The sequence below is a fragment of the Festucalex cinctus genome, chromosome 6 (genome assembly GCF_051991245.1).
Source record: "Festucalex cinctus isolate MCC-2025b chromosome 6, RoL_Fcin_1.0, whole genome shotgun sequence".
NCBI lineage: Eukaryota > Metazoa > Chordata > Actinopteri > Syngnathiformes > Syngnathidae > Festucalex > Festucalex cinctus.
This window is the reverse complement of record NC_135416.1, coordinates 30,670,968-30,743,056: the sequence shown is the minus strand read 5'-3', so window position 1 is coordinate 30,743,056 and position 72,089 is coordinate 30,670,968. Positions and strand designations below refer to the sequence as shown.

Below are 72,089 nucleotides of genomic sequence, written 5' to 3'. Positions count from 1 at the left end.
GGGGGGTGGAGGTATGGGTGGGTGGGGGGTTGGGTGCTGGGGGTCGGGGTGTGTTCGGGGGTTTGGGGGTCGGGGGTGGTGGGGCCTGGGTCGTGGTGGATGGCGGGTTTGGGTGGGGTGCGGGGGGGTCATGGGGGGATGGGGGCTGGGGACCGGTGGGGCGCTGTGGGGGCCCGCTGGGCCTCGTTCTGCGGCCTTGGGCTCGGGGGTGTGGGCCGGGGCTGGGGCGGGGGTGTTCCGGGTGTCTGGGTCGGCTCGCCGACCGGTGTCCGCTCGGGTGGCTTGGGGGTGGCCTTGGTGCTGCCGCGGCCTGGGGATTCCGGGGGGGGGGGGGGGAGTGCTCGCTTTGCTGGACCGCGGTTGACGGCTTCTTTCTTTGGTGGTGGTCCTTATGCATGCCAGATCCGTCGCACCAGCATCTACTGAAACTCAACAGAAGTACCCTCTCCCTCCCTCAGCCCCTTGAATCAGTTGGTGCTGGTGTCTGTGGTTCTCACTTTGCTTTATCTATCCTTCCCTCCTTCCTCTCTTTAGTTTTTCCTCTGGTCACTTGAGATCTTAATTTATTAGAAGTATGAGGTTTCTGGGGTTGGCATAAGACTCTGGTTTTGTAACCACGCAGGAGGGGTCTTGTTGGTGCTGGACTTCACTTTGATGGATTGGATGTACTGGCTTCTATGGATCTCACTCTGCCTTATCGATCCTTCCCTCCTTCCTCTCTTTAGTTTTTCCTCTGGGCTCTTGAGATCTCGCTAAATTTGCTGGAATTTAGAGGCTTCCGGGGTTGGCGTAAGACTTTGATTTTGTAATCATGGGGAAGGCAGGAAGTGTTTGGTCGGTGCTGGATTTCACTTTGATTTACCTTTCTTTTCTCTTTATTTCTTTTTTTTTCTGACCTTTTCTCTGGTCTCCTGACCATTTAAACCTCACGACTCTGGCAAGATTCTGAAGTACCTGGTTAAGGCGAAGGGTAATGGGATATTTATAAGGTTTTAGGTGAATGAATGAGTATAAATTTATACGTATTTGCACGCACGCACACGCACGCACGCGCACGCACGCAAACGCACACACGCAAACGCACGCACGCACGCAAACGCACGCACGCAAACGCACGCACACATACACACAAAAAAAAACAAAAACAAAAAAAAAAAAAAAAAACTTTCGATTACTTTGCATCTTAAACATCTTAAGATGAAACACACCAAGTTTGAAGACAGTCGGATAAATTTTGTAGGAGGGGTTCGTTAAAATATGACCCCTGAAAAAGGCCACAAAAAATGGCAACAAATCCCATCATAAATCAAAATGGCGGACTTCCTGTTTGGTTTAACACATGGTTCCAAGAGACTTTTTTGTACATCGTGGGCTCTTATGTATGCCTGCAAATTATCATAGCGCTAGGTGAAACATACAACCGGGAATGCTTCGTTAAACGGGAGTTTTTTTTAGCTCAAAATGTGATGCCCGGCCCCTGGGGGACTTCCTGTTGGGTTTAGCACATGGCACCAAGAGACTTTTTTTGTACATCCTGGGCTGTTACACATGTCTACAATTTTTCGTCGCTCTAGCTGCTTCGTACAACTGGGAATGCTTCATTAAGAAGGATTTTTTTTCCTTTGCAAAAAGTGCATGCCACGACAACAGCGTGTGACGAAATAAAAAACTTTCAATAACTTTTCATTTTCAACATCTTAAGATGAATCACACCAAGTTTGAAGATGATATGATAAACTCTGTAGGAGGAGTTTGTTAAAATATGACCCCTATGAAATGGCCAAAAAAAATGGCAACACATTCCAAAGTAAATCAAAATGGCGGACGTCCTGTTAGGTTTAGCATATGGTTCAAAAAGAGTTTTTTTGTACCTCGAGGGCTGTTATATACCTCTACAAATTTTGGTAACTCTAGGTGAAACGTACAGCCGGGTATGCTTTGTTAAAGAGGAGTTTTTTATCTCAAAATGTGATGCCCGGCCCCTGGGGGACTTCCTGTTGGGTTTAGCACAGGGCACCAAGAGACTTTTTTGTACATCTTGGGCTGTTACATATGTCTACAAATTTTCGTAGCTCTAGCTGCTTCGTACAAATGGGAATGCTTCTTTAAGGATATTTTTTTTCCTTTGCAAACAGTGCATGCCATGACAACAGCGTGCGACGAAATAAAAAGCTTTCAATAACTTTTCATCTTCAACATCTTAAGATGAATCACACCAAGTTTGAAGATGATCGGATAAACACTGTAGGAGGAGTTCGTTAAAATAAGACCCCAATGAAATGGCCAAAAAAATGGCAACACGTTCCAAAATAAATCAAAATGGTGGACTTCCTGTTAGGTTTAGCATATGGTTCAAAAAGAGTTTTTTGTAGGTCATAGCCTGTTACATATGTGTACCAATTTTCGTAGCTCTAGATTAAACGTACAACCGGCAATGCTTCGTGAAGTAAGAATTTTTTAACTCTAAATTTGATGCGCCGCCGCCGTCATATAGTATATCAAAAACTTTTCATTTTTCACAATGATGTTGTCCCAGGTGTTGAGATGGTACATCCCAAGTTTGAAGTCAATCGGGTTAACCGTGTAGGAGAAGCGGGCAAAAGTATGACCCCTGTAAATGTGCAAAAATGGGCCAAAATTGGACATTCAAATACTCATACCTCACTTCCTGTCTATTTTAGGGTACACATAACAAAGAGGTTTTTGTTCATCTGGATGTGCTACAGGTGCCACACAATTTTCATAGCGATATGACAATCGTAGCGGGACAGGGATCCGTTAAACCTATGTAGGTGGCGCTACAGAGCCATTTTTCTGTTATCATGTATGGCGACTTTAAAATATCAAATTTTTCGCCAGGCCCGATCTGCGTGTAAAGTTTGGTGAGTTTTCGTTCATGTTTAGTGCCTAAAAAATGTGGTTGTTTGCGGAAAAGAATAATAACAAAGAAAAAGAAGAAGAAGAATAACTAGAGCTGCGAGCAGCTATAAAGGGCCCTCGCAACCCGGGCCACGTTGGGGTATTTGCACGTCGGGGTACTGGCATGTTGGGGTACTGTCAAATAGGAAACCATCTAAATTTTAAACGTTTCTGCCATGCTTTGTGTTTGTAAAGTTTCATGGAAAGGCCAAAAATGATGCACAATTAACAAAATAAAATCAAAATGGATTGGCACATGGCTATATAGAATATTTTTTGAATATATTAGGCATGCCTGCCAATATTCACACATCTAGCTGAATCATATAATCGGAAAGACTTCATAAAAATGTCTAGAGGGCGCTATTGAAGCATTTATTGCAAATTTGATAAGAAATCTCTAAAATATTCATGCTTATGACAAGCCTGATGTGTGTGTAAAGTTTCATGAGTTTTTGCACATGTTTAGACCCAAAAAAAAAAAGCAGCATTTTACTTGGCAAACAATCCATCGCCATGAAACAGCGTGCGACAAAATAAATAACTTTCGATAACTTTGTATCTTAAACATCTTAAGATGAAGCACACCAAGTTTGAAGACAGTCGGATAAATTTTGTAGGAGGAGTTCGTTAAAAATGACCCCTAAAAAAGGCCACAAAAAATGGCTACAAATCCCAACGTAAATCAAAATGGCGGACTTCCTGTTTGGTTTAGCAGATGGTTCCAAGAGACTTTTTTGTACATCGTGGGCTCTTATGTATGCCTCTAAATTATCATAGCGCTAGGTGAAACGTACAACCGGGAATGCTTCGTTAAAGAGGAGTTTTTTACCTCAAAATGTGATGACCGGCCCCTACGGGACTTCCTGTTGGGTTTAGCACATGGCACCAAGAGACTTTTTTGTACATCGTGGGCTGTTAAATTTGTCTCCAAATTTTCGTAGCTCTAGCTGCTTCGTACAACTGGGAATGCTTCATTAAGAGGGAATTTTTTCCTTTGCAAACTGTGCATGCCACGGCAACAGCATGCGACAAAATCAAAAGCTTTCAATAACTTTTCATCTTCAACATTTTAAGATGAATCACACCAAGTTTGGAGATGATCGGATAAACTCTGTAGGAGGAGTTCGTTAAAATAAGACCCCTATGAAATGGCCCAAAAAATGGCAACACGTTCCAAAGTAAATCAAAATGGCGGACTTCCTGTTCGGTTTAGCATATGGTTCAAGAAAGAGTTTTTTGTACCTTGAGGGCTGTTACATATGTCTTCAAATGTTGGTAACTCTAGGTGAAATGTACAGCTGGAATGCTTCATTAAATAAGAATTTTGAAACACAAAATTTGATGCCTCGCCTCTGGCGGACTTCCTGTTAAGTTTAGCATATGGCACCAACAGGCTTTTTTGTAGATCATAGTCTGTTACATATGTGTACCAATTTTCGTGGCTCTCAATTAAACGTACCACCGGCAATGCTTTGTTAAGTAAGAATTTTGAAACTGTAAATTTGATGCCCCGCCACCGTCATATAGTATGTCAAAAACTTTAGATTTTTTACCATGATGTTGTCCCAGGTGTTGAGATGGTACAGCCCAAGTTTGAAGTCAATCGGGTTAACCGTGTAGGAGAAGCGGGCAAAAGTATGACCCCTGTAAATGTGCAAAAATGGGCCAAAATTGGACATTCAAATACTCATACCTCACTTCCTGTCTATTTTAGGGTACACATATCAAAGAGGTTTTTGTTCATCTGGATGTGCTACAGGTGCCACACAATTTTCGTAGCCATAGGACAATCGTAGCGGGACAGGGATCCGTTAAACCTATGTAGGTGGCGCTACAGAGCCATTTTTCTGTTATCATGTATGGCGACTTTAAAATATCAAATTTTTCGCCAGGCCCGATCTGCGTGTAAAGTTTGGTGAGTTTTCGTTCATGTTTAGTGCCTCAAAAATGTGGTTGTTTGCGGAAAAGAATAATAACAAAGAAAAAGAAGAAGAAGAAGAAGAAGAACTAGAGCTGCGAGCAGCTATAAAGGGCCCTCGCAACCCGGACCACGTTGGGGTACTTGCACGTCGGGGTACTGGCACGTTGGGGTACTGTCAAATAGGACAAGGACCATCTAAAATGTTTTTGACAAGCCTTGTATGTGCAAAGTTTAATCAAAACGCAAAATATGGTGTGCAATTCCCAAAATAAATTCAAAATGGCGGACTTCCTTTTAGGTTTAGCATACGGCTACAGAATACTTTTTGTAGGTCTTAAGCTAATAGGTATGCCTCCCAGTTTTCACAAATCTAGGTCAAGTCATCTTTAGTTGTGTATCGCTTGAATCATACAATTGGAAATGCTCCATAAAAATGCATAGAGGGCGCTATTGAGCACAACGTTGGGTTACTTGCACGTCAGGGTACTGGCACGTTGGGGTACTGTTACATGGAACAAGGACCATTTAAAATGTTAGTTTTTTCCATGCCTTGTCTGTGCAAAGTTTAATGAAAGAGGCCAAAAATGATGTATAATTCCCAAAATAAAATCAAAATAGCGGACTTCCTCTTTGGTTTGGCAAATGGCTACATAAAACTTTTTTGTAGGTATTAGGCTGATAGGGGTCTGTCCTAATTTTCACAAATCTAGCAGAATCATACAATCGGAAATACTTCATAAAAATGTCTAGAGGGCGCTATTTATTGCAAATTGCACAATAAATCTCTAAAAATTCATGTTCATGACAAGTCTGATGTGTTTGCAAAGTTTCATAAGTTTTCACACATGTATAGATAAAAAAACAAAGCAGCACTTCACTTGGCAAACTGCATCGCTATAGCAGCAGCGTGCGACAAAATAAAAAACTTTTGATAACTTTGCATCTTAAACATCTTAAGATGAAACACACCAAGTTTGAAGACGGTCGGATGAACTTTGTACGAGGAGTTCGTTAAAATATGACAACTGAAAAAGGCCACAAAAAATGGCAACAAATCCCATCGTAAATCAAAATGGCAGACTTCCTGTTTGGTTTATCACATGGTTCCAAGAGACTTTTTTGTACATCGTGGGCTCTTATGTATGCCTGCAAATTATCATCGCGCTAGGTGAAACGTACAACCGGGAATGCTTCGTTAAAGAGGAGTTTTCTAGCTCAAAATGTGATGCCCGGCCCCTGGGGGACTTCCTGTTGGGTTTAGCACATGGCACCAAGAGACTTTTTTGTACACTGTGGGCTGTTACATATGTCTACAATTTTTTGTAGCTCTAGCTACTTCGTACAACTGGGAATGCTTCATTAAAAGGGATTTTTTTCCTTTGCAAAAAGTGCATGCCACGACAACAGCGTGCGACGAAATAAAGAGCTTTCAATAACTTTTCATCCTCAACATCTTAAGATGAGTCACACCAAGTTTGAAGATGATCGGATAAACTCTGTAGGAGGAGTTCGTTAAAATATGACCCCTATGAAATGGCAACACATTCCAAAGTAAATAAAAATGGCGGACATCCTGTTAGGTTTAGCATATGGTTCAAAAAGAGTTTTTTGTACCTCGAGGGCTGTTATATACCTCTACAAATTTTGGTAACTCTAGGTGAAACGTACAGCCGGGTATGCTTTGTTAAAGAGGAGTTTTTTAGCTTAAAATGTGATGCCCGGCCCCTGGGGGACTTCCTGTTGGGTTTAGCACAGGGCACCAAGAGACTTTTTTGTACATCTTGGGCTGTTACATATGTCTACAAATTTTCGTAGCTCTAGCTGCTTCGTACAACTGGCAATGCTTCTTTAAGGATATTTTTTTTCCTTTGCAAACAGTGCATGCCATGACAACAGCGTGCGACGAAATACAAAGCTTTCAATAACTTTTCATCTTCAACATCTTAAGATGAATCACACCAAGTTTGAAGATGATCGGATAAACACTGTAGGAGGAGTTCGTTAAAATAAGACCCCAATGAAATGGCCAAAAAAATGGCAACACGTTCCAAAATAAATCAAAATGGCGGACTTCCTGTGAGGTTTAGCATATGGTTCAAAAAGAGTTTTTTGTAGGTCATAGCCTGTTACATATGTGTACAAATTTTCGTAGCTCTAGATTAAACGTACAACCGGCAATGCTTCATGAAGTAAGAATTTTTAAACTCTAAATTTGATGCGTCGCCGACGTCATATAGTATATCAAAAACTTTAGATTTTTTACAATGATGTTGTCCCAGGTGTTGAGATGGTCCATCCCAAGTTTGAAGTTAATCGGGTTAACCGTGTAGGAGAAGCGGGCAAAAGTATGACCCCTGTAAATGTGCAAAACTGGGCCAAAATTGGACAGTCAGATGATCATACCTCACTTTCTGTCTATTTTAGGGTACACACATCAAAGAGGTTTTTGTTCATCTGGATGTGCTACGGGTGCCACACAATTTTCGTCGCCATAGGACAATCGTAGCGGGACAGGGATCCGTTTAACCTATGTAGGTGGCGCTATGGAGCCATTTTTCTGTTATCATGTATGGCGACTTTAAAATATCAAATTTTTCGCCAGGCCTGATGTGCGTGTAAAGTTTGGTGAGTTTTCGTTCACGTTTAGCGTCTCAAAAATGCGATTGTTTGCGGAGAAGAATAATAATAAGAATAATAATAATAAGAAGAATTCCTACAAAAACAATAGGGCCTCGCAGCGGCACCGCCGCCGCCGCTGCTCGGGCCCTAACTAGAGCTGCGAGCAGCTATAAAGGGCCCTCGCAGCCCGGGCCACGTTGGAGTCCTTGCACGTTGGGGTACTTGCACGTTGGGGTACTGGCATATTGGAAGCAAAATTTCTTTGAAAATGGCATAATAAACGTTTACATGTAGAATATTTTTTTGCCAGTGTGTGTGTCAAGCTCAACGGGTTTTGGTGATTGTTAAGACCTGCAAAAATCAGCGTCCTTTTTTATTTTTAGGCAATGAGTTGCCCTGATTGGTATTTTTTTGTAAAAGTGTATATACACATCATCGCTCGTTGTACTCATTGCACAATGTTACTTTTATTGTCCAAAGGGGCAATCAAAAATGAATAAAACAAAATGGTAACGTACATACGTTTGGATCGGTGTGAAGCCAGTGAACAATTTGAGTGGTGGAAACTAAAAGAATATTCATAAATGACTTAGTTATCACACTTAGAATGAGTTTACATTTTTTGTACAAAATACCGTATGTGGGGTATTTTTTTTTTAATAATTATGCCTCAAGGGCTAGGTGGCGCTGTATTTATAACTGAATGTTGTCATCGAGATACCTTCAGACCTTGATTATAAGCATACTTGTCAAGTGTGGGATTTTTTTTGGAGCATGTACCGTGGAGTTATTAAGCATATCCTTCATTCACGATATTGCTTTTAATGTCCATAGAGGCTATCAAAAATAAATAAAAATATATATATGTTTGGATAAGTCTGATGCCAGTGAACATTTTGAGTGGTGGAAACTAAAAAAATATTCATAAATGACTTAGTTATCACACTTAGAATGAGTGTACATTTTTTGTACAAAATACCGTATGTGGGGTATTTTTTTTTTCATGCCTCAAGGGCTAGGTGGCGCTGCATATATAACAGAATGTTGTCATAGAGATAACTTCAGGCCTTGACGATAAACATACATGTCAAGTTTGGGATTTTTTGGAGCATGTACCGGGGAGTTATCAAGCATATCCTTTTTCATTGTGAAACACAAATTTTGATGCCCCGCCCTCATCATATAGTATTTCGAAAAGTCAAGATTTTTCCCCCTGTCGTTGGCTCAGGTCTTGACATGGTCCAGGCCAAGTCTTAACTCAGTCGGATGAAACGTGTAGGAGAAGTGGGCAAAAGTCTGCCCCCTGTGAATGTGCAAAAATCGTCAAAAATGGGACATTCAAAAATTCGTAGCTCACTTCCTGTTCATTTTAGCATATGGGTACAAGAGACGTTTTTGTAGGTCTTGGGCTCCCTCATACACCTAAAAATATTCGGCGTTTTTGCTTAAACGTACAACCGGGGCTGCTTCGTTAAAAATTTCGAGGGGGCGCTATTGAGTCATTTTTGTAAAAATAGCACAATCAACAATAAAATATTGCTCATTTTACCAGGCCAGATGTGTGTGCCAAGTTTCAGGAGTTTCTGTGCATGTTTAGACCCTCAAAACTGGCGTTGTTTTCTTGGCGAACAGCGCTTAGCCACGCCTACAGCAATTCGCGAAAACTCACAAACTTCGTGTTGTGACATCATGAAGGCCGAAACCCTCCTCTGAGCAAATATGAGGTAGGTCCAGTTAACGTGTTTGGAGAAAAACGTAGAAGAAAATTCGTAAGAAAAAAAATTGCCACTAGGTGGCGCTATCAGTTAGATGAAATGTAAGTTAGTAGATGTCTTTAGAGCTGGACTCTCATCAAATGTGTGAAATTTTGAGAAGATAGGATCATCTCGGTCAAGTTAATGCAGCTTTTATTTTCACGAAAAATCTTCAGATTTTGCGTCACCGTAGCGGCCACGCCCTTTGATGAAAAGTTACAATATTCGGTGTGGGGCATGATCAACATCTTAAGGCTTTTCTGACCAATTTTCAAATGGATCCCTTCAACAAGCTCAGCACAGTAGCTAAAAACGTAAAGTATGACATTTATTGTAACCACTAGGTGGCGCTATATGTATAACTGAATTTTGTCATATAGATGTTTTCAGGCTGTGACTATTACGTTGCCTGAGAAGTTTGAGATTTTTTGGAGCTTGAACATGGGAGTTATTAAGCATTTGCTCTTTCTGGACAAATGAAATTTTAAAGGGAATATTTGATGCTCCGCCCCCGTCGTATAGTATTTCGAAAAGGCAAGATGTTTTGCCCAGCTGTTCTCTTAGGTCTTGAGATGATAAATGCCAAGTTTGAAGTCAATTGGATGAAAAATTTTTGCAAAGGGGGAAAAAGCATGACCACAGTGAATGTGCCAAAATAGGCCAAAATTGGACATTAAAAAATTCATAGCTCACTTCCTGTACATTTTAGCTACATGGTCCCAATAGACTTTTTTGTGCGTCTCGGGGTGCTACACGTGCCTGCCAATTTTCGTTGCTCTAGCTCAAACGTGTCGGGCTTGGTTTTTATTTTTCTACGCTAGGGGGCGCTATAGAGCCGCGTTGTTATAACGACTTCATAATATCAAATTTTTCGCCGGACCTGAGGAGTGTGCAAAGTTTGGTGAGTTTTCGTGAATATTTAGGTACCCAAAATCGCGATTGTTTGCGGAGAATAAAGAAGAAGAAGAAGAAGAAGAAGAATAACTAGAGCTGCGAGCAGCTATAAAGGGCCCTCGCAGCCCGGGCCACGTTGGAGTCCTTGCACGTTGGGGTACTTGCACGTTAGGGTACTGGCACGTTGGGGTACTGGCACGTTGGGGTACTGGCATATTGGAAGCAAAATTTCTTTGAAAATGGCATAATAAACATTTACATGTAGAATATTTTTTTTGCCAGTGTGTGTCAAGCTCAACGGGTTTTGGTGATTGTTAAGACCTGCAAAAATCAGCGTCCTTTTTTATTTTTAGGCAATGAGTTGCCCTGATTGGTATTTTTTGTAAAAGTGTATATATACATCATCGCTCGTTGTACTCATTGCACAATGTTACTTTTATTGTCCAAAGGGGCAATCAAAAATGAATAAAACAAAATGGAAACGTACATAAGTTTGGATCGGTGTGAAGCCAGTGAACAATTTGAGTGGTGGAAACTAAAAGAATATTCAGAAATGACTTAGTCATCACACTTAGAATGAGTTAAAAAAATTTTGTACAAAATACCGTATGTGTTTTTTTTTTTTATATAAGCCTCAAGGGCTAGGTGGCGCTGTATTTATAACTGAATGTTGTCATCGAGATACCTTCAGGCCTTGATTATAAGCATACATGTCAAGTGTGGGATTTTTTTTGGAGCATGTACCGTGGAGTTATTAAGCATATCCTTCATTCACGATATTGCTTTTAATGTCCACAGAGGCCATCAAAAATAAATAAAAATATATATATGTTTGGATAAGTCTGATGCCAGTGAACATTTTGAGTGGTGGAAACTAAAAGAATATTCATAAATGACTTAGTTATCACACTTAGAATGAGTTTACATTTTTTGTACAAAATACCGTATGTGGGGTATTTTTTTTTTATGCCTCAAGGGCTAGGTGGCGCTGCATATATAACTGAATGTTGTCATAGAGATAGCTTCAGGCCTTGACGATAAACATACATGTCAAGTTTGGGATTTTTTGGAGCATGTACCGGGGAGTTATTAAGCATATCCTTTTTCAGTGCGAAACACAAATTTTGATGCCCCGCCTTCATCATATAGTATTTCGAAAGGTCAAGATTTTTCCCCCTGTCGTTGGCTCAGGTCTTGACATGGTCCAGGTCAAGTCTTAACTCAGTCAGATGAAACGTGTAGGAGAAGTGGGCAAAAGTCTGCCCCCTGTGAATGTGAAAAAATTGTCAAAAATGGGACATTCAAAAATTCGTAGCTCACTTCCTGTTCATTTTAGCATATGGGTCCATTAGACTTTTTTGTAGGTCTTGGGCTCCCTCATACACCTAAAAATATTCGTCGTTCTTGCTTAAACGTACAACCGGGGCTGCTTCGTTAAAAACTTCTAGGGGGCGCTATTGAGTCATTTTTGTAAAAATAGCACAATCAACAATAAAATATTGCTCATTTTACCAGGCCAGATGTGTGTGCCAAGTTTCATGAGTTTCTGTGCATGTTTAGACCCTCAAAACTGGCGTTGTTTTCTTGGCGAACAGCACTTAGCCACACCCACAGCAATTCGCGAAAACTCACAAACTTCGTGTTGTGACATCATGAAGGCCGAAACCCTCATCTGAGCAAATATGAGGTAGGTCCAGTTAACGTGTTTGGAGAAAAACGTAGAAGAAAATTCGTAAGAAAAAAAATTGCCACTAGGTGGCGCGATCAGTTAGATGAAATATAAGTTCATAGATGTCTTTAGGGCTGGACTCTAATCAAATGTGTGAAATTTTGAGAAGATAGGATCATCTCGGTCAAGTTAATGCAGCTTTTATTTTCACGAAAAATCTTCAGACTTTGCGTCACCGTAGCGGCCACGCCCTTTGGTGAAAAGTTACAATATTCGGTGTGGGGCATAATCAACATCTTAAGGCTTTTCTGACCAATTTTCAAATGGATCCCTTCAACAAGCTCAGCACAGTAGCTAAAAACGTAAAGTATGACATTTATTGTAACCACTAGGTGGCGCTATATGTATAACTGAATTTTATCATATAGATGTTTTCAGGCCGTGACTATTACGTTGCCTGAGAAGTTTGAGATTTTTTGGAGCTTGAACATGGGAGTTATTAAGCATTTGCTCTTTCTGGACAAATGAAATTTTAAAGGCAATATTTGATGCCCCGCCCCCGTCATATAGTATTTCAAAAAGGCAAGATGTTTTGCCCAGTTGTTCTCTCAGGTCTTGAGATGATAAATGCCAAGTTTGAAGTCAATTGGATGAAAAATGTTTGCAAAGGGGGAAAAAGCATGACCACAGTGAATGTGCCAAAATAGGCCAAAATTGGACATTAAAAAATTCATAGCTCACTTCCTGTACATTTTAGCTACATGGTCCCAATAGACTTTTTTGTGCGTCTCGGGGTGCTACACGTGTCTGCCAATTTTTGTTGCTCTAGCTCAAACGTGCCGGGCTTGGTTTTTATTTTTCTACGCTAGGGGGCGCTATCGAGTCGCATTGTTATAACGACTTCATAATATCAAATTTTTCGCCGGACCTGAGGAGTGTGCAAAGTTTGGTGAGTTTTCGTGAATATTTAGGTACCCAAAATCGCGATTGTTTGCGGAGAATAAAGAAGAAGAAGAAGAAGAAGAATAATAACTAGAGCTGCGAGCAGCTATAAAGGGCCCTCGCAGCCCGGGCCACATTGGGGTCCTTGCACGTTGGGGTACTTGCACGTTGGGGTACTGGCACGTTGGGGTACTGGCATATTGGAAGCAAAATTTCTTTGAAAATGGCATAATAAACGTTTACATGTAGAATATTTTTTTGCCAGTGTGTGTGTCAAGCTCAACGGGTTTTCGTGATTGTTAAGACCTGCAAAAATCAGCGTCCTTTTTTATTTTTAGGCAATGAGTTGCCCTGATTGGTATTTTTTTGTAAAAGTGTATATACACATCATCGCTCGTTGTACTCATTGCACAATGTTACTTTTATTGTCCAAAGGGGCAATCAAAAATGAATAAAACAAAATGGAAACGTACATACGTTTGGATCGGTGTGAAGCCAGTGAACAATTTGAGTGGTGGAAACTAAAAGAATATTCATAAATGACTTAGTTATCACACTTAGAATGATTGTACATTTTTTGTACAAAATACCGTATGTGGGGTATTTTTTTTTTTTTTTTTATATAAGCCTCAAGGGCTAGGTGGCGCTGTATTTATAACTGAATGTTGTCATAGAGATACCTTCAGGCCTTGATTATAAGCATACATGTCAAGTGTGGGATTTTTTTTGGAGCATGTACCGTGGAGTTATTAAGCATATCCTTCATTCACGATATTGCTTTTAATGTCCATAGAGGCTATCAAAAATAAATAAAAATATATATATGTTTGGATAAGTCTGATGCCAGTGAACATTTTGAGTGGTGGAAACTAAAAGAATATTCATAAATGACTTAGTTATCACACTTAGAATGAGTTTACATTTTTTGTACAAAATACCGTATGTGTGGTATTTTTTTTTCATGCCTCAAGGGCTAGGTGGCGCTGCATATATAACTGAATGTTGTCATAGAGATAACTTCAGGCCTTGACGATAAACATACATGTCAAGTTTGGGATTTTTTGGAGCATGTACCGGGGAGTTATCAAGCATATCATTTTTCATTGCGAAACACACATTTTGATGCCCCGCCCTCATCATATAATATTTCGAAAAGTCAAAATTTTTCCCCCTGTCGTTGGCTCAGGTCTTGACATGGTCCAGGCCAAGTCTTAACTCAGTCGGATGAAACGTATAGGAGAAGTGGGCAAAAGTCTGCCCCCTGTGAATGTGCAAAAATCGTCAAAAATGGGACATTCAAAAATTCGTAGCTCACTTCCTGTTCATTTTAGCATATGGGTACAAGAGACTTTTTTGTAGGTCTTGGGCTCCCTCATACACCTAAAAATATTCGTCGTTCTTGCTTAAACGTACAACCGGGGCTGCTTCGTTAAAAATTTCGAGGGGGCGCTATTGAGTCATTTTTTTGAAAATAGCACAATCAACAATAAAATATTGCTCATTTTACCAGGCCAGATGTGTGTGCCAAGTTTCAGGAGTTTCTGTGCATGTTTAGACCCTCAAAACTGGCGTTGTTTTCTTGGCGAACAGCGCTTAGCCACGCCCACAGCAATTCGCGAAAACTCACAAACTTCGTGTTGTGACATCATGAAGGCCGAAACCCTCATCTGAGCAAATATGAGGTAGGTCCAGTTAACGTGTTTGGAGAAAAACGTAGAAGAAAATTCGTAAGAAAAAAAATTGCCACTAGGTGGCGCTATCAGTTAGATGAAATGTAAGTTAGTAGATGTCTTTAGAGCTGGACTCTCATCAAATGTGTGAAATTTTGAGAAGATAGGATCATCTCGGTCAAGTTAATGCAGCTTTTATTGTCACGAAAAATCTTCAGATTTTTGCGTCACCGTAGCGGCCACGCCCTTTGGCGAAAAGTTACAATATTCGGTGTGGGGCATCATCAACATCTTAAGGCTTTTCTGACCAATTTTCAACTGGATCCCTTCAACGAGCTCAGCACAGTAGCTAAAAACGTAAAGTATGACATTTATTGTAACCACTAGGTGGCGCTATATGTAGAACTGAATTTTGTCATATAGATGTTTTCAGGCCGTGACTATTACGTTGCCTGAGAAGTTTGAGATTTTTGGGAGCTTGTACATGGGAGTTATTCAGCATTTGCTCTTTCTGGACAAATGAAATTTTAAAGGCAATATTTGATGCCCCGCCCCCGTCATATAGTATTTCGAAAAGGCAAGACTTTTTGCCCAGCTGTTCTCTTAGGTCTTGAAATGATAAATGCCAAGTTTGAAGTCAATTGGATGAAAAATGTTTGCAAAGGGGGAAAAAGCATGACCACAGTGAATGTGCCAAAATAGGCCAAAATTGGACATTAAAAAATTCATAGCTTACTTCCTGTACATTTTAGCTACATGGTCCCAATAGACTTTTTTGTGCGTCTCGGGGTGCTACACGTGCCTGCCAATTTTTGTTGCTCTAGCTCAAACGTGCCGGGCTTGGTTTTTATTTTTCTACGCTAGGGGGCGCTATCGAGTCGCATTGTTATGACGACTTAATAATATCAAATTTTTCGCCGGGCCTGAGGAGTGTGCAAAGTTCGGTGAGTTTTCGTGAATGTTTAGGTACCCAAAATCGCGATTGTTTGCGGAGAATAAAGAAGAAGAAGAAGAAGAAGAATAACTAGAGCTGCGAGCAGCTATAAAGGGCCCTCGCAGCCCGGGCCACGTTGGGGTCCTTGCACGTTGGGGTACTTGCACGTTAGGGTACTGGCACGTTGGGGTACAGGCATATTGGAAGCAAAATTTCTTTGAAAATGGCATAATAAACGTTTACATGTAGAATATTTTTTTTGCCAGTGTCTGTCAAGCTCAACGGGTTTTGGTGATTGTTAAGACCTGCAAAAATCAGCGTCCTTATTTATTTTTAGGCAATGAGTTGCCCTGATTGGTATTTTTTGTAAAAGTGTATATATACATCATCGCTCGTTGTACTCATTGCACAATGTTACTTTTATTGTCCAAAGGGGCAATCAAAAATGAATAAAACAAAATGGAAACGTACATACGTTTGGATCGGTGTGAAGCCAGTGAACAATTTGAGTGGTGGAAACTAAAAGAATATTCATAAATGACTTAGTTATAACACTTAGAATGAGTTTACATTTTTTGTACAAAATACCGTATGTGTTTTTTTTTTTTTATATAAGCCTCAAGGGCTAGGTGGCGCTGTATTTATAACTGAATGTTGTCATCGAGATACCTTCAGGCCTTGATTATAAGCATACATGTAAAGTGTGGGATTTTTTTTGGAGCATGTACCGTGGAGTTATTAAGCATATCCTTCATTCACGATATTGCTTTTAATGTCCACAGAGGCTATCAAAAATAAATAAAAATATATATATGTTTGGATAAGTCTGATGCCAGTGAACATTTTGAGTGGTGGAAACTAAAAGAATATTCATAAATGACTTAGTTATCACACTTAGAATGAGTTTACATTTTTTGTACAAAATACCGTATGTGGGGTATTTTTTTTTTATGCCTCAAGGGCTAGGTGACGCTGCACATATAACTGAATGTGTTCATTGAGATAGCTTCAGGCCTTGACGATAAACATACATGTCAAGTTTGGGATTTTTTGGAGCATGTACCGGGGAGTTATGAAGCATATCCTTTTTCAGTGCGAAACACAAAATTTGATGCCCCGCCTTCATCATATAGTATTTCGAAAAGTCAAGATTTTTCCCCCTGTCGTTGGCTCAGGTCTTGACATGGTCCAGGTCAAGTCTTAACTCAGTCAGATGAAACGTGTAGGAGAAGTGGGCAAAAGTCTGCCCCCTGTGAATGTGCAAAAATCGTCAAAAATGGGACATTCAAAAATTCCTAGCTCACTTCCTGTTCATTTTAGCATATGGGTCCAAGAGACTTTTTTGTAGGTCTTTGGCTCCCTCATACACCTAAAAATTTTCGTAGATCTTGCTTAAACGTACAATCGGGGCTACTTCGTTAAAAATTTCTAGGGGGCGCTATTGAGTCATTTTTGTAAAAATAGGACAATACATGATAAAATATTGCTCATTTTGCCAGGCCAGATATGTGTGCCAAGTTTCATGAGTTTCTGCGCATGTTTAGACCCTCAAAACTGGCGTTGTTTTCTTGGCGAACAGTGCTTAGCCACGCCCACAGCGATTCGCGAAAACTCACAAACTTCGTGTTGTGACATCATGAAAGCCGAATCCCTCATCTGAGCAAATATGAGGTAGGTCCAGTTCACGTGTTTGGAGAAAAAACGTAGAAGAAAATTCGTAAGAAAAAAAATTGCCACTAGTTGGCGCTATCAGTAAGATGAAATATAAGTTCATAGATGTCTTTAGGGCTGGACTCTCATCAAATGTGTGAAATTTTGAGAAGATAGGATCATCTCGGTCAAGTTCATGCAGCTTTTATTGTCACGAAAAATCTTTAGACTTTGCGGCACCGTAGCGGCCACGCCCTTTGGCGAAAAGTTACAATATTCGGTGTGGGGCATGATCAACATCTTAAGGCTTTTCTGACCAATTTTCAACTGGATCCCTTCAACGAGCTCAGCGCAGTAGCTAAAAACGTAAAGTATGACATTTATTGTTACCACTAGGTGGCGCTATATGTATAACTGAATTTTATCATATAGATGTTTTCAGGCCGTGACTATTACATTGCCTGAGAAGTTTGAGATTTTTTGGAGCTTGAACATGGGAGTTATTAAGCATTTGCTCTTTCTGGACAAATGAAATTTTAAAGGCAATATTTGATGCCCTGCCCCCGTCATATAGTATTTCAAAAAGGCAAGATGTTTTGCCCAGTTGTTCTCTCAGGTCTTGAGATGATAAATGCCAAGTTTGAAGTCAATTGGATGAAAAATGTTTGCAAAGGGGGAAAAACCATGACCACAGTGAATGTGCCAAAATAGGCCAAAATTGGACATTAAAAAATTCATAGCTCACTTCCTGTACATTTTAGCTACATGGTCCCAATAGACTTTTTTGTGCGTCTCGGGGTGCTACACGTGCCTGCCAATTTTTGTTGCTCTAGCTCAAACGTGCCGGGCTTGGTTTTTATTTTTCTACGCTAGGGGGCGCTATCGAGTCGCATTGTTATGACGACTTAATAATATCAAATTTTTCGCCGGGCCTGAGGAGTGTGCAAAGTTCGGTGAGTTTTCGTGAATGTTTAGGTACCCAAAATCGCGATCGTTTGCGGAGAATAAAGAAGAAGAAGAAGAAGAAGAATAATAACTAGAGCTGCGAGCAGCTATAAAGGGCCCTCGCAGCCCGGGCCACGTTGGGGTCCTTGCACGTTGGGGTACTTGCACGTTAGGGTACTGGCACGTTGGGGTACTGGCATATTGGAAGCAAAATTTCTTTGAAAATGGCAGAATAAACGTTTACATGTAGAATATTTTTTTTGCCAGTGTGTGTCAAGCTCAACGGGTTTTGGTGATTGTTAAGACCTGCAAAAATCAGCGTCCTTTTTTATTTTTAGGCAATGAGTTGCCCTGATTGGTATTTTTTGTAAAAGTGTATATATACATCATCGCTCGTTGTACTCATTGCACAATGTTACTTTTATTGTCCAAAGGGGCAATCAAAAATGAATAAAACAAAATGGAAACGTACATACGTTTGGATCGGTGTGAAGCCAGTGAACAATTTGAGTGGTGGAAACTAAAAGAATATTCATAAATGACTTAGTCATCACACTTAGAATGAGTTTACATTTTTTTGTGCAAAATACCGTATGTGGGTTTTTTTTTTTATATAAGCCTCAAGGGCGAGGTGGCGCTGTATTTATAACTGAATGTTGTCATCGAGATACCTTCAGGCCTTGATTATAAGCATACATGTCAAGTGTGGGATTTTTTGGAGCATGTACCGGGGAGTTATTAAGCATATCCTTCATTCACGATATTGCTTTTAATGTCCACAGAGGCTATCAAAAATAAATAAAAATATATATATGTTTGGATAAGTCTGATGCCAGTGAACATTTTGAGTGGTGGAAACTAAAAGAATATTCATAAATGACTTCGTTATCACACTTAGAATGAGTTTACATTTTATGTGGGGTATTTATTTATTTTTTTTATGCCTCAAGGGCTAGGTGGCGCTGCATATATAACTGAATGTTGTCATAGAGATAGCTTCAGGCCTTGACGATAAACATACATGTCAAGTTTGGGATTTTTTGGAGCATGTACCGGGGAGTTATTAAGCATATCCTTTTTCAGTGCGAAACACAAATTTTGATGCCCCGCCTTCATCATATAGTATTTCGAAAGGTCAAGATTTTTCCCCCTGTCGTTGGCTCAGGTCTTGACATGGCCCAGGTCAAGTCTTAACTCAGTCAGATGAAACGTGTAGGAGAAGTGGGCAAAAGTCTGCCCCCTGTGAATGTGCAAAAATTGTCAAAAATGGGACATCAAAAATTCGTAGCTCAATTCCTGTTCAATTTAGCATATGGGTCCAAGAGACTTTTTTGTAGGACTTGGGCTCCCTCATACATCTAAAAATATTTGTCGTTCTTGCTTAAACGTACAACCGGGGCTGCTTCGTTAAAAACTTCTAGGGGGCGCTATTGAGTCATTTTTGTAAAAATAGCACAATCAACAATAAAATATGGCTCATTTTACCAGGCCAGATGTGTGTGCCAAGTTTCATGAGTTTCTGTGCATGTTTAGACCCTCAAAACTGGCGTTGTTTTCTTGGCGAACAGCGCTTAGCCACACCCACAGCAATTCGCGAAAACTCACAAACTTCGTGTTGTGACATCATGAAGGCCGAAACCCTCATCTGAGCAAATATGAGGTAGGTCCAGTTAACGTGTTTGGAGAAAAACGTAGAAGAAAATTCGTAAGAAAAAAAATTGCCACTAGGTGGCGCTATCAGTTAGATGAAATATAAGTCAGTAGATGTCTTTAGGGCTGGACTCTCATCAAATGTGTGAAATTTTGAGAAGATAGGATCATCTCGGTCAAGTTAATGCAGCTTTTATTTTCACGAAAAAGCTTCAGACTTTGCGTCACCGTAGCGGCCACGCCCTTTGGCGAAAAGTTACAATATTCGGTGTGGGGCATGATCAACATCTTAAGGCTTTTCTGACCAATTTTCAAATGGATCCCTTCAACAAACTCAGCACAGTAGCTAAAAACGTAAAGTATGACATTTATTGTAACCACTAGGTGGCGCTATATGTATAACTGAATTTTATCATATAGATGTTTTCAGGCCGTGACTATTACGTTGCCTGAGAAGTTTGAGATTTTTTGGAGCTTGAACATGGGAGTTATTAAGCATTTGCTCTTTCTGGACAAATGAAATTTTAAAGGCAATATTTGATGCCCCGCCCCCGTCATATAGTATTTCGAAAAGGCAAGACTTTTTGCCCAGCTGTTCTCTTAGGTCTTGAGATGATAAATGCCAAGTTTGAAGTCAATGGGATGAAAAATGTTTGCATAGGGGGAAAAAGCATGACCACAGTGAATGTGCCAAAATAGGCCAAAATTGGACATTAAAAAATTCATAGCTCATTTCCTGTACATTTTAGCTACATGGTCCCAATAGACTTTTTTGTGCATCTCGGGGTGCTACACGTGCCTGCCCATTTTCGTTGCTCCAGCTCAAACGTGCCGGGCTTGGCTTTTATTTTTCTACGCTAGGGGGCGCTATAGAGTCGCGTTGGTATGACGACTTCATAATATCAAATTTTTCGCCGGGCCTGAGGAGTGTGCAAAGTTCGGTGAGTTTTCGTGAATGTTTAGGTACCCAAAATCGGGATCGTTTGCGGAGAATAAAGAAGAAGAAGAAGAAGAAGAAGAAGAAGAATAATAATAATAATAATAATTTTTACAAAAACAATAGGGACCTCGCAGCGGTCGCTGCTCGGGCCCTAATAATAATTTTTACAAAAACAATAGGGACCTCGCAGCGGTCGCTGCTCGGGCCCTAACTAGAGCTGCGAGCAGCTATAAAGGGCCCTCGCAGCCCGGGCCACGTTGGGGTCCTTGCACGTTGGGGTACTTGCACGTTGGGGTACTGGCACATTCGGGTACTGGCATATTGGAAGCAAAATTTCTTTGAAAATGGCATAATAAACGTTTACATGTAGAATATTTTTTTTGCCAGTGTGTGTATCAAGCTCAACGGGTTTTGGTGATTGTTAAGACCTGCAAAAATCAGCGTCCTTTTTTATTATTAGGCAATGAGTTGCCCTGATTGGTATTTTTTTGTAAAAGTGTATATACACATCATCGCTCGTTGTACTCATTGCACAATGTTACTTTTATTGTCCAAAGGGGCAATCAAAAATGAATAAAACAAAATGGAAACGTACATATGTTTGGATAAGTCTGATGCCAGTGAACATTTTGAGTGGTGGAAACTAAAAAAATATTCATAAATGACTTAGTTATCACACTTAGAATGAGTGTACATTTTTTGTACAAAATACCGTATGTGGGGTATTTTTTTTTCATGCCTCAAGGGCTAGGTGGCGCTGCATATATAACTGAATGTTGTCATAGAGATAACTTCAGGCCTTGACGATAAACATACATGTCAAGTTTGGGATTTTTTGGAGCATGTACCGGGGAGTTATCAAGCATATCCTTTTTCATTGCGAAACACAAATTTTGATGCCCCGCCCTCATCATATAGTATTTTGAAAAGTCAAAAATTTTCCCCCTGTCGTTGGCTCAGGTCTTGACATGGTCCAGGCCAAGTCTTAACTCAGTCGGATGAAACGTGTAGGAGAAGTGGGCAAAAGTCTGCCCCCTGTGAATGTGCAAAAATCGTCAAAAATGGGACATTCAAAAATTCGTAGCTCACTTCCTGTTCATTTTAGCATATGGGTACAAGAGACGTTTTTGTAGGTCTTGGGCTCCCTCATACACCTAAAAATATTCGGCGTTTTTGCTTAAACGTACAACCGGGGCTGCTTCGTTAAAAATTTCGAGGGGGCGCTATTGAGTCATTTTTGTAAAAATAGCACAATCAACAATAAAATATTGTTCATTTTACCAGGCCAGATGTGTGTGCCAAGTTTCAGGAGTTTCTGTGCATGTTTAGACCCTCAAAACTGGCGTTGTTTTCTTGGCGAACAGCGCTTAGCCACGCCTACAGCAATTCGCGAAAACTCACAAACTTCGTGTTGTGACATCATGAAGGCCGAAACCCTCCTCTGAGCAAATATGAGGTAGGTCCAGTTAACGTGTTTGGAGAAAAACGTAGAAGAAAATTCGTAAGAAAAAAAATTGCCACTAGGTGGCGCTATCAGTTAGATGAAATGTAAGTTAGTAGATGTCTTTAGAGCTGGACTCTCATCAAATGTGTGAAATTTTGAGAAGATAGGATCATCTCGGTCAAGTTAATGCAGCTTTTATTTTCACGAAAAATCTTCAGATTTTGCGTCACCGTAGCGGCCACGCCCTTTGATGAAAAGTTACAATATTCGGTGTGGGGCATGATCAACATCTTAAGGCTTTTCTGACCAATTTTCAAATGGATCCCTTCAACAAGCTCAGCACAGTAGCTAAAAACGTAAAGTATGACATTTATTGTAACCACTAGGTGGCGCTATATGTATAACTGAATTTTGTCATATAGATGTTTTCAGGCTGTGACTATTACGTTGCCTGAGAAGTTTGAGATTTTTTGGAGCTTCAACATGGGAGTTATTAAGCATTTGCTCTTTCTGGACAAATGAAATTTTAAAGGCAATATTTGATGCTCCGCCCCCGTCGTATAGTATTTCGAAAAGGCAAGATGTTTTGCCCAGCTGTTCTCTTAGGTCTTGAGATGATAAATGCCAAGTTTGAAGTCAATTGGATGAAAAATGTTTGCAAAGGGGGAAAAAGCATGACCACAGTGAATGTGCCAAAATAGGCCAAAATTGGACATTAAAAAATTCATAGCTCACTTCCTGTACATTTTAGCTACATGGTCCCAATAGACTTTTTTGTGCGTCTCGGGGTGCTACACGTGCCTGCCAATTTTCGTTGCTCTAGCTCAAACGTGTCGGGCTTGGTTTTTATTTTTCTACGCTAGGGGGCGCTATAGAGCCGCGTTGTTATAACGACTTCATAATATCAAATTTTTCGCCGGACCTGAGGAGTGTGCAAAGTTTGGTGAGTTTTCGTGAATATTTAGGTACCCAAAATCGCGATTGTTTGCGGAGAATAAAGAAGAAGAAGAATAAGAAGAACTAGAGCTGCGAGCAGCTATAAAGGGCCCTCGCAGCCCGGGCCACGTTGGGGTACTTGCACGTTGGGGTACTTGCACGTTGGGGTACTGGCACGTTGGGGTACTGGCAAGTTTAGGTAAGGCACATTGGAAGCAGAATTTCTTTGAAAATGGCATGATAAACCTTGACATGTGGATTTTTTTTTTTTGTAAAAATAGCGTTAAGTTGGTGTATTTTTTTTTATGCCTCTAGGGCTAGGTGGCGCTGTATATATAATGGAATGTTGTCATAGGGATACCTTCAAGCCTTGACTCTAAACATACATGTCAAGTGTGGGATTTTTTTGGAGCATGTACCGTGGAGTTATTAAGCATATCCTTCATTCACGATATTGCTTTTAATGTCCATTAGAGGCTATCAAAAATAAATAAAAAAGTACATGTTTGGATAAGTCTAATGCCAGTGAACATTTTGAGTGGTGGAAAGTAAAAGAATATTCATAAATGACTTAGTTATCACACTTAGAATGAGTTTACATTTTTTGTACAAAATACCGTATGTGGGGTATTTTTTTGTTTTGCCTCAAGGGCGAGGTGGCGCTGCATATATAACTGAATGTTGTCATAGAGATACCTTCAGGCCTTGACGATAAACATACATGTCAAGTTTGGGATTTTTTGGAGCATGTATCGGGGAGTTATTAAGCATATCCTTTTTCAGTGCGAAACACAAATTTTGATGCCCCGCGCTCATCATATAGTATTTCCAAAAGTCAAGATTTTTCCGTCTGTTGTTGGCTCAGGTCTTGGCATGGTCCAGGTCAAGTCATAAGTCAGTCGGATAAAACATGTAGGAGAAGTGGGCAAAAGTATGCCCCCTGAAAATGTGCAAAAATCGTCAAAAATGGGACATTCAAAAATTCGTACCTCACTTCCTGTTCATTTTAGCATATGGGTCCAAGAGACTTTTTTGTAGGTCTTTGGCTCCGTCATACACGTAAAAATTTTCGTAGATCTTGCTTAAACGTAGAATCGGGGCTGCTTCGTTAAAAATTTCTAGGGGGCGCTATTGAGTCATTTTTGTAAAAATAGTACAATCAACAATAAAATATTGTTCATTTTACCAGGCCAGATGTGTGTGCCAAGTTTCATGAGTTTCTGCGCATGTTTAGACCCTCAAAACTGGCGTTGTTTTCTTGGCGAACAGTGCTTAGCCACGCCCACAGCGATTCGCGAAAACTCACAAACTTCGTGTTGTGACATCATGAAGGCCGAAACCCTCATCTGAGCAAATATGAGGTTGGTCCAGTTAACGTGTTTGGAGAAAAATGTACAAGAAAATTCGTAAGAAAAAAAATTGCCACTAGGTGGCGCTATCAGTAAGATGAAATATAAGTTCGTAGATGTCTTAAGGGCTGGACTCTCATCAAATGTGTGAAATTTTGAGAAGATAGGATCATCTCGGTCAAGTTCATGCAGCTTTTATTGTCACGAAAAATTTTCGGACTTTGCGTCACCGTAGCGGCCACGCCCTTTGGCGAAAAGTTACAATATTCGGTGTGGGGCATGATCAACATCTTAAGGCTTTTCTGACCAATTTTCAACTGGATCCCTTCAACGAGCTCGGCACAGTAGCTAAAAACGTAAAGTATGACATTTATTGTTACCACTAGGTGGCGCTATATGTATAACTGAATTTTATCATATAGATGCTTTCAGGCCGTGACTATTACGTTGCCTGAGAAGTTTGAGATTTTTTGGAGCTTGAACATGGGAGTTATCACACTTAGAATGAGTTGACATTTTTTGTACAAAATACCGTATGTGGGGTATTTTTTTTTCACGCCTGAAGGGCTAGGTGGCGCTGCATATATAACTGAAATTTGTCATAGAGATACCTTCAGGCTTTGACTATAAACATACATGTCAAGTTTGGGATTTTTTGGAGCATGTACCGGGGAGTTATTAAGCATATCCTTTTTCAGTGCGAAACACAAAATTTGATGCCCCGCCCTCATCATATAGTATTTCCAAAAGTCAAGATTTTTCTGCCTGTAGTTGGCTCAGGTCTTGACATGGTCCAGGTCAAGTCTAAAGTCAGTCGGATGAAATGTGTAGGAGAAGTGGGCAAAAGTATGCCCCCTGAAAATGTGCAAAAATCGTCAAAAATGGGACATTCAAAAATTCATAGCTCACTTCCTGTTCATTTTAGCACATGGGTCCAAGAGACTTTTTTGTAGGTCTTGGACTCCCTCATACACCTAAAAATTTTCGTAGATCTTGCTTAAACGTACAATCGGGGCTGCTTCGTTAAAAATTTCTAGGGGGCGCTATTGAGTCATTTTTGTAAAAATAGGACAATACATGATAAAATATTGCTCATTTTGCCAGGCCAGATGTGTGTGCCAAGTTTCATGAGTTTCTGCGCATGTTTAGACCATCAAAACTAGCGTTGTTTTCTTGGCGAACAGTGCTTAGCCACGCCCACAGCGATTCGCGAAAACTCACAAACTTCGTGTTGTGACATCATGAAGGCCGAAACCCCCATCTGAGCAAATATGAGGTTGGTCCAGTTAACGTGTTTGGAGAAAAATGTACAAGAAAATTCGTAAGAAAAAAAATTGCCACTAGGTGGCGCTATCAGTTAGATGAAATATAAGTTCGTAGATGTCTTTAGGGCTGGACTCTCATCAAATGTGTGAAATTTTGAGAAGATAGGATCATCTCGGTCAAGTTCATGCAGCTTTTATTGTCACGAAAAATCTTCAGATTTTGCGTCACCGTAGCGGCCACGCCCTTTGGCGAAAAGTTACAATATTCGGTGTGGGGCATCATCAACATCTTAAGGCTTTTCTGACCAATTTTCAACTGGATCCCTTCAACGAGCTCAGCACAGTAGCTAAAAACGTAAAGTATGACATTTATTGTAACCACTAGGTGGCGCTATATGTATAACTGAATTTTTTCATATAGGTGTTTTCAGGCCGTGACTATTACGTTGCCTGAGAAGTTTGAGATTTTTTGGAGCTTGTACATGGGAGTTATTCAGCATTTGCTCTTTCTGGACAAATGAAATTTTAAAGGCAATATTTGATGCCCCGCCCCCGTCATATAGTATTTCGAAAACGCAAGATTTTTTGCCTAGTTTTTCTCTTAAGTCTTGAGATGATAAATGCCAAGTTTAAAGTCAATGGGATGAAAAATGTTTGCATAGGGGGAAAAAGCATGACCACAGTGAATGTGCCAAAATAGGCCAAAATTGGACATTAAAAAATTCATAGCTCACTTCCTGTACATTTTAGGAAATGGCTTCCACTGACTTTTTTGTGCGTCTCGTAGTGCTACACGTGCCTGCCAATTTTCGTAGCTCTAGCTCAAACGGACCGGGATTGGTTTTTATTTTTCTACGCTAGGTGGCGCTATAGAGTCGCGTTGTTATGACAACTACATAATATCAAATTTTTCGCCGGGCCCGAAGAGACTGCAAAGTTTGGTGAGTTTTCGTAAATGTTTAGGCCCTCAAAAATGCGATCGTTTACGGAGAAGAAGAAGAATAATAATAATAATTCTTACAAAAACAAGAGGGACCTCGCAGCGGTCGCTGCTCGGGCCCTAATAATAATAACTAGAGCTGCGAGCAGCTATAAAGGGCCCTCGCAGCCCGGGCCACGTTGGGGTCCTTGCACGTTGGGGTACTTGCACGTTGGGGTACTGGCACGTTGGGGTACTGGCATATTGGAAGCAAAATTTCTTTGAAAATGGCATAATAAACGTTTACATGTAGAATATTTTTTTGCCAGTGTGTGTGTCAAGCTCAACGGGTTTTGGTGATTGTTAAGACCTGCAAAAATCAGCGTCCTTTTTTATTTTTAGGCAATGAGTTGCCCTGATTGGTATTTTTTTGTAAAAGTGTATATACACATCATCGCTCGTTGTACTCATTGCACAATGTTACTTTTATTGTCCAAAGGGGCAATCAAAAATGAATAAAACAAAATGGAAACGTACATACGTTTGGATCGGTGTGAAGCCAGTGAACAATTTGAGTGGTGGAAACTAAAAGAATATTCATAAATGACTTAGTTATCACACTTAGAATGAGTGTAAATTTTTTGTACAAAATACCGTATGTGGGGTATTTATTTATTTTTTTATATAAGCCTCAAGGGCTAGGTGGCGCTGTATTTATAACTGAATGTTGTCATAGAGATACCTTCAGGCCTTGATTATAAGCATACATGTCAAGTGTGGGATTTTTTTTTGGAGCATGTACCGTGGAGTTATTAAGCATATCCTTCATTCACGATATTGCTTTTAATGTCCATAGAGGCTATCAAAAATAAATAAAAATATATATATGTTTGGATAAGTCTGATGCCAGTGAACATTTTGAGTGGTGGAAACTAAAAAAATATTCATAAATGACTTAGTTATCACACTTAGAATGAGTGTACATTTTTTGTACAAAATACCGTATGTGGGGTATTTTTTTTTCATGCCTCAAGGGCTAGGTGGCGCTGCATATATAACTGAATGTTGTCATAGAGATAACTTCAGGCCTTGACGATAAACATACATGTCAAGTTTGGGATTTTTTGGAGCATGTACCGGGGAGTTATCAAGCATATCCTTTTTCATTGTGAAACACAAATTTTGATGCCCCGCCCTCATCATATAGTATTTCGAAAAGTCTAAATTTTTCCCCCTGTCGTTGGCTCAGGTCTTGACATGGTCCAGGCCAAGTCTTAACTCAGTCGGATGAAACGTGTAGGAGAAGTGGGCAAAAGTCTGCCCCCTGTGAATGTGCAAAAATCGTCAAAAATGGGACATTCAAAAATTCGTAGCTCACTTCCTGTTCATTTTAGCATATGGGTACAAGAGACTTTTTTGTAGGTCTTGGGCTCCCTCATACACCTAAAAATATTCGGCGTTCTTGCTTAAACGTACAACCGGGGCTGCTTCGTTAAAAATTTCGAGGGGGCGCTATTGAGTCATTTTTGTAAAAATAGCACAATCAACAATAAAATATTGCTCATTTTACCAGGCCAGATGTGTGTGCCAAGTTTCAGGAGTTTCTGTGCATGTTTAGACCCTCAAAACTGGCCTTGTTTTCTTGGCGAACAGCGCTTAGCCACGCCTACAGCAATTCGCGAAAACTCACAAACTTCGTGTTGTGACATCATGAAGGCCGAAACCCTCCTCTGAGCGAATATGAGGTAGGTCCAGTTAACGTGTTTGGAGAAAAACGTAGAAGAAAATTCGTAAGAAAAAAAATTGCCACTAGGTGGCGCTATCAGTTAGATGAAATGTAAGTTAGTAGATGTCTTTAGAGCTGGACTCTCATCAAATGTGTGAAATTTTGAGAAGATAGGATCATCTCGGTCAAGTTAATGCAGCTTTTATTTTCACGAAAAATCTTCAGATTTTGCGTCACCGTAGCGGCCACGCCCTTTGACGAAAAGTTACAATATTCGGTGTGGGGCATGATCAACATCTTAAGGCTTTTCTGACCAATTTTCAAATGGATCCCTTCAACAAGCTCAGCACAGTAGCTAAAAACGTAAAGTATGACATTTATTGTAACCACTAGGTGGCGCTATATGTATAACTGAATTTTGTCATATAGATGTTTTCAGGCTGTGACTATTACGTTGCCTGAGAAGTTTGAGATTTTTTGGAGCTTGAACATGGGAGTTATTAAGCATTTGCTCTTTCTGGACAAATGAAATTTTAAAGGCAATATTTGATGCTCCGCCCCCGTCGTATAGTATTTCGAAAAGGCAAGATGTTTTGCCCAGCTGTTCTCTTCGGTCTTGAGATGATAAATGCCAAGTTTGAAGTCAATTGGATGAAAAATGTTTGCAAAGGGGGAAAAAGCATGACCACAGTGAATGTGCCAAAATAGGCCAAAATTGGACATTAAAAAATTCATAGCTCACTTCCTGTACATTTTAGCTACATGGTCCCAATAGACTTTTTTGTGCGTCTCGGGGTGCTACACGTGCCTGCCAATTTTCGTTGCTCTAGCTCAAACGTGTCGGGCTTGGATTTTATTTTTCTACGCTAGGGGGCGCTATAGAGTCGCGTTGTTATAACGACTTCATAATATCAAATTTTTCGCCGGACCTGAGGAGTGTGCAAAGTTTGGTGAGTTTTCGTGAATATTTAGGTACCCAAAATCGCGATTGTTTGCGGAGAATAAAGAAGAAGAAGAATAATAACTAGAGCTGCGAGCAGCTATAAAGGGCCCTCGCAGCCCGGGCCACGTTGGGGTCCTTGCACGTTGGGGTACTGGCACGTTGGGGTACTGGCATATTGGAAGCAAAATTTCTTTGAAAATGGCATAATAAACGTTTACATGTAGAATATTTTTTTGCCAGTGTGTGTGTCAAGCTCAATGGGTTTTGGTGATTGTTAAGACCTGCAAAAATCAGCGTCCTTTTTTATTTTTAGGCAATGAATTGCCCTGATTGGTATTTTTTTGTAAAAGTGTATATACACATCATCGCTCGTTGTACTCATTGCACAATGTTACTTTTATTGTCCAAAGGGGCAATCAAAAATGAATAAAACAAAATGGAAACGTACATACGTTTGGATCGGTGTGAAGCCAGTGAACAATTTGAGTGGTGGAAACTAAAAGAATATTCATAAATGACTTAGTTATCACACTTAGAATGAGTGTACATTTTTTGTACAAAATACCGTATGTGGGGTATTTTTTTTTATTTTTATATAAGCCTCAAGGGCTAGGTGGCGCTGTATTTATAACTGAATGTTGTCATAGAGATACCTTCAGGCCTTGATTATAAGCATACATGTCAAGTGTGGGATTTTTTTTTGGAGCATGTACCGTGGAGTTATTAAGCATATCCTTCATTCACGATATTGCTTTTAATGTCCATAGAGGCTATCAAAAATAAATAAAAATATATATATGTTTGGATAAGTCTGATGCCAGTGAACATTTTGAGTGGTGGAAACTAAAAAAATATTCATAAATGACTTAGTTATCACACTTAGAATGAGTGTACATTTTTTGTACAAAATACCGTATGTGGGGTATTTTTTTTTCATGCCTCAAGGGCTAGGTGGCGCTGCATATATAACTGAATGTTGTCATAGAGATAACTTCAGGCCTTGACGATAAACATACATGTCAAGTTTGGGATTTTTTGGAGCATGTACCGGGGAGTTATCAAGCATATCATTTTTCATTGCGAAACACAGATTTTGATGCCCCGCCTTCATCATATAGTATTTCGAAAAGTCAAGATTTTTCCCCCTGTCGTTGGCTCAGGTCTTGACATGGTCCAGGCCAAGTCTTAACTCAGTCGGATGAAACGTATAGGAGAAGTGGGCAAAAGTCTGCCCCCTGTGAATGTGCAAAAATCGTCAAAAATGGGACATTCAAAAATTCGTAGCTCACTTCCTGTTCATTTTAGCATATGGGTACAAGAGACTTTTTTGTAGGTCTTGGGCTCCCTCATACACCTAAAAATATTCGTCGTTCTTGCTTAAACGTACAACCGGGGCTGCTTCATTAAAAACTTCTAGGGGGCGCTATTGAGTCATTTTTTTAAAAATAGCACAATCAACAATAAAATATTGCTCATTTTACCAGGCCAGATGTGTGTGCCAAGTTTCAGGAGTTTCTGTGCATGTTTAGACCCTCAAAACTGGCGTTGTTTTCTTGGCGAACAGCGCTTAGCCACGCCCACAGCAATTCGCGAAAACTCACAAACTTCGTGTTGTGACATCATGAAGGCCGAAACCCTCATCTGAGCAAATTTGAGGTAGGTCCAGTTAACGTGTTTGGAGAAAAACGTAGAAGAAAATTCGTAAGAAAAAAAATTGCCACTAGGTGGCGCTATCAGTTAGATGAAATGTAAGTTAGTAGATGTCTTTAGAGCTGGACTCTCATCAAATGTGTGAAATTTTGAGAAGATAGGATCATCTCGGTCAAGTTAATGCAGCTTTTATTGTCACGAAAAATCTTCAGACTTTGCGTCACCGTAGCGGCCACGCCCTTTGGCGAAAAGTTACAATATTCGGTGTGGGGTATCATCAACATCTTAAGGCTTTTCTGACCAATTTTCAACTGGATCCCTTCAACGAGCTCAGCACAGTAGCTAAAAACGTAAAGTATGACATTTATTGTAACCACTAGGTGGCGCTATATGTAGAACTGAATTTTGTCATATAGATGTTTTCAGGCCGTGACTATTACGTTGCCTGAGAAGTTTGAGATTTTTTGGAGCTTGTACATGGGAGTTATTCAGCATTTGCTCTTTCTGGACAAATGAAATTTTAAAGGCAATATTTGATGCCCCGCCCCCGTCATATAGTATTTCAAAAAGGCAAGACTTTTTGCCCAGCTGTTCTCTTAGGTCTTGAGATGATAAATGCCAAGTTTGAAGTCAATGGGATGAAAAATGTTTGCATAGGGGGAAAAAGCATGACCACAGTGAATGTGCCAAAATAGGCCAAAATTGGACATTAAAAAATTCATAGCTCACTTCCTGTACATTTTAGCTACATGGTCCCAATAGACATTTTTGTGCGTCTCGGGGTGCTACACGTGCCTACCAATTTTCGTTGCTCTAGCTCAAACGTGCCGGGCTTGGTTTTTATTTTTCTATGCTAGGGGGCGCTATAGAGTCGCGTTGTTATAACGACTTCATAATATCAAATTTTTCGCCAGACCTGAGGAGTGTGCAAAGTTCGGTGAGTTTTCGTGAATATTTAGGTACCCAAAATCGCGATTGTTTGCGGAGAATAAAGAAGAATAATAATAACTAGAGCTGCGAGCAGCTATAAAGGGCCCTCGCAGCCCGGGCCACGTTGGGGTCCTTGCACGTTGGGGTACTGGCATATTGGAAGCAAAATTTCTTTGAAAATGGCATAATAAACGTTTACATGTAGAATATTTTTTTTTGCCAGTGTGTGTCAAGCTCAACGGGTTTTGGTGGTTGTTAAGACCTGCAAAAATCAGCGTCCTTTTTTATTTTTAGGCAATGAGTTGCCCTGATTGGTATTTTTTGTAAAAGTGTATATACACATCATCGCTCGTTGTACTCATTGCACAATGTTACTTTTATTGTCCAAAGGGGCAATCAAAAATGAATAAAACAAAATGAAAACGTACATACGTTTGGATCGGTGTGAAGCCAGTGAACAATTTGAGTGGTGGAAACTAAAAGAATATTCATAAATGACTTAGTTATCACACTTAGAATGAGTGTACATTTTTTGTACAAAACACCGTATGTGTTTTTTTTTATATATATATATATAAATGCCTCAAGGGCTAGGTGGCGCTGTATTTATAACTGAATGTTGTCATAGAGATACCTTCAGGCCTTGATTATAAGCATACATGTCAAGTGTGGGATTTTTTTTGGAGCATGTACCGTGGAGTTATTAAGCATATCCTTCATTCACGATATTGCTTTTAATGTCCATAAAGGCTATCAAAAATAAATAAAAATATATATATGTTTGGATAAGTCTGATGCCAGTGAACATTTTGAGTGGTGGAAACTAAAAGAATATTCATAAATGACTTAGTTATCACACTTAGAATGAGTTTACATTTTTTGTACAAAATACCGTATGTGGGGTATTTTTTTTTTATGCCTCAAGGGCTAGGTGGCGCTGCATATATAACTGAATGTTGTCATAGAGATAACTTCAGGCCTTGACGATAAACATACATGTCAAGTTTGGGATTTTTTGGAGCATGTACCGGGGAGTTATCAAGCATATCCTTTTTCATTGCGAAACACAAATTTTGATGCCCCGCCCTCATCATATAGTATTTTGAAAAGTCAAAATTTTTCCCCCTGTCGTTGGCTCAGGTCTTGACATGGTCCAGGCCAAGTCTTAACTCAGTCGGATGAAACGTGTAGGAGAAGTGGGCAAAAGTCTGCCCCCTGTGAATGTGCAAAAATCGTCAAAAATGGGACATTCAAAAATTCGTAGCTCACTTCCTGTTCATTTTAGCATATGGGTACAAGAGACTTTTTTGTAGGTCTTGGGCTCCCTCATACACCTAAAAATATTCGTCGTTCTTGCTTAAACGTACAACTGGGGCTGTTTCGTTAAAGATTTCTAGGGGGCGCTATTGAGTCATTTTTGTAAAAATAGCACAATCGCCGATAAAAAATTGCTCATTTTGCCAGGCCAGCTGTGTGTGCCAAGTTTCGTGTGTTTCTGTGCCAGTTTAGGCCCTCAAAATTGGCGTTGTTTTCTTGGCGAACAGCGCTTAGCCACGCCCACAGCGACTCGCGAAAACTCACAAACTTCGTGTTGTGACAGCATGAAGGCCGACACCCTCATCTGAGCAAATATGAGGTAGGTCCAGTTAACATGGTTGGAGAAAAACATTGAAGTAAAATCGTAAGAAAAAAAATTGCCAGTAGATGGCGCTATCAGTAAGATGAAATATAAGTTTGTAGATGTCTTTAGGGCTGGACTCTCATCAATTGTGTAAAATTTTGAGAAGATAGCATCATCTCGGTCAAGTTAATGCAGCTTTTGTTGTCACGAGAAATCTTCAGACTTTGCGGCACCGTAGCGGCCACGCCCTTTGGCGAAAAGTTACAATATTCGGTGTGGGGCATGATCAACATCTTAAGGCTTTTCTGACCAATTTTCAACTGGATCCCTTCAACGAGCTCAGCACAGTAGCTAAAAACGTAAAGTATGACAATTATTGTTACCACTAGGTGGCGCTACATGGATAACTGAATTTTATCATATAGATGTTTTCAGGCCGTGACTATTAGGTTGCCTGATAAGTTTGAGATTTTTTGGAGCTTGAACATGGGAGTTATTAAGCATTTGCTCTTTCTGGACAAATGAAATTTTAAAGGCAATATTTGATGCCCCGCCCCCGTCATATAGTATTTCGAAAAGGCAAGATTTTTTCCCCAGTTGTTCTCTCAGGTCTTGAGATGATAAATGCCAAGTTTGAAGTCAATTGGATGAAAAATGTTTGCAAAGGGGGAAAAAGCATGACCACAGTGAATGTGCCAAAATAGGCCAAAATTGGACATTAAAAAATTCATAGCTCACTTCCTGTACATTTTAGCTACATGGTCCCAATAGACTTTTTTGTGCGTCTCGGGGTGCTACACGTGCCTGCCAATTTTCGTTGCTCTAGCTCAAACATGCCGGGCTTGGTTTTTATTTTTCTATGCTAGGGGGCGCTATAGAGTCGCGTTGTTATGACGACTTCATAATATCAAATTTTTCGCCGGGCCTGAGGAGTGTGCAAAGTTTGGTGAGTTTTCGTAAATGTTTAGGTACCCAAAATCGTGATCGTTTACGGAGAAGAAGAAGAAGAAGAAGAAGAATAATAATAATAATAATAATAATAATCCGATCGAAAAACAATAGGGACCTCGCAGCGGTAGCTGCTCGGGCCCTAACTAGAGCTGCGAGCAGCTATAAAGGGCCCTCGCAGCCCGGGCCACGTTGGGGTCCTTGCACGTTGGGGTACTGGCATATTGGAAGCAAAATTTCTTTGAAAATGGCATAATAAACGTTTACATGTAGAATATTTTTTTTTGCCAGTGTGTGTCAAGCTCAACGGGTTTTGGTGGTTGTTAAGACCTGCAAAAATCAGCGTCCTTTTTTATTTTTAGGCAATGAGTTGCCCTGATTGGTATTTTTTGTAAAAGTGTATATACACATCATCGCTCGTTGTACTCATTGCACAATGTTACTTTTATTGTCCAAAGGGGCAATCAAAAATGAATAAAACAAAATGGAAACGTACATACGTTTGGATCGGTGTGAAGCCAGTGAACAATTTGAGTGGTGGAAACTAAAAGAGGGCGGCACGGTAGACGTGTGGTTAGCACGTCCGCTTCCCAGTTCTGAGGTCTCCGGTTCGAGTCCAGGCTCGGCCATTCCTGGGTGGAGTTTGCATGTTCTCCCCGTGCCCGCGTGGGTCTTCTCCGGGTACTCCGGTCTCCTCCCACATTCCAAAGACATGCATGGCAGGTTAATTGGGCGCTCCGAATTGTCCCTAGGTGTGCGTGTGAGTGTGGATGGTTGTTCGTCTCTGTGTGCCCTGCGATTGGCTGGCAACCAGTCCAGGGTGTCCCCCGCCTACTGCCCAGAGCCAGCTGAGATAGGCGCCAGCAGCCCCCGCGACCCTTGTGAGGAATAAGCGGTCAAGAAAATGGATGGATGGATGGAAACTAAAAGAATATTCATAAATGACTTAGTTATCACACTTAGAATGAGTGTACATTTTTTGTACAAAACACCGTATGTGAGTTTTTTTATATATATATATATATATAAATGCCTCAAGGGCTAGGTGGCGCTGTATTTATAACTGAATGTTGTCATAGAGATACCTTCAGGCCTTGATTATAAGCATACATGTCAAGTGTGGGATTTTTTTTGGAGCATGTACCGTGGAGTTATTAAGCATATCCTTCATTCACGATATTGCTTTTAATGTCCATAAAGGCTATCAAAAATAAATAAAAATATATATATGTTTGGATAAGTCTGATGCCAGTGAACATTTTGAGTGGTGGAAACTAAAAGAATATTCATAAATGACTTAGTTATCACACTTAGAATGAGTTTACATTTTTTGTACAAAATACCGTATGTGGGGTATTTTTTTTTTTAATAAGCCTCAAGGGCTAGGTGGCGCTGCATATATAACTGAATGTAGACCTGCAAAAATCAGCGTCCTTTTTTATTTTTAGGCAATGAGTTGCCCTGATTGGTATTTTTTGTAAAAGTGTATATACACATCATCGCTCGTTGTACTCATTGCACAATGTTACTTTTATTGTCCAAAGGGGCAATCAAAAATGAATAAAACAAAATGGAAACGTACATACGTTTGGATCGGTGTGAAGCCAGTGAACAATTTGAGTGGTGGAAACTAAAAGAATATTCATAAATGACTTAGTTATCACACTTAGAATGAGTGTACATTTTTTGTACAAAACACCGTATGTGAGTTTTTTTATATATATATATATATATATAAATGCCTCAAGGGCTAGGTGGCGCTGTATTTATAACTGAATGTTGTCATAGAGATACCTTCAGGCCTTGATTATAAGCATACATGTCAAGTGTGGGATTTTTTTTGGAGCATGTACCGTGGAGTTATTAAGCATATCCTTCATTCACGATATTGCTTTTAATGTCCATAAAGGCTATCAAAAATAAATAAAAATATATATATGTTTGGATAAGTCTGATGCCAGTGAACATTTTGAGTGGTGGAAACTAAAAGAATATTCATAAATGACTTAGTTATCACACTTAGAATGAGTTTACATTTTTTGTACAAAATACCGTATGTGGGGTATTTTTTTTTTATGCCTCAAGGGCTAGGTGGCGCTGCATATATAACTGAATGTTGTCATAGAGATAACTTCAGGCCTTGACGATAAACATACATGTCAAGTTTGGGATTTTTTGGAGCATGTACCGGGGAGTTATCAAGCATATCCTTTTTCATTGCGAAACACAAATTTTGATGCCCCGCCCTCATCATATAGTATTTTGAAAAGTCAAAAATTTTCCCCCTGTCGTTGGCTCAGGTCTTGACATGGTCCAGGCCAAGTCTTAACTCAGTCGGATGAAACGTGTAGGAGAAGTGGGCAAAAGTCTGCCCCCTGTGAATGTGCAAAAATCGTCAAAAATGGGACATTCAAAAATTCGTAGCTCACTTCCTGTTCATTTTAGCATATGGGTACAAGAGACTTTTTTGTAGGTCTTGGGCTCCCTCATACACCTAAAAATATTCGTCGTTCTTGCTTAAACGTACAACTGGGGCTGTTTCGTTAAAGATTTCTAGGGGGCGCTATTGAGTCATTTTTGTAAAAATAGCACAATCGCCGATAAAAAATTGCTCATTTTGCCAGGCCAGCTGTGTGTGCCAAGTTTCGTGTGTTTCTGTGCCAGTTTAGGCCCTCAAAATTGGCGTTGTTTTCTTGGCGAACAGCGCTTGGCCACGCCCACAGCGACTCGCGAAAACTCACAAACTTCGTGTTGTGACAGCATGAAGGCCGACACCCTCATCTGAGCAAATATGAGGTAGGTCCAGTTAACATGGTTGGAGAAAAACATTGAAGAAAAATCGTAAGAAAAAAAATTGCCAGTAGGTGGCGCTATCAGTAAGATGAAATATAAGTTTGTAGATGTCTTTAGGGCTGGACTCTCATCAATTGTGTACAATTTTGAGAAGATAGCATCATCTCGGTCAAGTTAATGCAGCTTTTGTTGTCACGAGAAATCTTCAGATTTTGCGGCACCGTAGCGGCCACGCCCTTTGGCGAAAAGTTACAATATTCGGTGTGGGGCATGATCAACATCTTAAGGCTTTTCTGACCAATTTCCAACTGGATCCCTTCAACGAGCTCAGCACAGTAGCTAAAAACGTAAAGTATGACAATTATTGTTACCACTAGGTGGCGCTACATGGATAACTGAATTTTATCATATAGATGTTTTCAGGCCGTGACTATTAAGTTGCCTGATAAGTTTGAGATTTTTTGGAGCTTGAACATGGGAGTTATTAAGCATTTGCTCTTTCTGGACAAATGAAATTTTAAAGGCAATATTTGATGCCCCGCCCCCGTCATATAGTATTTCGAAAAGGCAAGATTTTTTCCCCAGTTGTTTTCTCAGGTCTTGAGATGATAAATGCCAAGTTTGAAGTCAATTGGATGAAAAATGTTTGCAAAGGGGGAAAAAGCATGACCACAGTGAATGTGCCAAAATAGGCCAAAATTGGACATTAAAAAATTCATAGCTCACTTCCTGTACATTTTAGCTACATGGTCCCAATAGACTTTTTTGTGCGTCTCGGGGTGCTACACGTGCCTGCCAATTTTCGTTGCTCTAGCTCAAACATGCCGGGCTTGGTTTTTATTTTTCTATGCTAGGTGGCGCTATAGAGTCGCGTTGTTATGACGACTTCATAATATCAAATTTTTCGCCGGGCCTGAGGAGTGTGCAAAGTTTGGTGAGTTTTCGTAAATGTTTAGGTACCCAAAATCGTGATCGTTTACGGAGAAAAAGAAGAAGAAGAAGAACTAGAGCTGCGAGCAGCTATAAAGGGCCCTCGCAACCTGGGCCACGTTGGGGTACTTGCACGTCGGGGTACTGGCACGTTGGGGTACTGTCAAATCGGACAAGGACCATCTAAAATGTTTTTGACAAGCTTTGTGAGTGCAAAAGGCCAAAGATGGTGTGCAATTCCCAAAATAAATTCAAAATGGCGGACTTCCTTTTAGGTTTAGCATACGGCTACAGAATACTTTTTGTAGGTCTTAAGCTAATAGGTATGCCTCCCAGTTTTCAAAAATCTAGGTCAAGTCATCTTTAGTTGTGTATCGCTTGAATCATACAATTGGAAATGCTCCATAAAAATGCATAGAGGGCGCTATTGAGCACAACGTTGGGTTACTTGCACGTCAGGGTACTGGCACGTTGGGGTACTGTTACATGGAACAAGGACCATTTAAAATGTTAGTTTTTCCCATGCCTTGTCTGTGCAAAGTTCTATGAAAGAGGCCAAAAATGATGTATAATTCCCAAAATAAAATCAAAATAGCGGACTTCCTCTTTGGTTTGGCAAATGGCTACATAATACTTTTTTGTAGGTATTAGGCTGATAGGGGTCTGTCCTAATTTTCACAAATCTAGCAGAATCATACAATCGGAAATACTTCATAAAAATGTCTAGAGGGCGCTATTTATTGCAAATTGCACAATAAATCTCTAAAAATTCATGTTCATGACAAGTCTGATGTGTTTGCAAAGTTTCATGAGTTTTCAGACATGTATAGATAAAAAAACAAAGCAGCACTTTACTTGGCAAACAATGCATCGCTATAGCAGCAGCGTGCGACAAAATAAAAAACTTTCGATAACTTTGCATCTTAAACATCTTAAGATGAAACACACCAAGTTTGAAGACGGTCGGATGAACTTTGTACGAGGAGTTCGTTAAAATATGACCCCTGAAAAAGGCCACAAAAAATGGCAACAAATCCCATCGTAAATCAAAATGGCAGACTTCCTGTTTGGTTTAGCACATGGTTCCAAGAGACTTTTTTGTACATCGTGGGCTCTTATGTATGCCTGCAAATTATCATCGCGCTAGGTGAAACGTACAACCGGGAATGCTTCGTTAAAGAGGAGTTTTCTAGCTCAAAATGTGATGCCCGGCCCCTGGGGGACTTCCTGTTGGGTTTAGCACATGGCACCAAGAGACTTTTTTGTACATTGTGGGCTGTTACATATGTCTACAAATTTTTGTAGCTCTAGCTACTTCGTACAACTGGGAATGCTTCATTAAGAAGGATTTTTTTCCTTTGCAAAACGTGCATGCCACGACAACAGCGTGCGACGAAATAAAGAGCTTTCAATAACTTTTCATCCTCAACATCTTAAGATGAGTCACACCAAGTTTGAAGATGATCGGATAAACTCTGTAGGAGGAGTTCGTTAAAATATGACCCCTATGAAATGGCCCAAAAAATGGCAACACATTCCAAAGTAAATCAAAATGGCGGACGTCCTGTTAGGTTTAGCATATGGTTCAAAAAGAGTTTTTTGTACCTCGAGGGCTGTTATATACCTCTACAAATTTTGGTAACTCTAGGTGAAACGTACAGCCGGGTATGCTTTGTTAAAGAGGAGTTTTTTAGCTCAAAATGTGATGCCCGGCCCCTGGGGGACTTCCTGTTGGGTTTAGCACAGGGCACCAAGAGACTTTTTTGTACATCTTGGGCTATTACATATGTCTACAAATTTTCGTAGCTCTCGCTGCTTCGTATAAATGGGAATGCTTCTTTAAGGATATTTTTTTTCCTTTGCAAACAGTGCATGCCATGACAACAGCGTGTGACGAACTACAAAGCTTTCAATAACTTTCCATCTTCAACATCTTAAGATGAATTCACACCAAGTTTGAAGATGATCGGATAAACACTGTAGGAGGAGTTCGTTAAAATAAGACCCCAATGAAATGGCCAAAAAAATGGCAACACGTTCCAAAATAAATCAAAATGGTGGACTTCCTGTTAGGTTTAGCATATGGTTCAAAAAGAGTTTTTTGTAGGTCATAGCCTGTTACATATGTGTACCAATTTTCGTAGCTCTAGATTAAACGTACAACCGGCAATGCTTCGTGAAGTAAGAATTTTTAAACTCTAAATTTGATGCGCCACCGCCGTCATATAGTATATCAAAAACTTTTCATTTTTCACAATGATGTTGTCCCAGGTGTTGAGATGGTACATCCCAAGTTTGAAGTCAATCGGGTTAACCGTGTAGGAGAAGCGGGCAAAAGTATGACCCCTGTAAATGTGCAAAAATTGGCAAAAATTGGACATTTAAATACTCATACCTCACTTTCTGTCTATTTTAGGGTACACACTTCAAAGAGGTTTTTGTTCATTGGGATGTGCTACAGGTGCCACACAATTTTCATAGCCGTCGGACAATCGTAGCGGGACAGGGATCCGTTTAACCTATGTAGGGGGCGCTAAGGAGCCATTTTTCTGTTATCATGTATGGCGACTTTAAAATATCAAATTTTTCGCCAGGCCTGATGTGCGTGTAAAGTTTGGTGAGTTTTCGGTCACGTTTAGTGTCTCAAAAATGCGATTGTTTGCGGAGAAGAATAATAATAATAAGAAGAATTCCTACAAAAACAATAGGGCCTCGCAGCGGCACCGCCGCCGCCGCTGCTCGGGCCCTAACTAGAGCTGCGAGCAGCTATAAAGGGCCCTCGCAACCCGGGCCACGTTGGGGTATTTGCATGTCGGGGTACTGGCATATTGGGGTACTGTTTCATAGGAAACCGTCTAAATTGTAAATGTTTTAGACATGCTTTGTGTTTGCAAAGTTTCATGGAAGGCCAAAAATGATGCACAATTGAAAATCAAAATGGATTGGCACATGGCTATAGAATACTTTTTGGAGGTATTAGGCTGATAGGTATGCCTCCCAATATTCACACATCTAGCTGAACCATATAATCGGATATACTTCATAAAACTATCTAGACAACGCTATTGAGCCATTTATTACAAATTGCACAACAAATTATAAAATATTCATGTTCATGAGAGATCTGATCTGTGTGCAGTTTTGTGAGTTTTTCCCCGTGTTTAGACTAAAAAAAAAAATCTTTGCAAACAATGCATCCCTAAAGCAAAGGCATGTGACAAAATAAAAAATTTCAATAACTTTTCATCTTAAATATCTTAAGATGAAACATGCCAAAGAATGAAGACGATGTGATAAGTTTTGCAGAAAATATGACCCCTATAAAAGGCCCCAAAAAGTGGCTACAAATACCAAAGTAAATCAAAATGTCAGACTTCCTGTTTGGTTTAACATATGGTTCCAAGAGACCTTTTTTGTACATCGTGGGCTCTTATGTATGCCTCCAAATTATCAAGAAAAGAAGTTGGGTTTAGCACTTGACACCAAGAGACTTTTTTTAAACATCGTGGGCTGCTACATATGTCTACAAATTTTCGTAGAATACTTTTTGGAGGTATTAGGCTGATAGGTATGCCTCCCAATATTCACACATCTAGCTGAATCATATAAAAAACATTTTTCTTTGCAAACGATGCATCGCTACAGCAAAGGCGTGCAACAAAATAAAGAATTTCAATAACTTTTCATCTTAAATATCTTAAGATGAAACGCGCCAAAGAATATATGACGCCTATAAAAGGCCCCAAAAATGGCAACAAATACCAAAGTTAATCAAAATGGCAGACTTCCTGTTTGGTTTAGCATATGGCTTTAGAAACTTTTTTGTAAGTCTTAGGCTGATCTCCCAATATTCACACATCTAGCTGAATCATATAAAAAACATTTTTCTTTTCAAACAATGCATCGCTACAGCAAAGGCGTGCGACAAAATAAAAAATTTCAATAACTTTTCATCTTAAATATCTTAAGATGAAACGTACCAAAGAATATATGACGCCTATAAAAGGCCCCAAAAATGGTATCAAATACCAAAGTTAATCAAAATGGCAGACTTCCTGTTTGGTTTAGCATATGGCTTTAGAAACTTTTTTGTAAGTCTTAGGCTGATAGGTATCCAAATTTTTTCACATCGAGCTGAATCATACATTTCCAAAAGCTTCATAAATATGTCGAGATGGCGCTATTGAGCCATTTATTGAAAATTGCAGAAAAACTCTCTAAAATATTCATGCTTATGACAAGCCTGATGTGTGTGTAAAGTTTCATGAGTTTTTGCACATGTTTAGATAAAAAAAAAAAAGCAGCATTTTACTTGGCAAACAATGCACCGCTATGGCAACGGTGTGCGACAAAATAAAACACTTTCGATAACTTTGTATCTTAAACATCTTAAGATGAAGCACACCAAGTTTGAAGACAGTCGGATAAATTTTGTAGGAGGAGTTCGTTAAAATATGACCCCTAAAAAAGGCCACAAAAAATGGCTACAAATCCCAACGTAAATCAAAATGGCGGACTTCCTGTTTGGTTTAGCAGATGGTTCCAAGAGACTTTTTTGTACATCGTGGGCTCTTATGTATGCCTCTAAATTATCATAGCGCTAGGTGAAACGTACAACCGGGAATGCTTCGTTAAAGAGGAGTTTTTTACCTCAAAATGTGATGACCGGCCCCTACGGGACTTCCTGTTGGGTTTAGCACATGGCACCAAGAGACTTTTTTGTACATCGTGGGATGTTAAATTTGTCTCCAAATTTTCGTAGCTCTCGCTGCTTCGTACAACTGGGAATGCTTCATTAAGAGGGAATTTTTTCCTTTGCAAACTGTGCATGCCACGGCAACAGCGTGCGACGAAATAAAAAGCTTTTAATAACTTTTCATCTTCAACATCTTAAGATGAATCACACCAAGTTTGGAGATGATCGGATAAACTCTGTAGGAGGAGTTCGTTAAAATAAGACCCCTATGAAATGGCCCAAAAAATGGCAACACATTCCAAAGTAAATCAAAATGGCGGACGCCCTGTTAGGTTTAGCATATGGTTCAAAAAGAGTTTTTTGTACCTTGAGGGCTGTTACATATGTCTTCAAATGTTGGTAACTCTAGGTGAAATGTACAGCCGGGAATGCTTCATTAAATAAGAATTTTGAAACACAAAATTTGATGCCTCGCCTCTGGCGGACTTCCTGTTAGGTTTAGCATATGGCACCAACAGGCTTTTTTGTAGATTATAGTCTGTTACATATGTGTACCAATTTTCATAGCTCTAGGTTAAACGTACCACCGGCAATGCTTCGTTAAGTAAGAATTTTGAAACTGTAAATTTGATGCCCCGCCACCGTCATATAGTATGTCAAAAACTTTAGATTTTTTACCATGGTGTTGTCCGAGGTCTTGAGATGGTACATCCCAAGTTTGAAGTCAATCGGGTTAACCGTGTAGGAGAAGCGGGCAAAAGTATGACCCCTGTAAATGTGCAAAAATGGGCCAAAATTGGACATTCAAATACTCATACCTCACTTCCTGTCTATTTTAGGGTACACATATCAAAGAGGTTTTTGTTCATCTGGATGTGCTACAGGTGCCACACAATTTTCGTAGCCATAGGACAATCGTAGCGGGACAGGGATCCGTTAAACCTATGTAGGTGGCGCTACAGAGCCATTTTTCTGTTATCATGTATGGCGACTTTAAAATATCAAATTTTTCGCCAGGCCTGATCTGCGTGTAAAGTTTGGTGAGTTTTCGTTCATGTTTAGTGCCTCAAAAATGTGGTTGTTTGCGGAAAAGAATAATAACAAAGAAAAAGAAGAATAATAATAACTAGAGCTGCGAGCAGCTATAAAGGGCCCTCGCAACCTGGGCCACGTTGGGGTACTTGCACGTCGGGGTACTGGCACGTTGGGGTACTGTCAAATAGGACAAGGACCATTAAAATGTTTTTGACAAGCCTTGTGTGTGCAAAGTTTAATCAAAACGCAAAATATGGTGTGCAATTCCCCAAATAAATTCAAAATGGCGGACTTCCTTTTAGGTTTAGCATACGGCTACAGAATACTTTTTGTATGTCTTAAGCTAATAGGTATGCCTCCCAGTTACAAATCAAGGTCAAGTCATCTTTAGTTGTGTATCGCTTGAATCATACAATTGGTAATGTCAGGCCTGCGGGCCCAGCCCGCTGAGTGTGCGTGTGTCTTCCAGGTGTGGTGCATTGGAGTCAAAGCAGCAGGTGTGTCCAGTTAATCAGCAGCCTACTTAAGCCAGCCTCTGACTCCACCACACCGCCAGATCGTCACAACTCCTGAACGAGTTTGTACATCCAGCTAGACCTTGAAATCAACTTTTACTTACCTTTCCTGACTCGCATTTCTGTCCTCCTTTTCAGCCTGTCGTCCTGCCCGCAGACCCTGACCTTGACACACGCCTCGCCTACCAGAACCAGCCCCCAGCACCCAACGGACTGCAACCACTTTCTGGCCGTCCACTATTGCAATAAAACTTTGCCAACTCATTCCTTTTGTTTTTCTGCATTTGGGTCCCCACCCCGCACCGGAACCGCGACAGCACGATCTGGCCAGCTATGGACCCAGCAGGGAACAATTCCATTCGTCAGACCCTGACCGGACAAGGTGTGCTTTTGGACCAACATGACAATGCCCTGAACTTCTTGATTGGACAGGTACGTGAATTTTCGCAAGCCCTCAGGACCCTCCAGCAGCAACATGCGGCCTTTCAAACACAAGGATCATCCGCTGCTACACCTGCCCCGCCCACTGCACCTCCTCCCCAGATCGTTAAAGAACCGTACGTGCCCACGCCTGCCCCTTATGATGGTGATTTAGGAGCTTGCCGTCCTTTTCTAGTCCAGTGTTCCCTAGTCTTCAGTCAGCAGTCACTGTCCTATGCTTCTGACCACGCTAAAATTGCTTACCTCATAGGCTGCCTCCGCGGCGCGGCTCTCGCATGGGCCACTGCTGAGTGGGACAAACAGTCTCCTGCTTGCGCTTCCTTTTCCAGCTTTACCCAGGAAATGAGGAAGGTCTTCGACCACCCGGTCCATGGGAGGGAGGCTGCAAGACATCTCATGTCGCTACGACAGGGTGCTCGTAGCGTGGCAGAGTTCTCGGTGTCTTTCAGGACTCTCGCCGCTGAGAGCAACTTTAACGATGAGGCACTCCAGGAGGTCTTCCGGGCAGCATTAAACGAAAACATTAAGGATGAATTGGCCTCGAGGGATGATCCGAGCTGTCTTGACTTGCTCATTGACTTGGCCATAAGGCTGGATTGTCGCCTCCGGGAGCGCAAGAGAGAGCGCAGTGCCAAAGTGCAGACTCCGCCCACTGCTGGGCCATCACTGTCGGATCCATCTCCCATGCCACTGGCTCCAGTTTCCGCCTCTGACCCGCCCCCAGACACTGGCAGTGTCCCTATGCAGCTGGGACGTGCTCGTCTGTCGGACTTTGAGAGGGCGCGCAGACGCTCCTCTAACCTGTGCCTGTACTGTGGAGCCAGCGGCCACTACATCGCTCAGTGCCCCTCCCGGCCAAAAGGACTGACTCACCAGTAATGGGGAACGTATTGGTGAGTCCCGTTATGAGTTCCCCTGCTTCTAACCGTTTTATGCTCTCTGCCACCCTCTGCTGGGGTAATATGTCTCTGCCCGTGTCAGCCCTTGTAGACTCCGGAGCCGATGAGAACCTAATTGATCACCGACTGGTAGAACAAATGGCTATAGACCTGCAAACCTTGACCACTCCTTTGGATGCCACAGCCCTAAACGGTGCACTGATCTCCCATGTCAGACAACAAACAGTACCAGTTGTACTCAAGCTCTCGAGTAATCACCAAGAGGTAATCAGTCTACATGTATTTGACTCCCTCCAAGTTCCCATAGTGTTGGGCATGCCATGGCTCAAACAGCACAACCCACACATTGACTGGACTGTGCCCAACATCATTTCCTGGAGCAATTATTGCCATAAGAATTGCTTACTGTCTGCCGTTGTGCCACCCAGTGGCCAAAACAAACAAGAACTGCCCGACCTGTCCTGCGTCCCTCCCGAGTACCATGACCTTGCCCGGGTGTTCAGCAAACACCATGCTGCTTCTCTGCCCCCTCACCGACCATACGACTGCGCCATTGACCTCCAGCCCGGAGCGCCACTTCCACGAAGTCGGCTTTACAACATCTCACGGCCGGAAAGAGAAGCAGCAGATTCTTACATCAATGAATCACTGGCAGCAGGTATCATCCGGCCTTCCTCGTCACCAGTGGGAGCTGGTTTTTTCTTTGTGGACAAAAAGGACAAGACACTCCGCCCTTGTGTTGACTATCGTGGTCTGAATGAAATCACCATAAAGAACAAATATCCCCTACCCCTGATGGACTCAGCGTTCTCACCTCTTCATGGAGCCACCATCTTTACCAAGTTGGACTTGCGCCAGGCCTACCATCTTGTCCGAATTCGGCAGGGTGATGAATGGAAGACCGCATTCAACACACATAGGGGGCACTACGAATATCTTGTCATGCCTTTTGGCTTAACGAACGCCCCCGCTGTCTTCCAGGCCCTGGTCAACGATGTTTTGCGTGACATGATTGGGAAGTTCGTCTTTGTGTACCTTGATGACATCTTGATTTTCTCAAGTTCGGACTCTGAACATAAAAGACATGTACGCCATGTACTCCAGAGACTCCTTGAAAACAAGCTTTTTGTGAAAGCTGAGAAGTGTGAGTTCCATGTAACCAAAACCACCTTTTTGGGCTACGTAATTGCTGAGGGACAGCTCCAAATGGACCCTGCCAAAACTACTGCAGTCACCAATTGGCCCAGACCCACATCCAGGAAGGAGCTGCAACGCTTCCTTGGTTTTTCCAATTTCTATCGCCGATTCATCAAAGACTACAGTCGTGCCGCAGCTCCTCTTACCGCCCTTACGTCCACAGTGGTGCCCTTCAAGTGGTCTGAGGAGGCTGACCTGGCCTTTAGCAGGCTCAAACATATGTTCACCACTGCTCCTGTGCTTGTCCATCCAGATCCGCAGAGGCAATTCATAGTTGAGGTGGATGCCTCGGAGGTGGGGGTCGGAGCGGTTTTGTCCCAGCGGTCTCTGGAGGATGGTAAGGTCCACCCGTGTGCCTTCTATTCCCGCAGGCTCTCTCCAGCCGAGAGGAACTATGGAATTGGTGACCGGGAACTCCTGGCGGTGAAGGCGGCATTGGAGGAATGGAGACACCTCCTGGAAGGGGCCGAGCAGCCGTTTGTTGTATGGACAGACCACAAAAACCTGGAGTACATCCGCTCTGCCAAGAGACTAAGCTCACGTCAAGCCAGGTGGGCCTTATTCTTTGATCGGTTCGCATTCACCCTGTCCTACCGCCCAGGGTCTCAGAATACAAAACCGGATGCCCTATCCCGCCAGTTTGCAGCAGAGGGCACCAGGTCAGATCCCGGCCCTATCCTGCCTTCCACCTGTTTTGTTGGGTCTGTCACTTTTGAAATTGAAGCCCTGGTGAGGAGGGCCCAGGTTGGACTGACTATACCCCCCCGGGCTCCGCAGAACCGCCTGTTTGTCCCTGACCCTGTCCGTTCCCAGGTTCTACAGTGGGCTCACTCCTCGCGACTTACCTGCCACCCGGGAATCCGCAGGACGCTGACCTTCCTCCGCCAAAATTTTTGGTGGCCCACGATGGAGGAGGACACCCGCTCGTTCGTCTCGGCATGCACGGTATGTGCCCAGAACAAAACCTCCTCCAAACCTAGCTCTGGCCTGCTCCACCCGCTTCCTATTCCCAAACGCCCGTGGTCCCACATTGCCCTGGACTTTGTTACCGGACTTCCGCCGTCAAGAGGTAACACAGTAGTTCTCACCATTGTTGACAGGTTTTCCAAAGCAGCCCACTTTCTTGCTCTTCCCAAGCTCCCAACTGCCAAGGAAACCGCTGACCAGTTAGTCCAACATGTCTTCCGTCTACATGGCATCCCTTCTGACATTGTGTCGGACAGGGGGCCCCAGTTCACTTCACAGGTCTGGAGGGCCTTTTGTGCTGCATTAGGCATTGGCCTGAGCCTCTCGTCCGGTTACCATCCACAAACTAATGGTCAATGTGAACGTACCAATCAGCAACTGGAGACCACCCTCCGCTGCATCTCACAGTCCCATCCCGCTTCATGGAGCACTCAGCTCGCTTGGGTAGAGTACGCCCATAATTCCCTACCCAACGCCTCCTCAGGTATGTCCCCTTTTCAGTGTTCTCTGGGCTACCAACCACCACTGTTTCCCTCTCAGGTCCCTGACCTCTCCGTTCCATCTGTGCAAAGCCACATGCGCCTATGCTCCAGGGTCTGGAGGCAAGCCCGCTTCACCTTACTCCGGTCATCTGCCAGGACACAGGTTCACGCCAACCGTCGCCGCATTCCTGCACCTTCCTATGCTGTCGGCCAGAAGGTGTGGCTCAGTACGAGGAACCTCCCGCTAAAGGCGGAATCCAAGAAGCTGTCCCCTCGTTTCATCGGCCCCTTTGAGATTGCGGCTGTGATCAATCCCTGTGCTGTGCGTCTCAAGATCCCAACCTCTCTCCGTGTTCACCCCACTTTTCATGTCTCTCAGATAAAACCTGTTTCATCTAGCCCTCTGTCCCCACCTGTGCCGCCACCGCCAGCTCCTCTCATGATTGATGGACATCCCGCCTACACGGTACGCCGCCTCCTGGACGTTCGTCGCCGCGGTCGCGGCCTCCAGTATTTAGTAGACTGGGAGGGTTACGGACCAGAGGAGCGCAGCTGGATCCCTGCTCGCCAGGTCCTGTGCAAGTCGCTGATCCGCGACTTCCATCGTGCCCATCCTGGTCGCCTGGGCCGTTCTGCACCTGGTGGTGCTCGTGGGGGAGGGGGTACTGTCAGGCCTGCGGGCCCAGCCCGCTGAGTGTGCGTGTGTCTTCCAGGTGTGGTGCATTGGAGTCAAAGCAGCAGGTGTGTCCAGTTAATCAGCAGCCTACTTAAGCCAGCCTCTGACTCCACCACACCGCCAGATCGTCACAACTCCTGAACGAGTTTGTACATCCAGCTAGACCTTGAAATCAACTTTTACTTACCTTTCCTGACTCGCATTTCTGTCCTCCTTTTCAGCCTGTCGTCCTGCCCGCAGACCCTGACCTTGACACACGCCTCGCCTACCAGAACCAGCCCCCAGCACCCAACGGACTGCAACCACTTTCTGGCCGTCCACTATTGCAATAAAACTTTGCCAACTCATTCCTTTTGTTTTTCTGCATTTGGGTCCCCACCCCGCACCGGAACCGTGACAGGTAATGCTCCATAAAAATGCATAGAGGGCGCTATTGAGCACAACGTTGGGTTACTTGCACGTCAGGGTACTGGCACGTTGGGGTACTGTTACATGGAACAAGGACCATTTAAAATGTTAGTTTTTTCCATGCCTTGTCTGTGCAAAGTTTAATGAAATAGGCCAAAAATGATGTATAATTCCCAAAATAAAATCAAAATAGCGGACTTCCTCTTTGGTTTGGCAAATGGCTACATAATACTTTTTTGTAGGTCTTAGGCTGATAGGGTTCTGTCCTAATTTTTAAAAATCTAGCATAATCATACAATCGGAAATGCTTCATAAAAATGTCTAGAGGGCGCTATTTATTGCAAATTGCACAATAAATCTCTGAAAATTCATGTTCATGACAAGTCTGATGTGTTTGCAAAGTTTCATGAGTTTTCATGTGTATAAAAAAAAAAAAGCAGCACTTGACAAACAATGCATTGCTATGGCAACAGCGTGTTACAAAATAAAAAACTTTCGATTACTTTGCATCTTAAACATCTTAAGATGAAACACACCAAGTTTGAAGACAGTCGGATAAATTTTGTAGGAGGGGTTCGTTAAAATATGACCCCTGAAAAAGGCCACAAAAAATGGCAACAAATCCCATCATAAATCAAAATGGCAGACTTCCTGTTTGGTTTAGCACATTGTTCCAAGAGACTTTTTTGTACATCGTGGGCTCTTATGTATGCCTGCAAATTATCATAGCGCTAGGTGAAACGTACAACCGGTAATGCTTCGTTAAAGAGGAGTTTTTTTTTTTAGCTCAAAATGTGATGCCCGGCCCCTACGGGACTTCCTGTTGCGTTTAGCACATGGCACCAAGAGACTTTTTTGTACATCCTGGACTGTTACATATGTCTACAATTTTTCGTCGCTCTAGCTGCTTCGTACAACTGGGAATGCTTCATTAATAAGATTTTTTTTCCTTTGCAAAAAGTGCATGCCACGACAACAGCGTGTGACGAAATAAAAAACTTTCAATCACTTTTCATTTTCAACATCTTAAGATGAATCACACCAAGTTTGAAGATGATCGGATAAACTCTGTAGGAGGAGTTTGTTAAAATATGACCCCTATGAAATGGCCAAAAAAAATGGCAACACATTCCAAAGTAAATCAAAATGGCGGACGTCCTGTTAGGTTTAGCATATGGTTCAAAAAGAGTTTTTTGTACCTCGAGGGCTGTTATATACCTCTACAAATTTTGGTAACTCTATGTGAAACGTACAGCCGGGTATGCTTTGTTAAAGAGGAGTTTTTTAGCTCAAAATGTGATGCCCGGCCCCTGGGGGACTTCCTGTTGGGTTTAGCACAGGGCACCAAGAGACTTTTTTGTACATCTTGGGCTGTTACATATGTCTACAAATTTTCGTAGCTCTAGCTGCTTCGTACAAATGGGAATGCTTCTTTAAGGATATTTTTTTTCCTTTAAAAACAGTGCATGCCATGACAACAGTGTGCGACGAAATACAAAGCTTTCAATAACTTTTCATCTTCAACATCTTAAGATGAATCACACCAAGTTTGAAGATGATCGGATAAACACTGTAGGAGGAGTTCGTTAAAATAAGACCCCAATGAAATGGCCAAAAAAATGGCAACACGTTCCAAAATAAATCAAAATGGTCGACTTCCTGTCAGGTTTAGCATATGCTTCAAAAAGAGTTTTTTGTAGGTCATAGCCTGTTACATATGTGTACCAATTTTCGTAGCTCTAGATTAAACGTACAACCGGCAATGCTTCGTGAAGTAAGAATTTTTAAACTCTAAATTTGATGCGCCGCCACCGTCATATAGTATATCAAAAACTTTTCATTTTTCACAATGATGTTGTCCCAGGTGTTGAGATGGTACATCCCAAGTTTGAAGTCAATCGGGTTAACCGTGTAGGAGAAGCGGGCAAATGTATGACCCCTGTAAATGTGCAAAAATTGGCAAAAATTGGACATTTAAATACTCATACCTCACTTTCTGTCTATTTTAGGGTACACACTTCAAAGAGGTTTTTGTTCATTGGGATGTGCTACAGGTGCCACACAATTTTCATAGCCGTCGGACAATCGTAGCGGGACAGGGATCCGTTTAACCTATGTAGGGGGCGCTAAGGAGCCATTTTTCTGTTATCATGTATGGCGACTTTAAAATATCAAATTTTTCGCCAGGCCTGATGTGCGTGTAAAGTTTGGTGAGTTTTCGTTCACGTTTAGTGTCTCAAAAATGCGATTGTTTGCGGAGAAGAAAAAGAAGAATAATAAGAAGAATTCCTACAAAAACAATAGGGCCTCGCAGCGGCACCGCCGCCGCCGCTGCTCGGGCCCTAATAAGAATTCCTTCAGGAACAATAGGGACCTCGCAGCGGTCGCTGCTCGGGCCCTAATAATAACTAGAGCTGCGAGCAGCTATAAAGGGCCCTCGCAGCCCGGGCCACGTTGGGGTCCTTGCACGTTGGGGTACTTGCACGTTAGGGTACTGGCACGTTGGGGTACTGGCATATTGGAAGCAAAATTTCTTTGAAAATGGCACAATAAACGTTTACATGTAGAATATTTTTTTTGCCAGTGTGTGTCAAGCTCAACAGGTTTTGGTGATTGTTAAGACCTGCAAAAATCAGCGTCCTTTTTTATTTTTAGGCAATTAGTTGCCCTGATTGGTATTTTTTGTAAAAGTCTATATACACATCATCGCTTGTTGTACTCATTGCACAATGTTACTTTTATTGTCCAAAGGGGCAATCAAAAATGAATAAAACAAAATGGAAACGTACATACGTTTGGATCGGTGTGAAGCCAGTAAACAATTTGAGTGGTGGAAACTAAAAGAATATTCATAAATGACTTAGTTATCACACTTAGAATGAGTTTACATTTTTTGTACAAAATACCGTATATGTTTTTTTTTTTTTTTATGCCTCAAGGGCTAAGTGGCGCTGTATTTATAACTGAATGTTGTCATAGAAATACCTTCAGGCCTTGATTATAAGCATACATGTCAAGTGTGGGATTTTTTTTGGAGCATGTACCGTGGAGTTATTAAGCATATCCTTCATTCACGATATTGCTTTTAATGTCCACAGAGGCTATCAAAAATAAATAAAAATATATATATGTTTGGATAAGTCTGATGCCAGTGAACATTTTGAGTGGTGGAAATTAAAAGAATATTCATAAATGACTTAGTTATCACACTTAGAATGAGTTTACATTTTTTGTACAAAATACCGTATGTGGGGTATTTTTTTTTTTATGCCTCAAGGACTAGGTGGCGCTGCATATATAACTGAATGTTGTCATAGAGATAACTTCAGGCCTTGACGATAAACATACATGTCAAGTTTGGGATTTTTTGGAGCATGTACCGGGGAGTTATCAAGCATATCCTTTTTCATTGCGAAACACAAATTTTGATGCCCCGCCCTCATCATATAGTATTTCGAAAAGTCAAAATTTTTCCCCCTGTCGTTGGCTCAGGTCTTGACATGGTCCAGGTCAAGTCTTAACTCAGTCGGATGAAACGTGGAGAAGAAGTGGGCAAAAGTATGCCCCCTGTAAATGTGCAAAAATCATCAAAAAAGGGACATTCAAAAATTCGTAGCTCACTTCCTGTTCATTTTAGCATATGGGTCCAAGAGACTTTTATGTAGGTCTTGGGCTCCCTCATACACCTAAAAATATTCGTCATTCTTGCTTAAACGTACAACCGGGGCTGCTTCGTTAAAAATTTCTAGGGGGCGCTATTGATTCTTTTTTTTTAAAATAGCACAATCAACAATAAAATATTGCTCATTGTACCAGGCCAGATGTGTGTGCCAAGTTTCATGAGTTTCTGTGCATGTTTAGACCCTCAAAACTGGTGTTGTTTTCTTGGCGAACAGCGCTTAGCCACGCCCACAGCAATTCGCGAAAACTCACAAACTTCGTGTTGTGACACCGTGAAGGCCGAAACCCTCATCTGAGCAAATATGAGGTAGGTCCAGTTAACGTGTTTGGAGAAAAACGTAGAAGAAAATTCGTAAGAAAAAAAATTGCCACTAGGTGGCGCTATCAGTAAGATGAAATATAAGTTCATAGATGTCTTTAGGGCTGGACTCTCATCAAATGTGTGAAATTTTGAGAAGATAGGATCATCTCGGTCAAGTTAATGCAGCTTTTATTGTCACGAAAAATCTTTAGAATTTGCGGCACCGTAGCGGCCACGCCCTTTGGTGAAAAGTTACAATATTCGGTGTGGGGCATGATCAACATCTTAAGGCTTTTCTGACCAATTTTCAACTGGATCCCTTCAACGAGCTCAGCGCAGTAGCTAAAAACGTAAAGTATGACATTTATTGTTACCACTAGGTGGCGCTATATGTATGACAAAATTTTATCATATAGATGTTTTCAGGCCGTGACTATTACATTGCCTGAGAAGTTTGAGATTTTTTGGAGCTTGAACATGGGAGTTATTAAGCATTTGCTCTTTCTGGACAAATGAAATTTTAAAGGCAATATTTGATGCCCCGCCCCCATCATATAGTATTTCGAAAAGGCAAGACTTTTTGCCCAGTTATTCTCTCAGGTCTTGAGATGATAAATGCCAAGTTTGAAGTCAATTGGATGAAAAATGTTTGCAAAGGGGGAAAAAGCATGACCACAGTGAATGTGCCAAAATAGGCCAAAATTGGACATTAAAAAATTCATAGCTCATTTCCTGTACATTTTAGCTACATGGTCCCAATAGACTTTTTTGTGCGTCTCGGGGTGCTACACGTGCCTGCCAATTTTTGTTGCTCTAGCTCAAACGTGCCGGGCTTGGTTTTTATTTTTCTACGCTAGGGGGCGCTATAGAGTCGCGTTGTTATGACGACTTCATAATATCAAATTTTTCGCCGGGCCTGAGGAGTGTGCAAAGTTTGGTGAGTTTTCGTGAATGTTTAGGTACCCAAAATCGGGATCGTTTGCGGAGAATAAAGAAGAAGAAGAAGAAGAAGAAGAAGAAGAATAATAACTAGAGCTGCGAGCAGCTATAAAGGGCCCTCGCAGCCCGGGCCACGTTGGGGTACTTGCACGTTGGGGAACTTGCACATTGGGGTACTGGCACATTGGAAGCAGAATTTCTTTGAAAATGGCATGATAAACATGTGGACTTTTTTTTTTTTTTTGCCAGGTGTGATGAGTGTGTCAAGCTCAATGGGTTTTGGTGATTGTTAAGATCTGCAAAAATCAGCGTCTTTTTTTTATTTTTAGGCAATGAGTTGCTCTGATTGGTATTTTTCGTAAAAGTATATATACACACATCATCGCTCGTACTCATTGCACAATGTTGCTATTATTGTCCATAGGGGCGATAAAAAAAAAAAAAAAAACTAAATAAAAAATACGTATGTTTGGATCGGTCTGATACCAGTGAACATATTGAGTGGTGGAAAGTAAAAGAATATTCATAAATGACTTAGTTATCACACTTACAATGAGTTTACAATTTTTGCAAAAATACCATAAGTGAGGCATTTTTTTTTATGCCTCAAGGACTAGGTGGCGCTGTATTTATAACTGAATTTTGTCATAGAGATACCTTCAGGCCTTGACTCTAAATATACATTTCAAATATGGGATTTTTTGGAGCATGTACCTGGGAGTTATTAAGCATAGCCTTCATTCACCATATTGCTTTTAATGTCCATAGAGGCTATCAAAAATACATAAAACTAAATAACAAAAATATGTATGTTTGGTTAGGTCTGATGCCAGTGAATATTTTGAGTGGTGGAAGGTAAAAGAATATTCCTAAATGACTTAGTTATCACACTTAGAATGAGTTTACATTTTTTGTACAAAATACCGTAAGTGGGGTATTTTTTTTTCATGCCTCAAGGGCTAGGTGGCGCTGCATATATAACTGAATGTTGTCATAGAGATACCTTCAGGCCTTGACGATAAACATACATGTCAAGTTTGGGATTTTTTGGAGCATGTATCGGGGAGTTATTAAGCATATCCTTTTTCAGTGCGAAACACAAATTTTGATGCCCCGCCCTCATCATATAGTATTTCCAAAAGTCAAGATTTTTCCGTCTGTTGTTGGCTCAGGTCTTGGCATGGTCCAGGTCAAGTCATAAGTCAGTCGGATAAAACGTGTAGGAGAAGTGGGCAAAAGTATGCCCTCTGAAAATGTGCAAAAATCGTAAAAAATGGGACATTCAAAAATTCGTAGCTCACTTCCTGTTCATTTTAGCATATGGGTCCAAGAGTCTTTTTTGTAGGTCTTTGGCTCCCTCATACACGTAAAAATTTTCGTAGATCTTGCTTAAACGTACAATCGGGGCTGCTTCGTTAAAAATTTCTAGGGGGCGCTATTGAGTCATTTTTGTATAAATAGCACAATCAACAATAAAATATTGTTCATTTTACCAGGCCAGATGTGTGTGCCAAGTTTCATGAGTTTCTGCGCATGTTTAGACCCTCAAAACTGGCGTTGTTTTCTTGGCGAACAGTGCTTAGCCACGCCCACAGCGACTCGCGAAAACTCACAAACTTCGTGTTGTGACAGCATGAAGGCCGACACCCTCATCTGAGCAAATATGAGGTAGGTCCAGTTAACATGGTTGGAGAAAAACATTGAAGAAAAATCGTAAGAAAAAAAATTGCCAGTAGGTGGCGCTATCAGTAAGATGAAATATAAGTTTGTAGATGTCTTTCGGGCTGGACTCTCATCAATTGTGTAAAATTTTGAGAAGATAGCATCATCTCGGTCAAGTTAATGCAGCTTTTGTTGTCACGAGAAATCTTCAGACTTTGCGGCACCGTAGCGGCCACGCCCTTTGGCGAAAAGTTACAATATTCGGTGTGGGGCATTATCAACATCTTAAGGCTTTTCTGACCAATTTTCAACTGGATCCCTTCAACGAGCTCAGCACAGTAGCTAAAAACGTAAAGTATGACAATTATTGTTACCACTAGGTGGCGCTACATGGATAACTGAATTTTATCATATAGATGTTTTCAGGCCGTGACTATTAAGTTGCCTGATAAGTTTGAGATTTTTTGGAGCTTGAACATGGGAGTTATTAAGCATTTGCTCTTTCTGGACAAATGAAATTTTAAAGGCAATATTTGATGCCCCGCCCCCGTCATATAGTATTTCGAAAAGGCAAGATTTTTTCCCCAGTTGTTCTCTCAGGTCTTGAGATGATAAATGCCAAGTTTGAAGTCAATTGGATGAAAAATGTTTGCAAAGGGGGAAAAAGCATGACCACAGTGAATGTGCCAAAATAGGCCAAAATTGGACATTAAAAAATTCATAGCTCACTTCCTGTACATTTTAGCTACATGGTCCCAATAGACTTTTTTGTGCGTCTCGGGGTGCTACACGTGCCTGCCAATTTTCGTTGCTCTAGCTCAAACATGCCGGGCTTGGTTTTTATTTTTCTATGCTAGGGGGCGCTATAGAGTCGCGTTGTTATGACGACTTCATAATATCAAATTTTTCGCCGGGCCTGAGGAGTGTGCAAAGTTTGGTGAGTTTTCGTAAATGTTTAGGTACCCAAAATCGTGATCGTTTACGGAGAAAAAGAATAATAATAATAATAATAATAATAATAATCCGATCGAAAAACAATAGGGACCTCGCAGCGGTAGCTGCTCGGGCCCTAACTAGAGCTGCGAGCAGCTATAAAGGGCCCTCGCAGCCCGGGCCACGTTGGGGTCCTTGCACGTTGGGGTACTGGCATATTGGATGCAAAATTTCTTTGAAAATGGCATAATAAACGTTTACATGTAGAATATTTTTTTTTGCCAGTGTGTGTCAAGCTCAACGGGTTTTGGTGGTTGTTAAGACCTGCAAAAATCAGCGTCCTTTTTTATTTTTAGGCAATGAGTTGCCCTGATTGGTATTTTTTGTAAAAGTGTATATACACATCATCGCTCGTTGTACTCATTGCACAATGTTACTTTTATTGTCCAAAGGGGCAATCAAAAATGAATAAAACAAAATGGAAACGTACATACGTTTGGATCGGTGTGTAGCCAGTGAACAATTTGAGTGGTGGAAACTAAAAGAATATTCATAAATGACTTAGTTATCACACTTAGAATGAGTGTACATTTTTTGTACAAAACACCGTATGTGAGTTTTTATATATATATATATATATATATATATATATATGCCTCAAGGGCTAGGTGGCGCTGTATTTATAACTGAATGTTGTCATAGAGATACCTTCAGGCCTTGATTATAAGCATACATGTCAAGTGTGGGATTTTTTTTTGGAGCATGTACCGTGGAGTTATTAAGCATATCCTTCATTCACGATATTGCTTTTAATGTCCATAAAGGCTATCAAAAATAAATAAAAATATATATATGTTTGGATAAGTCTGATGCCAGTGAACATTTTGAGTGGTGGAAACTAAAAGAATATTCATAAATGACTTAGTTATCACACTTAGAATGAGTTTACATTTTTTGTACAAAATACCGTATGTGGGGTATTTTTTTTTTATGCCTCAAGGGCTAGGTGGCGCTGCATATATAACTGAATGTTGTCATAGAGATAACTTCAGGCCTTGACGATAAACATACATGTCAAGTTTGGGATTTTTTGGAGCATGTACCGGGGAGTTATCAAGCATATCCTTTTTCATTGCGAAACACAAATTTTTATGCCCCGCCCTCATCATATAGTATTTTGAAAAGTCAAAAATTTTCCCCCTGTCGTTGGCTCAGGTCTTGACATGGTCCAGGCCAAGTCTTAACTCAGTCGGATGAAACGTGTAGGAGAAGTGGGCAAAAGTCTGCCCCCTGTGAATGTGCAAAAATCGTCAAAAATGGGACATTCAAAAATTCGTAGCTCACTTCCTGTTCATTTTAGCATATGGGTACAAGAGACTTTTTTGTAGGTCTTGGGCTCCCTCATACACCTAAAAATATTCGTCGTTCTTGCTTAAACGTACAACTGGGGCTGTTTCGTTAAAGATTTCTAGGGGGCGCTATTGAGTCATTTTTGTAAAAATAGCACAATCGCCGATAAAAAATTGCTCATTTTGCCAGGCCAGCTGTGTGTGCCAAGTTTCGTGTGTTTCTGTGCCAGTTTAGGCCCTCAAAATTGGCGTTGTTTTCTTGGCGAACAGCGCTTGGCCACGCCCACAGCGACTCGCGAAAACTCACAAACTTCGTGTTGTGACAGCATGAAGGCCGACACCCTCATCTGAGCAAATATGAGGTTGGTCCAGTTAACGTGTTTGGAGAAAAACATTGAAGAAAAAAAATTGCCAGTAGGTGGCGCTATCAGTAAGATGAAATATAAGTTTGTAGATGTCTTTAGGGCTGGACTCTCATCAATTGTGTACAATTTTGAGAAGATAGCATCATCTCGGTCAAGTTAATGCAGCTTTTGTTGTCACGAGAAATCTTCAGACTTTGCGGCACCGTAGCGGCCACGCCCTTTGGCGAAAAGTTACAATATTCGGTGTGGGGCATGATCAACATCTTAAGGCTTTTCTGACCAATTTTCAACTGGATCCCTTCAACGAGCTCAGCACAGTAGCTAAAAACGTAAAGTATGACAATTATTGTTACCACTAGGTGGCGCTACATGGATAACTGAATTTTATCATATAGATGTTTTCAGGCCGTGACTATTAAGTTGCCTGATAAGTTTGAGATTTTTTGGAGCTTGAACATGGGAGTTATTAAGCATTTGCTCTTTCTGGACAAATGAAATTTTAAAGGCAATATTTGATGCCCCGCCCCCGTCATATAGTATTTCGAAAAGGCAAGATTTTTTCCCCAGTTGTTCTCTCAGGTCTTGAGATGATAAATGCCAAGTTTGAAGTCAATTGGATGAAAAATGTTTGCAAAGGGGGAAAAAGCATGACCACAGTGAATGTGCCAAAATAGGCCAAAATTGGACATTAAAAAATTCATAGCTCACTTCCTGTACATTTTAGCTACATGGTCCCAATAGACTTTTTTGTGCGTCTCGGGGTGCTACACGTGCCTGCCAATTTTTGTTGCTCTATCTCAAACATGCCGGGCTTGGTTTTTATTTTTCTATGCTAGGGGGCGCTATAGAGTCGCGTTGTTATGACGACATCATAATATCAAATTTTTCGCCGGGCCTGAGGAGTGTGCAAAGTTTGGTGAGTTTTCGTAAATGTTTAGGTACCCAAAATCGTGATCGTTTACGGAGAAAAAGAAGAATAATAATAATAATAATAATAATAATAATCCGATCGAAAAACAATAGGGACCTCGCAGCGGTAGCTGCTCGGGCCCTAACTAGAGCTGCGAGCAGCTATAAAGGGCCCTCGCAGCCCGGGCCACGTTGGGGTACTTGCACGTTGGGGTACTTGCACGTTGGGGTACTGGCACGTTGGGGTACTGGCAAGTTTAGGTACGGCACATTGGAAGCAGAATTTCTTTGAAAATGGCATGATAAACCTTGACATGTGGATTTTTTTTTTTTTTGTAAAAATACCGTTAAGTTGGTGTATTTTTTTTTATGCCTCTAGGGCTAGGTGGCGCTGTATATATAATGGAATGTTGTCATAGGGATACCTTCAAGCCTTGACTCTAAACATACATGTCAAGTGTGGGATTTTTTTGGAGCATGTACCGTGGAGTTATTAAGCATATCCTTCATTCACGATATTGCTTTTAATGTCCATTAGAGGCTATCAAAAATAAATAAAAAAGTACATGTTTGGATAAGTCTAATGCCAGTGAACATTTTGAGTGGTGGAAAGTAAAAGAATATTCATAAATGACTTAGTTATCACACTTAGAATGAGTTTACATTTTTTGTACAAAATACCGTATGTGGGGTATTTTTTTGTTTTGCCTCAAGGGCGAGGTGGCGCTGCATATATAACTGAATGTTGTCATAGAGATACCTTCAGGCCTTGACGATAAACATACATGTCAAGTTTGGGATTTTTTTGGAGCATGTATCGGGGAGTTATTAAGCATATCCTTTTTCAGTGCGAAACACAAATTTTGATGCCCCGCGCTCATCATATAGTATTTCCAAAAGTCAAGATTTTTCCGTCTGTTGTTGGCTCAGGTCTTGGCATGGTCCAGGTCAAGTCATAAGTCAGTCGGATAAAACATGTAGGAGAAGTGGGCAAAAGTATGCCCCCTGAAAATGTGCAAAAATCGTCAAAAATGGGACATTCAAAAATTCGTACCTCACTTCCTGTTCATTTTAGCATATGGGTCCAAGAGACTTTTTTGTAGGTCTTTGGCTCCCTCATACACGTAAAAATTTTCGTAGATCTTGCTTAAACGTAGAATCGGGGCTGCTTCGTTAAAAATTTCTAGGGGGCGCTATTGAGTCATTTTTGTAAAAATAGTACAATCAACAATAAAATATTGTTCATTTTACCAGGCCAGATGTGTGTGCCAAGTTTCATGAGTTTCTGCGCATGTTTAGACCCTCAAAACTGGCGTTGTTTTCTTGGCGAACAGTGCTTAGCCACGCCCACAGCGATTCGCGAAAACTCACAAACTTCGTGTTGTGACATCATGAAGGCCGAAACCCTCATCTGAGCAAATATGAGGTTGGTCCAGTTAACGTGTTTGGAGAAAAATGTACAAGAAAATTCGTAAGAAAAAAAATTGCCACTAGGTGGCGCTATCAGTAAGATGAAATATAAGTTCGTAGATGTCTTAAGGGCTGGACTCTCATCAAATGTGTGAAATTTTGAGAAGATAGGATCATCTCGGTCAAGTTCATGCAGCTTTTATTGTCACGAAAAATTTTCGGACTTTGCGTCACCGTAGCGGCCACGCCCTTTGGCGAAAAGTTACAATATTCGGTGTGAGGCATGATCAACATCTTAAGGCTTTTCTGACCAATTTTCAACTGGATCCCTTCAACGAGCTCGGCACAGTAGCTAAAAACGTAAAGTATGACATTTATTGTTACCACTAGGTGGCGCTATATGTATAACTGAATTTTATCATATAGATGCTTTCAGGCCGTGACTATTACGTTGCCTGAGAAGTTTGAGATTTTTTGGAGCTTGAACATGGGAGTTATCACACTTAGAATGAGTTGACATTTTTTGTACAAAATACCGTATGTGGGGTATTTTTTTTTCACGCCTGAAGGGCTAGGTGGCGCTGCATATATAACTGAATTTTGTCATAGAGATACCTTCAGGCTTTGACTATAAACATACATGTCAAGTTTGGGATTTTTTGGAGCATGTACCGGGGAGTTATTAAGCATATCCTTTTTCAGTGCGAAACACAAAATTTGATGCCCCGCCCTCATCATATAGTATTTCCAAAAGTCAAGATTTTTCTGCCTGTAGTTGGCTCAGGTCTTGACATGGTCCAGGTCAACAATAAAATATTGTTCATTTTACCAGGCCAGATGTGTGTGCCAAGTTTCATGAGTTTCTGCGCATGTTTAGACCCTCAAAACTGGCGTTGTTTTCTTGGCGAACAGTGCTTAGCCACGCCCACAGCGATTCGCGAAAACTCACAAACTTCGTGTTGTGACATCATGAAGGCCGAAACCCTCATCTGAGCAAATATGAGGTTGGTCCAGTTAACGTGTTTGGAGAAAAATGTACAAGAAAATTCGTAAGAAAAAAAATTGCCACTAGGTGGCGCTATCAGTAAGATGAAATATAAGTTCGTAGATGTCTTAAGGGCTGGACTCTCATCAAATGTGTGAAATTTTGAGAAGATAGGATCATCTCGGTCAAGTTCATGCAGCTTTTATTGTCACGAAAAATTTTCGGACTTTGCGTCACCGTAGCGGCCACGCCCTTTGGCGAAAAGTTACAATATTCGGTGTGAGGCATGATCAACATCTTAAGGCTTTTCTGACCAATTTTCAACTGGATCCCTTCAACGAGCTCGGCACAGTAGCTAAAAACGTAAAGTATGACATTTATTGTTACCACTAGGTGGCGCTATATGTATAACTGAATTTTATCATATAGATGCTTTCAGGCCGTGACTATTACGTTGCCTGAGAAGTTTGAGATTTTTTGGAGCTTGAACATGGGAGTTATCACACTTAGAATGAGTTGACATTTTTTGTACAAAATACCGTATGTGGGGTATTTTTTTTTCACGCCTGAAGGGCTAGGTGGCGCTGCATATATAACTGAATTTTGTCATAGAGATACCTTCAGGCTTTGACTATAAACATACATGTCAAGTTTGGGATTTTTTGGAGCATGTACCGGGGAGTTATTAAGCATATCCTTTTTCAGTGCGAAACACAAAATTTGATGCCCCGCCCTCATCATATAGTATTTCCAAAAGTCAAGATTTTTCTGCCTGTAGTTGGCTCAGGTCTTGACATGGTCCAGGTCAAGTCTAAAGTCAGTCGGATGAAATGTGTAGGAGAAGTGGGCAAAAGTATGCCCCCTGAAAATGTGCAAAAATCGTCAAAAATGGGACATTCAAAAATTCATAGCTCACTTCCTGTTCATTTTAGCACATGGGTCCAAGAGACTTTTTTGTAGGTCATGGACTCCCTCATACACCTAAAAATTTTCGTAGATCTTGCTTAAACGTACAATCGGGGCTGCTTCGTTAAAAATTTCTAGGGGGCGCTATTGAGTCATTTTTGTAAAAATAGGACAATACATGATAAAATATTGCTCATTTTGCCAGGCCAGATGTGTGTGCCAAGTTTCATGAGTTTCTGCGCATGTTTAGACCATCAAAACTAGCGTTGTTTTCTTGGCGAACAGTGCTTAGCCACGCCCACAGCGATTCGCGAAAACTCACAAACTTCGTGTTGTGACATCATGAAGGCCGAAACCCCCATCTGAGCAAATATGAGGTTGGTCCAGTTAACGTGTTTGGAGAAAAATGTACAAGAAAATTCGTAAGAAATTTAGGTGGCGCTATCAGTTAGATGAAATATAAGTTCGTAGATGTCTTTAGGGCTGGACTCTCATCAAATGTGTGAAATTTTGAGAAGATAGGATCATCTCGGTCAAGTTCATGCAGCTTTTATTGTCACGAAAAATCTTCAGACTTTGCGTCACCGTAGCGGCCACGCCCTTTGGCGAAAAGTTACAATATTCGGTGTGGGGCATCATCAACATCTTAAGGCTTTTCTGACCAATTTTCAACTGGATCCCTTCAACGAGCTCAGCACAGTAGCTAAAAACGTAAAGTATGACATTTATTGTAACCACTAGGTGGCGCTATATGTATAACTGAATTTTTTCATATAGGTGTTTTCAGGCCGTGACTATTACGTTGCCTGAGAAGTTTGAGATTTTTTGGAGCTTGTACATGGGAGTTATTCAGCATTTGCTCTTTCTGGACAAATGAAATTTTAAAGGCAATATTTGATGCCCCGCCCCCGTCATATAGTATTTCGAAAATGCAAGATTTTTTGCCTAGTTTTTCTCTTAAGTCTTGAGATGATAAATGCCAAGTTTAAAGTCAATGGGATGAAAAATGTTTGCATAGGGGGAAAAAGTATGACCACAGTGAATGTGCCAAAATAGGCCAAAATTGGACATTAAAAAATTCATAGCTCACTTCCTGTACATTTTAGGAAATGGCTTCCACTGACTTTTTTGTGCGTCTCGTAGTGCTCCACGTGCCTGCCAATTTTCGTAGCTCTAGCTCAAACGGGCCGGGATTGGTTTTTATTTTTCTACGCTAGGTGGCGCTATAGAGTCGCGTTGTTATGACAACTACATAATATCACATTTTTCGCCGGGCCCGAAGAGACTGCAAAGTTTGGTGAGTTTTCGTAAATGTTTAGGCCCTCAAAAATGCGATCGTTTACGGAGAAGAAGAAGAAGAAGAAGAATAACTAGAGCTGCGAGCAGCTATAAAGGGCCCTCGCAACCCGGGCCACGTTGGGGTACTTGCACGTCGGGGTACTGGCACGTTGGGGTACTGTAAAATAGGACAAGGACCATCTAAAATGTTTTTGACAAGCCTTGTGTGTGCAAAGTTTAATCAAAACGCAAAATATGGTGTGCAATTCCCAAAATACATTCAAAATGGTGGACTTCCTTTTAGGTTTAGCATACGGCTACAGAATACCTTTTGTAGGTCTTAAGCTAATAGGTATGCCTCCCAGTTTTCATAAATCTTGGTCAAGTCATCTTTTGTTGTGTATCGCTTGAATCATACAATTGGAAATGCTCCATAAAAATGCATAGAGGGCGCTATTGAGCACAACGTTGGGTTACTTGCACGTCAGGGTACTGGCACGTTGGGGTACTGTTACATGGAACAAGGACCATTTAAAATGTTAGTTTTTTCCATGCCTTGTCTGTGCAAAGTTTAATGAAAGAGGCCAAAAATGATGTATAATTCCCAAAATAAAATCAAAATAGCGGACTTCCTCTTTGGTTTGGCAAATGGCTACATAATACTTTTTTGTAGGTCTAGCATAATCATACAATCGGAAATGCTTCATAAAAATGTCTAGAGGGCGCTATTTATTGCAAATTGCACAATAAATCTCTGAAAATTCATGTTCATGACAAGTCTGATGTGTTTGCAAAGTTTCATGAGTTTTCATGTGTATATAAAAAAAAAAGCAGCACTTGACAAACAATGCATTGCTATGGCAACAGCGTGTTACAAAATAAAAAACTTTCGATTACTTTGCATCTTAAACATCTTAAGATGAAACACACCAAGTTTGAAGACAGTCGGATAAATTTTGTAGGAGGGGTTCGTTAAAATATGACCCCTGAAAAAGGCCACAAAAAATGGCAACAAATCCCATCATAAATCAAAATGGCAGACTTCCTGTTTGGTTTAGCACATGGTTCCAAGAGACTTTTTTGTACATCATGGGCTCTTATGTATGGCTGCAAATTATCATAGCGCTAGGTGAAACGTACAACCGGGAATGCTTCATTAAAGAGGAGTTTTTTTAACTCAAAATGTGATGCCCGGCCCCTGGGGGACTTCCTGTTAGGTTAAGCACATGGCACCAACAGACTTTTTTGTACATCCTGGACTGTTACTGTAACAACTATTGCCTAGGTCCATTTCACCCTCTAATTTTTTTTTAAGTTTGCTTCTCCTAAAGCAAATTCTCTGCAGTGCATGAATATTCCACTGCCCAGACAGGATCCAAGCCTGGTCAGCTCGGCAGGTGGCTACCCAGCCACCAACAAAACTCTTTTGAAGCCACTGACCAGGTGACAAAGGAATTTATGCGTCTGCCGAAGGAGTGTATTTCAAGCAGTCTTCTCGGAGCCCGAACAAATGGCTCCAATGGTTTGGAATACACAAATGACCGATCAAAGGAATGTTCATGACTTCTTATCAATCACCAAAGGATACTCTGGCGCCTCGCCCTTCCTGGAACGTCTAGATGGAGCAACAACACCTCCAAGTGGCGAAACTTGGAACTATCCTTAGTGACAATTCACATAAGTAATCGCATTTTACACATTTCTATCATGATAATTCTTGACAGACAACTGAACTACGAATGATTCATGTTATATCTTTGTGTGTATGAACATCCTATTTCATGTGTACTCCATAAAGAATGAAAGATAATCAATGTCTCTCAGTTCAGTCAGATTAGACAAGTAGAAGTTACCTCACAAGTTAGTTTATGATGCATTAATTACAATGTGTGTTAAACGGGTTGTGTGGGAAAACTGATTTGCCAGACTGACCAAATTTAATGCCAAATTATTAATCTTTTTAATAATTTTCCTCTGAGAGTCTGCGCGAGCGAACAGAAGGGTGTGGCTTCACCTGCTCGCCCCACCCAGAGACTATAAAGAGGATGAGCAGACCACTGCCCGTTCTCTTGCCCTCTTCCTCTCTTGCCCTCTTCCTGCTCTCACAAGCTCTTCCAAAAACTCTGGCCCGACTTGCCAGTGGCCCAGCCAGGCTGCTCGAACTCTTTGTTCTAAGAGACTTGCAAACCACGTGGCCTTTTTCTTCCCTAGCAGGATCCGTTAACGAAATCGGATCCTCGCTCCACGCCACGCCAAAGCAAGTCAACTCAACGCTGACTAAAGACTCTTTCGTTTTTTTTGTTTTTTTGTTCCACTATCGGTGCTCACCCGCCCGACCTTCTCGGTCCCGGGTACACTTGCAACGCACCGCCGGACTCAAGGTTGTGCACCTAAGCCGCGCACCGCACCTGCTACTCGGTGGCGCTCCGCCGCAGTGCCAACGCACCTCCAACGGCTGGCCTTCCCCGTACGCAGGCGCGTACTGACCGAGCTGCAACACTGGAGCCGGGCAGCCGTCCGGCAGAACCAACCTCGCCAAGTCGACCAACCAATCAAGGGACGAGCCGCGCAACTACGGCAGGCCCCTGGCGTGGCCCCCTTTGCTAACCTGTGGAATAAACCTTTTTTTTTTCTTGCATTTTTCAACGAACATTGACTATTTTTCCCCCTTGTCAAAAAGGCCGCCACTTCTGTTCGTTGCTACGCAACTCCAGGTCTCGTAAGTGCGCTTGATTTCTACCTCGGCGTATCCACTGTGTGCCACCTACGTTTGAAACATCACAAATCTGGCAGGTCAAATTTTCTCTTTTCCCTGTTTCTTTATTCATTCGCATTCCTTCCTTATTTTCATTCGCTTTATTTTATTTCTTTTCTTCTGACGGTAGAATAGTTAGATAGGCAGTATTTTGATTCTGTAGTGTAGCAATCGTGAATAAATGCATGTTTTATAAACTTTATTCCGCCTAAGTCATCTGTGTTTCCGAGTGGATTATTATTCTTTTGTTAGTACAACGAACCACTGAATATCGAGTGTGGCGACTTTAGATTATCAATGACTGATGAAAGAAGGATTTTGGTCGTTGTTTGCTCCTGTTAACCCAAGCAAATTCAACATGGTGCCCCAGAGGTTATCGAGGTAAATACCATTTACCTCTGTAACGTCCAGATTATTAATTCGTCCAAAAGACGACCCAATTATCGCTACATAATGGTGCCGGCCGTGTGAGGCTACAAAACATAAGAAGATCCACTCGAAAATACAAGACTTTGGACGTGAAAAGTAAAACACATTTCACGTAGGGTACCTAATCATTTGTCTCTGTGTAAGAAGGTAAACATTTCTTCTTACATAGAACTGCACTGACTTTTCCCTTCAGCTTTGAATCAAGCGTCTGTTAAGCCGCCATATTGCGTGTGTCACCACCGCAGTGGTTTGCGATAAGTAAACGAGAGTAACGGGATTGATTGTTGGAAGTTAGGTAAGAGCCGGTCACCGTTTGAGGAAATGGTGGCTTGTATTTGAAAACGTACGTGATAGAGCTCGAGTTGTGCAACTTTTAGATTTCAGCTGGCTGAATTTGAAGTTGTTTGTCTTTGTGTGTTGTGTTTCCGGAAATTGTGGGAAGTCCTTTTTTGTAGGTCTTTGGTTCCCTCATACACCTAAAAATTTTCGTAGATCTTGCTTAAACGTACAATCGGGGCTGCTTCGTTAAAAATTTCTAGGGGGCGCTATTGAGTCATTTTTGTAAAAATAGGACAATACATGATAAAATATTGCTCATTTTGCCAGGCCAGATGTGTGTGCCAAGTTTCATGAGTTTCTGCGCATGTTTAGACCATCAAAACTAGCGTTGTTTTCTTGGCGAACAGTGCTTAGCCACGCCCACAGCGATTCGCGAAAACTCACAAACTTCGTGTTGTGACATCATGAAGGCCGAAACCCCCATCTGAGCAAATATGAGGTTGGTCCAGTTAACGTGTTTGGAGAAAAATGTACAAGAAAATTCGAAAGAAAAAAAATTGCCACTAGGTGGCGCTATCAGTTAGATGAAATATAAGTTCGTAGATGTCTTTAGGGCTGGACTCTCATCAAATGTGTGAAATTTTGAGAAGATAGGATCATCTCGGTCAAGTTCATGCAGCTTTTATTGTCACGAAAAATCTTCAGAATTTGCGTCACCGTAGCGGCCACGCCCTTTTGCGAAAAGTTACAATATTCGGTGTGGGGCATCATCAACATCTTAAGGCTTTTCTGACCAATTTTCAACTGGATCCCTTCAACGAGCTCAGCACAGTAGCTAAAAACGTAAAGTATGACATTTATTGTAACCACTAGGTGGCGCTATATGTATAACTGAATTTTTTCATATAGGTGTTTTCAGGCCGTGACTATTACGTTGCCTGAGAAGTTTGAGATTTTTTGGAGCTTGTACATGGGAGTTATTCAGCATTTGCTCTTTCTGGACAAATGAAATTTTAAAGGCAATATTTGATGCCCCGCCCCCGTCATATAGTATTTCGAAAAGGCAAGACTTTTTGCCCAGCTGTTCTCTTAGGTCTTGAGATGATAAATGCCAAGTTTGAAGTCAATGGGATGAAAAATGTTTGCATAAGGGGAAAAAGTATGACCACAGTGAATGTGCCAAAATAGGCCAAAATTGGACATAAAAAAATTCATAGCTCACTTCCTGTACATTTTAGGAAATGGCTTCCACTGACTTTTTTGTGCGTCTCGGAGTGCTACACGTGCCTGCCAATTTTCGTAGCTCTAGCTCAAACGGGCCGGGATTGGTTTTTATTTATCTACGCTAGGTGGCGCTATAGAGTCGCGTTGTTATGACAACTACATAATATCAAATTTTTCGCCGGGCCCAAAGAGACTGCAAAGTTTGGTGAGTTTTCGTAAATGTTTAGGCCCTAAAAAATGCGATCGTTTGCGGAGAATAAAGAAGAAGAAGAAGAAGAAGCGGAATAATAATAATAATTCTTACAAAAACAAGAGGGACCTCGCAGCGGTCGCTGCTCGGGCCCTAATAATAATAATCCGATCGAAAAACAATAGGGACCTCGCAGCGGTAGCTGCTCGGGCCCTAATAATAATTTTTACAAAAACAATAGGGACCTCGCAGCGGTCGCTGCTCGGGCCCTAACTAGAGCTGCGAGCAGCTATAAAGGGCCCTCGCAGCCCGGGCCACGTTGGGGTCCTTGCACGTTGGGGTACTTGCACGTTGGGGTACTGGCATATTGGAAGCAAAATTTCTTTGAAAATGGCATAATAAACGTTTACATGTAGAATATTTTTTTGCCAGTGTGTGTGTCAAGCTCAACGGGTTTTGGTGATTGTTAAGACCTGCAAAAATCAGCGTCCTTTTTTATTTTTAGGCAATGAGTTGCCCTGATTGGTATTTTTTTGTAAAAGTGTATATACACATCATCGCTCGTTGTACTCATTGCACAATGTTACTTTTATTGTCCAAAGGGGCAATCAAAAATGAATAAAACAAAATGGAAACGTACATACGTTTGGATCGGTGTGAAGCCAGTGAACAATTTGAGTGGTGGAAACTAAAAGAATATTCATAAATGACTTAGTTATCACACTTAGAATGAGTGTACATTTTTTGTACAAAATACCGTATGTGGGGTATTTTTTTTTTTTTATATATAAGCCTCAAGGGCTAGGTGGCGCTGTATTTATAACTGAATGTTGTCATAGAGATACCTTCAGGCCTTGATTATAAGCATACATGTCAAGTGTGGGATTTTTTTTTGGAGCATGTACCGTGGAGTTATTAAGCATATCCTTCATTCACGATATTGCTTTTAATGTCCATAGAGGCTATCAAAAATAAATAAAAATATATATATGTTTGGATAAGTCTGATGCCAGTGAACATTTTGAGTGGTGGAAACTAAAAAAATATTCATAAATGACTTAGTTATCACACTTAGAATGAGTGTACATTTTTTGTACAAAATACCGTATGTGGGGTATTTTTTTTTCATGCCTCAAGGGCTAGGTGGCGCTGCATATATAACTGAATGTTGTCATAGAGATAACTTCAGGCCTTGACGATAAACATACATGTCAAGTTTGGGATTTTTTGGAGCATGTACCGGGGAGTTATCAAGCATATCCTTTTTCATTGTGAAACACAAATTTTGATGCCCCGCCTTCATCATATAGTATTTCGAAAAGTCAAAATTTTTCCCCCTGTCGTTGGCTCAGGTCTTGACATGGTCCAGGCCAAGTCTTAACTCAGTCGGATGAAACGTGTAGGAGAAGTGGGCAAAAGTCTGCCCCCTGTGAATGTGCAAAAATCGTCAAAAATGGGACATTCAAAAATTCGTAGCTCACTTCCTGTTCATTTTAGCATATGGGTACAAGAGACGTTTTTGTAGGTCTTGGGCTCCCTCATACACCTAAAAATATTCGGCATTTTTGCTTAAACGTACAACCGGGGCTGCTTCGTTAAAAATTTCGAGGGGGCGCTATTGAGTCATTTTTGTAAAAATAGCACAATCAACATTAAAATATTGCTCATTTTACCAGGCCAGATGTGTGTGCCAAGTTTCAGGAGTTTCTGTGCATGTTTAGACCCTCAAAACTGGCGTTGTTTTCTTGGCGAACAGCGCTTAGCCACGCCTACAGCAATTCGCGAAAACTCACAAACTTCGTGTTGTGACATCATGAAGGCCGAAACCCTCCTCTGAGCAAATATGAGGTAGGTCCAGTTAACGTGTTTGGAGAAAAACGTAGAAGAAAATTCGTAAGAAAAAAAATTGCCACTAGGTGGCGCTATCAGTTAGATGAAATGTAAGTCAGTAGATGTCTTTAGAGCTGGACTCTCATCAAATGTGTGAAATTTTGAGAAGATAGGTTCATCTCGGTCAAGTTAATGCAGCTTTTATTTTCACGAAAAATCTTCAGATTTTGCGTCACCGTAGCGGCCACGCCCTTTGATGAAAAATTACAATATTCGGTGTGGGGCATGATCAACATCTTAAGGCTTTTCTGACCAATTTTCAAATGGATCCCTTCAAAAAGCTCAGCACAGTAGCTAAAAACGTAAAGTATGACATTTATTGTAACCACTAGGTGGCGCTATATATATAACTGAATTTTGTCATATAGATGTTTTCAGGCTGTGACTATTACGTTGCCTGAGAAGTTTGAGATTTTTTGGAGCTTGAACATGGGAGTTATTAAGCATTTGCTCTTTCTGGACAAATGAAATTTTAAAGGCAATATTTAATGCTCCGCCCCCGTCGTATAGTATTTCGAAAAGGCAAGATGTTTTGCCCAGCTGTTCTCTTAGGTCTTGAGATGATAAATGCCAAGTTTGAAGTCAATTGGATGAAAAATGTTTGCAAAGGGGGAAAAAGCATGACCACAGTGAATGTGCCAAAATAGGCCAAAATTGGACATTAAAAAATTCATAGCTCACTTCCTGTACATTTTAGCTACATGGTCCCAATAGACTTTTTTGTGCGTCTCGGGGTGCTACACGTGCCTGCCAATTTTCATTGCTCTAGCTCAAACGTGTCGGGCTTGGTTTTTATTTTTCTACGCTAGGGGGCGCTATAGAGCCGCGTTGTTATAACGACTTCATAATATCAAATTTTTCGCCGGACCTGAGGAGTGTGCAAAGTTTGGTGAGTTTTCGTGAATATTTAGGTACCCAAAATCGCGATTGTTTGCGGAGAATAAAGAAGAAGAAGAAGAAGAAGAAGAAGAAGAAGAATAACTAGAGCTGCGAGCAGCTATAAAGGGCCCTCGCAGCCCGGGCCACGTTGGGGTCCTTGCACGTTGGGGTACTTGCACGTTGGGGTACTGGCACGTTGGGGTACTGGCATATTGGAAGCAAAATTTCTTTGAAAATGGCATAATAAACGTTTACATGTAGAATATTTTTTTTGCCAGTGTCTGTCAAGCTCAACGGATTTTGGTGATTGTTAAGACCTGCAAAAATCAGCGTCCTTATTTATTTTTAGGCAATGAGTTGCCCTGATTGGTATTTTTTTGTAAAAGTGTATATACACATCATCGCTCGTTGTACTCATTGCACAATGTTTACTTTTATTGTCCAAA

General features: G+C 41.1%; 1 long non-coding RNA gene across 1 annotated transcript; it reads left to right on the top strand.

Moving 5' to 3' along the window:
- The first annotated feature begins 44,124 nt into the window (after positions 1 to 44,124).
- Positions 44,125 to 44,474, top strand: LOC144021353 (uncharacterized). Its single transcript, XR_013284110.1, has 2 exons — positions 44,125 to 44,272; positions 44,349 to 44,474. It is a non-coding gene; the product is annotated as an uncharacterized LOC144021353 (long non-coding RNA).
- The last annotated feature ends 27,615 nt before the right edge of the window (positions 44,475 to 72,089 follow it).